General features: G+C 41.2%; 1 protein-coding gene and 1 pseudogene across 3 annotated transcripts; both read right to left on the reverse strand.

The window, feature by feature from the left end:
* Window positions 1-203: 203 nt before the first annotated feature.
* Window positions 204-17,052, reverse strand: LOC145814017 (gamma-tocopherol methyltransferase, chloroplastic-like; annotated as a pseudogene). The gene is made up of 7 exons (XR_014357480.1): window positions 16,916-17,052; window positions 14,771-14,813; window positions 3,212-3,381; window positions 1,487-1,591; window positions 1,140-1,343; window positions 638-740; window positions 204-548 (listed from the first exon to the last, which is right to left on the reverse strand). The product of XR_014357480.1 is annotated as a gamma-tocopherol methyltransferase, chloroplastic-like (transcript).
* Window positions 16,759-44,854, reverse strand: LOC145814016 (gamma-tocopherol methyltransferase, chloroplastic-like). Of its 2 annotated transcripts, none has more exons than XM_082910484.1 (6): window positions 44,565-44,854; window positions 19,776-19,945; window positions 18,051-18,155; window positions 17,704-17,907; window positions 17,194-17,296; window positions 16,759-17,103 (listed from the first exon to the last, which is right to left on the reverse strand). In XM_082910484.1, exons 1-5 carry the CDS (start codon window positions 44,842-44,844, stop codon window positions 17,198-17,200), a joined length of 858 nt encoding a protein of 285 aa, XP_082766610.1. In that variant the 5' UTR covers window positions 44,845-44,854; the 3' UTR covers window positions 16,759-17,103; window positions 17,194-17,197. The 2 variants fall into 2 exon arrangements, with proteins under 2 accessions (XP_082766610.1, XP_082766609.1); XM_082910483.1 differs by having other exon boundaries at window positions 19,770-19,945.
* Between the last annotated feature and the right edge of the window lie 27,235 nt (window positions 44,855-72,089).

Below are 72,089 nucleotides of genomic sequence, written 5' to 3' on the forward strand. Positions count from 1 at the left end.
CTGTGCAAAAAATTATAAAATTAAAATGTTCAAATGCTAATTTTGTTCTTATTTTTTCTAAAAAAATAGTAACATATCCCCTATTGCTTAGGACACGATCACATAGTGCTCCGGAACCACCAAATAAAACTTATAAATGAGAGATGTTGATCTCTTAGTGGATCAATCGAGCAGCAAGAAGAGAGATAACTACTAGCACAACAAGAACAAAAATACACCTATGCTTCATTTTGATCGGTCAAGTCTTAATTTTATTCACTACAAAACCGGACCTTATGTCTACCAGAATCTGGTGGGCCTCTACGAGGTTCCAAAGAGATGAGTATAGAAATAAGTGATAGGACTACAATTATTACATACCACCCGAGTAACGGTAGCCAAAACATCCATGATTCGTCTCCTTGCCTCTTCGTTGTCGCACATCTTTCTTTATCTCTTTCGTAATTATTCAGGTTTTCGACATGTGATGATAGCGAACTTGATTAAACCCTTCCTATATCCTTGGATCATCAATGGCATCACCAACGCCCCCTTTATGGTTTTCCATCCTGATCAAGTTATCCAGTCAGGAATGTAAAACAAGGCACAAAAAAGTGGCAACAAGAAGATACCAAATGCATTCCATAAAACAACCTACCACTTCGCAGCAATGATATGAAGCCGTTCCATGTCAATGCTGACCTTATCACAGCCGGCCAAAATGGGGCAACATACTCGGACCAATCCTCTGCCTTGATATCCTGCAACGAGAAAGTTTGTCACGAATTCGTCATCTTGCATACATACATATATATATATATATAAGCAATAGCCATGCAGTCAAAAAATCAAATTGATTGGATACTCAAATTAGTCTATTAGGGAGTTAGGTTGACTATTTTTCGACACATATCCAATTATGACAGGACATGATAACACAGAAAATAAGAGAGTCAGTTATATATAAGACCATGTATAGAAGTATCATGTTTGAATTTATAAAGATTGGAGTGTTATGAGCATGAGATTCATGGTTTTTCTTTTATCTTAATTTTTGTGGACTTCATGTACTTGCTCACTTTTTTAATAAATTTCTTTTGTTGCTGAAAAATATATATATATATATATATAAAATATTGGTCAACTGAAGAAGTTAATACCTCAAGAGAGAAGGATTGAAGTAATTTTACATAATCAGAAGTAGAACACCAAGCCGGAAGATAATAAGCGTCACAAATCTTCTTCAATAGAGCCGTTTCATCTGGCCGCAAAGATTCCTCAGAAGGGGAGAGGTCCCTATGGCACCAAGTTACTATTATAATCGTACCTCCAGGTGCTGCTACTCGAGCCAGCTCATTAACGAACTATTAGTATGAGAGAGTATAATGTGAGACAACAAAATCAAATACCCATAAAAGCAGTACAAAAATCAAGAACTTAGGTTTGATGACTTGGATTTGAGGTATCGATCATAGTAACAGAGGAGTAAGAGTGAGAGATAAAGAACCTTTGCTTTGTCAGGCATGTGTTCTCCACTCTCCATGGACCATACCAGATCAAATTGTGCACCAGGAAATGGTTGATTTAGAGCATCTGCAACTTGGAAGGAAACCTGCAAATCGCTCCCCTTGGTCACACAAAATCATCCATGGCTAGCATTTATTGTCTAAAAGTCAAGAAAATAAATTAGCGAATTGCACTAACGGTCCCTATAGTTTGGGGCTCGTGTCACTTTGGTCCTTCAATTTTCAACTGTGACACATTTAATTCTAAATTTTGAATCTTGTTCTAAATAAGGACAATTGAATACACCATTACTTAATTTCAAGGGTAAAATCATCAATTTGATAAAATATAAACTAATTTGACAAACATAAATGTCAAAAAAAAAAATTTTGAATTTTTAAAAATTATTTCTACCCGCCAAAGACAAAATTATGTAAAATTAATAAATCTTTTAGATATTTATTTATTTATTTATTTTAACAAATTAATTTTTATTATATGATTGGATGATGATCATATAATGGATGATTGTTAGGATTTTAACGTGTAATCGATATATTTAATATATGAAATATTTTTAGTTTTGAAATTTTTGATTTAATTGATTGGTTTAATAATGATATCAAAATTGTCGCCATATTTGACTTTTGCAAAAATGGAAACTCATTTAATGAAAATAAAAACGACCACCCATTATATGATCATCATCCAAACACATAATAGGAAGAAAAAAATGGTAAAATAAATAAATATATAAAAGATTTATCAATTTTACATAATTTTATCTTTAGTGGGTAAAAATAATTTTTAAAAATTTAAAATACTTTTTGATATTTATTTTTGTCAAATTAGTTTATATTTTATCAAATTGATGATTTTGCCCTTGAAATTAAGCAACGGGATCTTCAATTGTCTTTATTTGAAATAAGATTCAAAATTTAAGATCAAATGTGTCACAATTAAAAAATCAGGGACCAAAGTGACATAAGCTCCAAACTATAAGGACTGTTAGCGTAATTCACCCAAAATAAAATAGAATAGAGACAGGAACAATTTGCCCAATGAGTTCCATCAGATGTGTCTAAGAAAAACCAGTGAGGATCTAAAATCAATATAATAATATGATTGAACAATTAAACCACAGATTATATGTGCACCTGCAATGAAATGAATAATCATAATTGGCATATTGATTTTTTCCCCCACACCAAGATAACAACAGTTCAGATAACTAAATTTTATCTTTCAAAGGCGGCATTCTATGACAAATCTTATGGGATTGTTGATTTTCAGTCATAATTGTAGCACGGAAATCAGAGATATCCCACAGAAATACTTGAAAATATCAACCTCCCCTGAGGCTCGGGTGAGCATTGCTTATTCCATGCAATAGTTTTCTTCTCCTATTCTAAGAAAGTGAAAGAATGATAAACTATACTCTTAACTAGGACCAAATGGAATTTTCAAACCCATGCACCAGCCAAACTTCAACAGAATAATTTAAATGATGCAGATAACATCTACTCCAAGAGGTAAGTAAGATTTCATAAAACGAATAATTTAAATGATGCAGACAACATATACTCCATGGAGGTAGGTGAGATACCGTAATCTCATAGACTGAGGTCAACTGAAATTTAGGTACACTAAGGGTTTCCATTACCTTCCCTTGCTCATTTTCAAAAAACAGCTAGAAAGTGGAAAGCATAATAAAGCTCACACAAACCTTGCTGGCTAATCCTTGGGAAGTGGCAAGACCTTCAGCCATTTGGGCTTGGACGGGGCTCAGGGTGATGCCTTGGCATTGGGCCTCATATTTCCTAGCTAGATATCTAGAACTGCCTCCAATTCCACATCCAACATCAACAATACTCTTAGGTCTCTTCATTGGATTCTCTGCAAACCAATTCATCGAGACATTAAAATATAAAGAAAAGAAACATGTAGAAGGTAACCTCCATTCACAAATAGGCATATGAGAGAAACACATATACACATACACGGCGAGAGAGAGAGAGAGAGCTTCTAATAATGAGACAAGCAACACTTCCCATCCACTAAACTTCACCAAACCTTTTCCCTACGGAATTTACAAACTCAGATAATGTAGAGCGCCACAAAGCTACATAATGACTAGAAACAAACGAAGAAAAATACAATGAGAACAAAATGAATCCTATCAAGAATGACCAAATTCTAATTTCGGCATAAATTAGTTCAAACATTGGATTAGATTTTTCTAAGAAATTCTTAGTTTTTTATATTTGACAATATAATAAATTCTTACTATTTTTTTGGTCCAAGCAACATCAGGTGAGGGGAAAAAAAAACAAAAGAAAATACCAAAACAGAACAGCAAAGCAAGTTGGAACATCAACGCTAAAAAAGAAAACTATCCCACTTCACAGCCTGGGAGATCAAGCTCCAAAATCTCTCTCAGATGATCAGGGATGGTAAAATGAAAGACCAGACAAGAAGTAACAACCCATACTTGGCTGAAACCGCCACCCAATTGGCTGCTCCATTGGCTCACCTATAAACCATACAAGCTTGATAAAAGACCTACTGTAAATTGGATACAAGAAATGTATTTTGGTTAAGTTATAGAAGTATTTAATATAGCAGTAGTTCAGTCTTTAGGGTTTTGTTCTTCTCGTACCATGTTGGATCACCATCTCAAACCTACTCTCTCTCTCTCTCTCTTCGAGGTAATCATCTGGTTCTTCTTCCATTCTAGTGCATCACCATCGCAAACTAGTGGCAACCTCAGTGGGAATTTCTTCTCTTGAATTGAATCAAATCCATCAAGTTGTTCTCTACATCGTTTGTCACGACCCCAAACCGCCCCTAGTAGTTTGGTGCCGTGAGGGCCGGTAATCCGAGATTACCGAAAGCCAACTCTCGAAATTCACACACAATCAGAGTATAATTTATGGGGCTTACAAGTGCGGAAGCAATAATCTAAAATACAAGTGGTCCATAAGAGCAGTGCATAAGTCAAATGAAATGGCATACATCTTTACATAGCTTTACAACTTGAATACATATAGAAATAAAGTATAAAAATACATATTACATCTTAACAAAAGGGCTTCTCAAGCCGACATGTTCAAATACGAAAGCTTCAAGATTGCCGACATCCTCACTGCCGACATAACATGCATACAAAACACACATCTCGGCGTAGCCGACTTCTTGCTTGATACCTACATATATATATAGGGAGGGTGAGCTTGGATACTCAGTGAATGGTATAAGTAATAAAGGGGTTAAATGAATTATTCCCGAGGTCTTTGTCAAAACAATACATAATATATCATTGTCAAAACCATACTTATCATAGCTTGTATAAAACATGAGATAAATCTTGTTCATCAACCAAATCTTGGTCTTTCAAAACTTACATACTTAACATGTGTGCTACTAATGCTTATAGTCTCTTAGCACGTACGGACTTCACATGTGTGCTACTAATGCTTATAGTCCCCTAGCACGTATGAACTTCACATATGTGCTACTAATGCTTAAAGTCCCTTAGCACGTACGGACTTCACATGTGTGCTACTAATGCTTAAAGTCCCCTAGCACGTACGGACTTGTGCCACAATTGCTTAAAGTCCCCTGGCACGTACGGACTTGTGTCACAATTGCTTAAAGTCCCCTGGCACGTATGGACTTCACATATGTGCTACTAATGCTTATAGTCCCCTAGCACGTATGGACTTTCAAAGATTGTCATCAAAACAAAGCTTACTTGATACATTGCCATCCAAATATACTTGATACATAAAATGGGGATATCATTCATGCTTAACAAATACTTTTATCAAAACAAGTCAAAGCTTTATCAATACGTTATAACATAACTTTATTAGAAATACCACTCACTTAGTTCTTGGGACGTCGGGATCAAGGCAAGGGTCCAAGTCCTACAAACACATGGCAAAGCATACTAAACATACTTCTCAAAACAGGTCTCACATGCATGCAAATGATCTCGGGAAAACATGCTGGCAGTCAAAACACTGTTTTACATGTCAGGAAGACATGCTGGGTACCAACCAGGTCTTTGCCGAGGCCCCACACCTCCTGGCCGAGGTGTGGCTACCTAGGCTTCGGCATGCAGCTGCACGCCGAGGTGCGCACAAAACAAACTGAGAGTGTAAGTGATCATGCAAGGTAGGCCAAGGTGAGATACGATGCTTGGCCTAAGTGTGAGGTCTAGGTAAGAGTGATCTCGGCGACTACACTTCGGGAAGTGAGGTCTGGAGATCTGGGTTTCCACCCGTAAAGAACAGGAAGAATATGAACGTGAAGATCATGAAAAACATGAATGCTAAAATCATAACTTTATTATAAAAATCTGGGATTTCATGCTATGAGTTCGAAAACATGGACCTGGGTACCCATGCTTGAAAATCATGTGAAAACAAACACAAAATCATGGATCTTGGCATGAGCCTTCGGATCAAAACATGACTTTTCTTGAAGAACACATGAATGCCATTTTCTCTTTCTAAAACCGAACTTCAAAGCAATGCATGGCTTACAAATCATATTCAATCATGCAATGCAATAACATAAACATAAAGAACAGCATGAGCGGATCAAGAATCTAACCTTAGAACACGGATCTAACGGTTCGATCTCAAGGAATCAAGCTTAGAAATCCACTCTCTCTCAAGAACTCTTCTCCCTCTTCTAGAGCTTCTCTCTCCTCTCCAAAACAAGTATAGGAACAAATGATGGGTTTCTCTCTCTGCCGGCTGACTTAACTCTCAGCTCGGACACGTGGCAACGGCTGGTTGGTTCTCCTCAAAAAGGTGATAGATTGACAAGACAAGACTATGACAAAGTGTATCCAACAAGCTACTCGGTATGGCACTCCGGCAAGTGGTGACATCGGCTAAGGACAAGGCTTCGGCAACTAAGGTGACAATGACCTCGGCCAGGGAGGACGACACTTGACTAAGCTGTGCCACACCTTGGCCTAGATGTGCCACACCTCGGTCTAGGTCATACCACTCCAGGACAAGATCGCTCAGGTGCAAAGGTAACATCTCGGCCTAGATGATACACATCTCGGCCTTGGTGACTCACACCTCAGCCTAGATAATGCCATCTCGGTCAATATGTCAGGGCGAAGGTGGAGGTCAAACGAAGGGGTTCCAAGATACTTCTAGACTGAAGATGACCTCGGCTTGGAATGATTTAGGCGTAACATGACCTAGGCTTGGTATGACTTCGGCTAACATAACCTAGGCTTGAGACACCAAGGAAGGAAACAAGCATGCACACAACACTTAGGCAAATCGCATAGACATCAAAACAAGGCATGGATCTTACCTAGGCAAAACAAGTCATAAACATGCAAATACAAGCTTAACGAGTCATAATCATACCAATGTTCATGAACATGACTAAGACATAAATGTGGGTTGTTACATCGTTCACATCACAGCCTCCTTTGTTCGCACAAACTGTCTGAATCAAAGCTCTGACCCGCCCCAATACAACCCATCTATGGCCAGCATTAATCACACACCAGTGGATCTGCAATTCAAATTCAGACTAGTTGAAGGCAATTCAGACTACATTTGTCACGGCTCAACACGACCCAAGGAACTTTAACTTGGATTTCTCCTATTATCTAGACATGTATGAGGACACCAAGACACACATTCAGCCTCCACTGTTAACCACTTCATCTACTTATCTCACTCGGGTCACAGGGATGTCAAAACCTCATGTCACTTTTGACATGTGAAGTTTGTGTTGTTAGGAAGGACATTGGAATAATTATATGTCTTAAATTTACAGCTCCTAGCTCAAGCAATGTTTCACCTTCCTCAGTGCAGCCTCTGATTGAGCAGTTACAGCCTATGCTTGTATCTTTTTCCTTAACTCCGTCCTTTGTTTCTACAATGTCCTCTATACATCCAGGTTTGCAAGGTTCCTATGCATCTGGTCCCTAACCCACTGCATGGATATTAGATTCTGACTCCTCTCATTACAAGACACCTAACTTATCCACTCTAAGTAATTATGTTTCTTCCTCTTCTCCTGTTATTATTTTTGCTGCAAATGGTTCTTCTATAGTCAGTTCTTCCATCTTCATCCACTTCTTTGTCTATGACCTTGTTTGCTATTATTAGAGTGCATTACATGTGCGCATTACAAAATTTTGAATAGACAAAAAAAAATGTGAACAGAGAGAAGGAAAAAAAAATCCAACAGCTAGCATAACAGATGTTTGGAACACAAAAATTTGATGAGGAGGTTAGTGAGAAACCAGTTTTTTGCCAGCTCCCCTCTTTTATGCTTTTTAATTAAATAAATAATCATGTCCTAAAAATTCTCTCTCTCTCTCTCCCTCTCCCCTATCCTTTTGTTCTCATGTCATCATTGTCCTGATCAAGTAGTCACCAGCTCATTGCCTTCCACAGTTGTAGTGACATCAAGACATGTAAAAAATTTCTCTCCCTCTTTATCTTTCTGTCTGTCTGCTCAATTTATTTTTCCAATCATAGCCCTTAACAATACTTTACCATAGCACATAGCAGTCAACAACTCCACCATCTGCTCTTTGGCAAGGAAAATACCAGCAGCACAGCCAGTGCTCACATGACTCAATTAAAACAGAAAAGCCAAAAATGTTTTCTAAAAGGATTAATAAACAGAAGGATGACTCACTGATGCGTAATGAAGAAATAAGCAAGTTATTGACCACGTGAAACTTGGGAACAAATCGAGATAAAAAGACCCAGACTATTGTTAAATTTTTTCTTTTTCTTTTTTCTTTTTTTTTTTTTTGAACAAGGTTAAATTTCTTCATTAGAACCACCACAAATCAGCCTAAAATTTCTATATTCAAGTACTTAAAAGATTGTAGTACCTAATTTACAATCTGTTTGGGAATAATAAATTATTTGTTGATTTAAGAGAGAGAGAGAGAGAGAGAGAGAGAGAGAAGAGGAGAAAATAATAGTTTTATCGAAGGGAAAATAAAATAAAAGGTATTCCTATCTTATTTGGATAGCCCACATAAAGGAAATGAAACCAAACTGCTACAGGTTATATTACCAAAATAAATTTTTATGTTTTAGTTTCCATACAATTTTGATATTATAAATTAAGATTGTGCTTCTCTCAAGTTTAGAACTTGAGGGGCCAGTGGGACTCGCCAATGGTCTTGATTTGATGATCCGAAACGTTCATTTTGTAGGATCTTAAATTTATATCTGTTAAATATTGTATAGACAAATAGAGAGCATTGTATATTGAATTGATATATTAAATCTGTATTGAATGTTATGTTGAGCTCTCTCCTTTATAGAGGAGAGGGAGAACAATTACAAACCGAAAGTAGAAGCACAAACCAAACAACATTATTAAAGGTTTGACAGCTAATATATATACTAATATATACTAACAGCCCCCCTCAAACTCAAGGAGGATAAACATTAACCAACTTGAGTTTGGAGAGAGTAACAAAACGTGAAAATAAACTAAAGATAAAAGAGGATAAGAGACACTATATGGTCGTGTCGGACCGCTGTAGAGGACACTGTATGGTCGTGTCAGACCGTTGTTGAAGACACTGTGTGGTCGTGTCGGACCGTTGCAGGAGCTAACCAGAATCAATGTCGGAACAGTTTACGAGGTCATGCTAGACCGATGTAGCAAATACTGTGTGATCGTGTCAGACCGTTGGAAAAGCTAACCGAAATCAATGTCGGGATAGTTTACAGGGTCATGCCGGACCGATGTAACAGACATTGTGTGGTCGTGTCAGACCGTTGGAGAATACACTGTATGTTCATGTATATATAGGTTGCCTAAAGATATACATATATATATATATATATATATATATCGAGCCCTCAAAAGGCACGCCCAATACATCAAAAAGCGTGCCTGACACTGTGACGTCGAACGGCACGCGATGCGCGTGTCTGCCTTGGCTTGCGCGCCCGGTTTGTCGTTTCAAAAGTTGCATTGTCTATATAACCGAGGCTGAGGCTGAGGCTGAGGCTGAGGCTGTGCAAAACAAACCAGCTAAAACCTCTTCGTTCTCAAACACTCTGCAACCAACCCTTCTTCGTTCTCAAACACTCTGCAACCAACCTTTTCTGACATTACCAGTCTGAAATCTCTGCTTCTCTGAAACACTCTGTTTCTCTGAAACTGAAACACTCAGCAACCCCCTGCTTGTACTACCTCTGATGTGGCATCTTCTTCCCGTGGTCCTCTCACCCTTTTTCCAGACTTGAATGAGGCCACAATAGAGAGAACTGGTTTGACCGCCCTTGAATCGCGACCAAACGCCCCTGGACCAAGCGTCCCTGTGTTTGCTCTGTTGAACTTTCCGATGCTGTCAGTAGAACAAATAATGGCAGCTCAATCGGATATTGAGGCTAACCATTATACGTTGAAGTCATGTGTGGAGACCATGACGGCGGTCACGAACTTGTCTCACCGGCTTCAAAATAGAACAAGTGAGGTACAGCAGTTAAATGCCCAACTGGCTCTGCTCCAGCGCATGTATAAGGATGCGCGAGCAGAGATATGTGTGCTGAAAGTGGAAAACAAAGAGCTGAAACGGAAGGCCACCGTTATGTTCCGATTCGAAGGGCCGCCATATGCTGCATTTGAGGAGCAGCGGGGAGGCAACTCGCTCGGCGGCGTGGGAAGCACTGAGGCAGAGCCAGCCAGAGTCGCCCAAGAGGAAGGCAAAAGGAAGAGACCGGGGACGGAGGTGAGGAAGTGAGGTCGGCTTTTTGTGGTGGTTGTGGGTTGGTGGTGGTGTTGTTGTTGTCCTTTTTTTTTTTTTTTTTTTTTTTGTTGTTGTTGTTTTGGTGTTTGTGTGGAATGAAAACGAGTTGGTGGTGAAGGATTTTTATTTAATTTTTTTTTTTAAGAAAGATAAAAGAAAATAAACAAAGTGGTAAACAAATATGAAGATATGATGAGAGGTGGGTGGCACAAGCTGGATGAATATTTTATGTATTGGCCCTCGGGGTGGAGGACAAAGAAGAGACAGCATGTGTTGGTTTTTTAGCTAAGGGAGGCACACACAAAAATAAAATAAAAGAATGATGATGAGAATGGGTAGTGGGTGGGTGGATGAGTAAAGGGAGAGAGAAAAAGCTGTTTGAGCGAAAGAGTGGGTTGTGGTGCAAACAAGGATGTAAAATAAAATAAAGAAAGTGGGGCAATGGGTAATAAAGATATATTTGAGAGAAAAAGGTGAACACAAGTGGAAAATAAAGTGGCTGAGTATTAAACAAAAAGTTAACACAAGTGGGTAATAGAGTGGCTAAGTATTATTTGAGAGAAAAAGGTTAACACAAGTTGAACGGCAGTGGTGGTTCTAAGACCAACAAGGACCTTCGCGCTGGAGTTGCTCTATGCGCATACGCCGCCTTTCTCGGCCACATCGACGGGTTGCGCGAGCTTGGTCACTGCTTTCAAGACGGCTACGACGTGCGCCAGAACATCGTCGAGGGCCGCTGATTCCACGTTAGCCACGAGCCGGATGTTGTGGCGGAGACCAGCATGGAGAGCACGGCGGTGGAGTAGCTGGTGGTGGAGTAGCCGGAGGGGGAGTGGCCGGTGGTAGAGCTGAAACCGGCGAAGCGGACACCACAGGAGGTGTGGCCGGAGATTGACCTCCAACGCGGGCGACGACAATGCAGATAAAAGCTACAACATAGACGGACCTGTGATCCATATCCACGGCCTCACTGGTGTGAAGGTGTTGATTATTCCTTCAGAGAGACAAGAGTTCAGTTCAGTTATGGAATTTGTGGCAACGGAGTGAAGGTATGTGCAGAGGTCCGGCGGGCGGCTAAGGCGAGGCTGCCACCCTCCGGTGAAGCGAAATTACTAGGTTCTTAACCTAGCTCTGATACCATGTTAAATATTGTATAGACAAATAGAGAGCATTGTATATTGAATTGATATATTAAATTTGTATTGAATGTTATGTTGGGCTCTCTCCTTTATAGAGGAGAGGGAGAACAATTACAACCGAAAGTAGAAGTACAAACCAAACAACATTATTAAAGGTACATTATTAAAGGTTTGACAGCTAATATATATACTAATATATACTGACAATATCATCCATAAAAAAAATTAAGTGAATCCATCATAACTTTTTTTTTATTTTACCATTTTTTTTTGGATGGTTTAATTTGAAAAACATATTTGTCGTCGTCAATTTTTTCAAAGATAAATGTGATAAAATGAATGGATTACGATTATCAAATCGATTTAATTTTTTTCATAAATGATATACACTCGAGGCCTACAAAATAAACGATTTAAATTATCAAAATGGACCAATGGTGAGCCCACGAACCCCTCAATTTTTCTCAGGTTCAAAGTCTAACCCAATAATTATAATACGTTAACAATTACCCATTTCTTTTCTCTCCCAAATTATCGACTTTGGAAATATTAATTTTAAGAGAAATAATTTCACTCACTCTGTTTAGGAACAAGGAGGGAAAAGAAATGAAATGAGCATATAAATCTGGAGAGAAAAAGAAAAGAAGACAAAAGATTATTGAGAGGGAGATTTATGATCTGGATTGGGCCGCGGTAATGACCGGACAAATTGTGGGCCGAACACATTTTGGGCCGCGGTGGCCTGGGCCTATCCAGAAGGGATTTTCGCTCGGTAATGGCAAAGGGCGTGTGGAACCGAGCTACTCGGACTTGGTACGGAAGCCGGTCAAGTGAGGGTTCGACTGAGATGTCCACAGCCTCACAGGGTTCCACGGTTCGTGCGTTGCTCGGTCGCAAGACACGCACCCGTGGCTCGGCATGAAGGCCTTTGGTTAACCGGCATGCCCTACTTCAAGCTCGGCTTTGCCGGAATGCACCCAAGCTCGGCTTTTACGGATCTCGGTTATTAGAGCATTTGGGTGTGAAGTGCAGTATAGCCGTTGATAGCCGAGAAGCTGCAGCCCGGCTGCCGAGCTCCCAGTAGAGTGGGCTGGCAGTATGGTTAGGTGTTGTTCAGCAAGATTTGTGCTGACAGATGGGATAGCAACACTACGTGTTGAGAGACTAATGGGAGTAGATTTAGGGCGGAGAAGGTATTTAAGCAAGTCTGCGCCCCCATGCTGAGGTAGATCAACATTTGGTGAGACTTACACAAAACACTCAATCCTCTCTCTCTCTCTCTCTCTCTATCCCTGTGTGTGCCTAACTTGATCGTTGGAGGGGTATTCCAGCCACACACCGTCGGGTAGCTCACGCCGTTGTGCTTGCAGGTCGATCGGACAGACAGGAGCTTGGAAGAAAGGAATACGGGCTTGCCTAAATATTTGCTTCCCGTACAATTGGCGTCGTCTGTGGGAAACTTGACAGACAAAACCTTGTCTTCCAGGCTCATCTGATCGCCGTCCATGGCGAATGACAACGAGATTCCGTTGTCTGCCATCGACGGAGTTACCCCGGAGTCAGGCAGACGGAGAGAAGGGCATCCCACCATCATTCCTCCGATGGCGGACCTGGAGACTTCCCCAGGAGGACATTCAAGAGATGTGTGGGATAAGCGCGGAAGAAGCTTTGGTCATTCACGGAGTCCAGACGGTCACCGGCGGCGAAGAGAATCGCACGTCAGACGATTGGAACACAAGCTAAGGGACCAAGACGCCATCATCCGGCAAATGGCGGCGGAGATGGAGGATCTTAAGCGGAATCTCAAAGGGAAGGGTGTAGCTGGAGTGGAGGACCACAGTGAGCGCACCCAACCATGTCGTTCAGGCAGTCAGAGCCAGCGGCGTACTCCGTCCATCTCAATCACCAGAAGTTACAAGGTTGGAGATTTCGACGCGCACGTAGAGAAGTCTAGCGCGCAAGATAGCACCTATCAACCCTCACGTCCGCCGACGACGTCGAGGTATTCTTATTCCGCTCATTCAGAGGATTTACGGGTAGTCTTGAAGGAACGGGCTCGCCGGCAGGAGGCTCAGAGGGTGCCAGCGTTCCAGCGGCTATCCTATGGGGTTCACGCCAGTGAAAAGGTCAGAATGCCTCCACCCCGCCTCGCTGCGCCCCTCCTTTTAGACACAGACTTGGCGAGGCTGAGCGCTACTCCTTTCTTCTTAGAAATAGAAACAACACCGCTTCCGACAGGGTTCCACCAGCCAAAATTCACGCTCTACGACGGGAAAACCGATCCTTATATGCATGTAAGCCACTTCCGACAGGTCATGGCCGGACATAGGCGAAATGACGCCCTTATGTGCCTTATCTTCCCGTCAAGCTTTGGCGAGCTGGGCTTGAAATGGTTTGAGAGGCTGCCGGAGGGGAGCATAGAAAGGTGGCATCAGTTGGCGGAAGCCTTTGTGACGCGCTTCAAAACCAACACCAAAACGCCGAAGGAAGTTGACCACCTTTTCAGTGTCAAGATGGAGCCGAGCAACACGCTCAAGGCATACAACTCCAGATACTGGGAAACCTTTAACGAGATCTTGGATTGCCCGGTCAACCTTGCAATCACGCAGTATAAGCGTGGTCTCTCGGTCGGACATAGACTGCGGGACTCGCTTACTATGCACCAGCCGACATCCATGGGCCAATTAATGCAACGCATCAACGAGCACATCTGAGTAGAAGATGATGCGGCAGTATCTACCGCGAAGGCAACTCCGGTAGGAACAGACAAGAGGTCGGCTGGCAAGGTGCACGCGGTCGGACACGAGATCAACCGTTCAAATGATTGCGCTGAGGAATCTGACCGGGGTTCAAATCGTCGGAACCGGGGTAGGGGTCGACGAAATGACCGCGATGAATACCCTCGCGACGACGTAGCTGATGCGAACAGAAGGTTGAAAACCAGGACAGGCATCACCACGGTCATTAAGATTCCAATTTATCGCATACTTAGTGAAATCCGGGACGAGGATTATGTCCGGTTTCCTACTAAGCTAGGCGATGCGCAGAAGGGTTTCAATCCACGGTACCGCTGCACATTTCACCGAGAGCGCGGCCACCGGACAGAGGACTGTTTGCCTTTGAGGCAACACTTGGAAGAGTTAGTCGCAGCCGAACACCTGGACCTTTACATTGACGGGGGCGTGAAGGCAAATCAAGCCCCGGTTGATCCGCGCGGACCGGATGACTTGGAGGCACCCCCACAGGGCATTGTTAATGTTATCCACGGCATTGTGGAACCGACGCGTGTATGTGAACTCCGAGGTCAAGGAAATGAACCCAAGTCAAGGATTTCAAAGCAAACTCAATATGTTCGCAATTAGAATCTCACCTGAAAACTTTCTGCTTTCTTCGCAAGCCTTCCAAGCCAAAATCTGAAATTTCAAGCGGAAACTAAAATCATTAGATTTTATTTTTTAACATATCAAATGTTGATCAACAGATTTATACTATATAGCACAAAGAATCCCAATTGTTGTGAATTCTCTATGGTTATTTGCATTGAAATTGTTTGTTCATCCTATTGTTGCTTTAATTGCTGAAAATTTAGTTAATTGTTTGTGGTTTTGACGATTTCTGATTGTGATGCGAAGTTCGGTAATTCTCTGTAAATTCATGTAAACTATGTCTGTAAATTCATGTACACTATGTTTGTAAAAATATTTTGAATATTGTTTAATTAAAACCGGCTGCTATGAAGAATGAATAATGCCTCTGCTCTCATGAGTCATACCCCCAGTTTAAGGTGAGTACACAATGAAATCTATTGAAAATTTTATTACGCATGTATAGACTGACTATGCATTTTTGGGGGGGAGTATTTGAAAAAAAATGTGACAATTGTTGCTTTTGTTTTCATTTTTATATTTATTTTTTCTAAACTCGAACAATGATCATTAGGTGAATCATTTAGTGATTTTAAAATTTGAGTAATGAGAAAGACTCAAAAACTGTGATCTAAGACTCAAATGTTGATTAAAAAAATGAACAATTCAAATCTTAATATTATTTTAGTCCGTTATTATGATAATTTGAATTGTTCATTTTTTCAAATCCTATGTACAAATTAGTTATGAGAAAAATTAGATTGATAAGATAATTATAACTACATTATTTCATCATATATATTTATCTTAAAAAAATAGACGATAAGTATAATTTTAAAAATAATCCACAATTTTTTTTATATATAAAATCACATAATTATAATTACTAAATTAATATAATTCTGTTTATGAATAATTTACAAATAACAAATAAACAAATTAAATAATTTTATGGTATATCTACACCCCCACAAAGCCTCCAACTCACACAGTGGATTGGGAAGAATTCTCCCCTTACTATAAATAGGACAATAAAAGACTAATATATCTGAATTTACTTTTTGTAGAAAGGAAATGGCGACTGATTCTCCTTTGGTCACACATTCTTGTTGGGTTTCTCTATTACATCTATTCCTCTTTTCTACTCAGTCCATTTCTCTTTGGCTTTTTCTTCGGTTCTTTTCATTTTCTTTGTCATCGACTATGAAGCACCGACACTTCAACATAGGTACCGTAGTCATGTCAGACACGTTTGGGATACAGAGATGGCAGAGACATGCTAGAACAAGTATTCGAGACATACCATGTGACGTGTCTATTTTTTTTTATTTTTTTTCATGGGACACGGCAAGAACATGCGAAGTTACCACAGGTCTAATTTTAATTTTTCAAAGCTAAAATAAAAGGCTAAAGATAAAACAAAAGGGAAGAGAGGGTCGTCTTGGTAATTACATCTTCGGAACAAAAGCTTTATTGTTGTGACTTGTCTAATGATTCGTAACTTATTTTAAAGGCTCTTTCTTTTTATGGCAATGAGCCTTAGTATTCAGCTGGAGGCTGTGGTAATGAAATTAATACAACCATTCTCAATTGATTGTGAGGCATTCATCCTGTTCACATGATTTGCCATGGCATTGATTGATTAATATATTTAACGAAGCTATTTCAATAATTCCTAAGAAAGAGGTTGATTTGGAGGTGTTGCAATGAAAGCTTAGGGCTTGGTTACAAATATATATATGTGAATTTAATATATATGGGCTTAAGAAAGAAGAAAATAGCGTATCTGGCTGTGCAAAAAATTATAAAATTAAAATGTTCAAATGTTAATTTTGTTCTTATTTTTTCTAAAAAAATAGTAACATATCCCCTATTGCTTAGGCCACGATCACATAGTGCTCCGGAACCACCAAATAAAAGTTATATATGAGAGATGTTGATCTCTTAGTGGATCAATCGAGCAGCAAGAAGAGAGATAACTACTAGCACAACAAGAACAAAAATACACCTATGCTTCATTTTGATCGGTCAAGTCTTAATTTTATTCACTACAAAACCGGACCTTATGTCTACCAGAATCTGGTGGGCCTCTACGAGGTTCCAAAGAGATGAGTATAGAAATAAGTGATAGGACTACAATTATTACATACCACCCGAGTAACGGTAGCCAAAACATCCATGATTGGTCTCCTTGCCTCTTCGTTGTCGCACATCTTTCTTTATCTCTTTCGTAATTATTCAGGTTTTCGACATGTGATGATAGCGATCTTGATTAAACCCTTCCTATATCCTTGGATCATCAATGGCATCACCAACGCCCCTTTTATGGTTTTCCATCCTGATCAAGTTATCCAGTCGGGAATGTAAAACAAGGCACAAAAAAAGTGGCAACAAGAAGATACCAAATGCATTCCATAAAACAACCTACCACTTCACAGCAATGATATGAAGCCGTTCCATGTCAATGCTGACCTTATCACAGCCGGCCAAAATGGGGCAACATACTCGGACCAATCCTCTGCCTTGATATCCTGCAACGAGAAAGTTCGTCACGAATTCGTCGTCTTGCATACATACATACATATATATATATATATATAAGCAATAGTCGTGCAGTCAAAAAATCAAATTGATTGGATACTCAAATTAGTCTATTAGGGAGTTAGGTTGACTATTTTTCGACACATCCAATTATGACAGGACATGATAACACAGAAAATAAGAGAGTCAGTTATATATAAGACCATGTATAGAAGTATCATGTTTGAATTTATATAGATCGGAGTGTTATGAGCATGAGATTCATGGTTTTTCTTTTATCTTAATTTTTGTGGACTTCATGTACTTGCTCACTTTTTTAATAAATTTCTTTTGTTGCTGATAAATATATATATATATATATATATATAAAATATTGGTCAACTGAAGAAGTTAATACCTCAAGAGAGAGGGATTGAAGTAATTTTACATAACCAGAAGTAGAGCACCAGGCCGGAAGATAATAAGCATCACAAATCTTCTTCAATAGAGCCGTCTCATCTGGCCGCAAAGATTCCTCAGAAGGGGAGAGGTCCCTATGGCACCAAGTTACTATTATAATCGTACCTCCAGGTGCTGCTACTCGAGCCAACTCATTAACGAACTATCAGTATGAGAGAGTATAATGTGAGACAACAAAATCAAATACCCATAAAAGCAGTACAAAAATCAAGAACTTAGGTTTGATGACTTGGATTTGAGGTATCGATCATAGTAACAGAGGAGTAAGAGTGAGAGATAAAGAACCTTTGCTTTGTCAGGCATGTGTTCTCCACTCTCCATGGACCATACCAGATCAAATTGTGCACCAGGAAATGGTTGATTTAGAGCATCTGCAACTTGGAAGGAAACCTGCAAATCGCTCCCCTTGGTCACACAAAATCATCCATGGCTAGCATTTATTGTCTAAAAGTCAAGAAAATAAATTAACGAATTGCACTAACTGTCCCTATAGTTTGGGGTTCGTGTCACTTTGGTCCTTCAATTTTCAATTGTGACACATTTAATTCTAAATTTTGAATCTTGTTCTAAATAAGGACAATTGAATACACCATTACTTAATTTCGAGGGTAAAATCATCAATTTGATAAAATATAAACTAATTTGACAAACATAAATGTCAAAAAAAAAATATTTGAATTTTTAAAAATTATTTCTACCCGCCAAAGACAAAATTATGTAAAATTAATAAATCTTTTAGATATTTATTTATTTATTTATTTTAACAAATTAATTTTTATTATATGATTGGATGATGATCATGTAATGGATGATTGTTAGGATTTTAACGTGTAATCGATATATTTAATATATGAAATGTTTTTAGTTTTGAAATTTTTGATTTAATTGATTGGTTTAATAATGATATCAAAATTGTCGCCATATTTGACTTTTGGAAAAATGGAAACTCATTTAATGAAAAAAAAAACGACCACCCATTATATGATCATCATCCAAACACATAATAGGAAGAAAAAAATGGTAAAATAAATAAATATATAAAAGATTTATCAATTTTACATAATTTTATCTTTAGTGGGTAAAAATAATTTTTAAAAATTTAAAATACTTTTTGATATTTATTTTTGTCAAATTAGTTTATATTTTATCAAATTGATAATTTTGCCCTTGAAATTAAGCAACGGGATCTTCAATTGTCTTTATTTGAAATAAGATTCAAAATTTAAGATCAAATGTGTCACAATTAAAAAGTCAGGGACCAAAGTGACATAAGCTCCAAACTATAAGGACTGTTAGCGTAATTCACCCAAAATAAAATAGAATAGAGACAGGAACAATTTGCCCAATGAGTTCCATTAGATGTGTCTAAGAAAAACCAGTGAGAAACTAAAATCAATATAATAATATGATTGAACAATTAAACCACAGATTATATGTGCACCTGCAATGAAATGAATAATCATAATTGTCATAGTGATTTTTTCCCCCACACCAAGATAACAACAGTTCAGATAACTAAATTTTATCTTTCAAAGGCGGCATTCTATGACAAATCTTATGGGATTGTTGATTTTCAGTCATAATTGTAGCACGGAAATCAGAGATATCCCACAGAAATACTTGAAAATATCAACCTCCCCTGAGGCTCGGGTGAGCATTGCTTATTCCATGCAATAGTTTTCTTCTCCTATTCTAAGAAAGTGAAAGAATGATAAACTATACTCTTAACTAGGACCAAATGGAATTTTCAAACCCATGCACCAGCCAAACTTCAACAGAATAATTTAAATGATGCAGATAACATCTACTCCAAGAGGTAAGTAAGATTTCATAAAACGAATAATTTAAATGATGCAGACAACATATACTCCATGGAGGTAGGTGAGATACCGTAATCTCATAGACTGAGGTCAACTGAAATTTAGGTACACTAAGGGTTTCCATTACCTTCCCTTGCTCATTTTCAAAAAACAGCTAGAAAGTGGAAAGCATAATAAAGCTCACACAAACCTTGCTGGCTAATCCTTGGGAAGTGGCAAGACCTTCAGCCATTTGGGCTTGGACGGGGCTCAGGGTGATGCCTTGGCATTGGGCCTCATATTTCCTAGCTAGATATCTAGAACTGCCTCCAATTCCACATCCAACATCAACAATACTCTTAGGTCTCTTCATTGGATTCTCTGCAAACCAATTCATCGAGACATTAAAATATAAAGAAAAGAAACATGTAGAAGGTAACCTCCATTCACAAATAGGCATATGAGAGAAACACATATACACATACACGGCGAGAGAGAGAGAGAGAGAGAGAGAGAGAGCTTCTAATAATGAGACAAGCAACACTTCCCATCCACTAAACTTCACCAAACCTTTTCCCTACGGAATTTACAAACTCAGATAATGTAGAGCGCCACAAAGCTACATAATGACTAGAAACAAACGAAGAAAAATACAATGAGAACAAAATGAATCCTATCAAGAATGACCAAATTCTAATTTCGGCATAAATTAGTTCAAACATTGGATTAGATTTTTCTAAGAAATTCTTAGTTTTTTATATTTGACAATATAATAAATTCTTACTATTTTTTTGGTCCAAGCAACATCAGGTGAGGGAAAAAAAAAAACAAAAGAAAATACCAAAACAGAACAGCAAAGCAAGTTGGAACATCAACGCTAAAAAAGAAAACTATCCCACTTCACAGCCTGGGAGATCAAGCTCCAAAATCTCTCTCAGATGATCAGGGATGGTAAAATGAAAGACCAGACCAGAAGTAACAACCCATACTTGGCTGAAACCGCCACCCAATTGGCTGCTCCATTGGCTCACCTATAAACCATACAAGCTTGATAAAAGACCTACTGTAAATTGGATACAAGAAATGTATTTTGGTTAAGTTATAGAAGTATTTAATATAGCAGTAGTTCAGTCTTTAGGGTTTTGTTCTTCTCGTACCATGTTGGATCACCATCTCAAACCTACTCTCTCTCTCTCTCTCTCTCTTCGAGGTAATCATCTGGTTCTTCTTTCCATTCTAGTGCATCACCATCGCAAACTAGTGGCAACCTCAGTGGGAATTTCTTCTCTTGAATTGAATCAAATCCATCAAGTTGTTCTCTACATCGTTTGTCACGACCCCAAACCGCCCCTAGTAGTTTGGTGCCGTGAGGGCCGGTAATCCGAGATTACCGAAGGCTAACTCTCGAAATTCACACACAATCAGAGTATAATTTGTGGGGCTTACAAGTGCGGAAGCAATAATCTAAAATACAAGTGGTCCATAAGAGCAGTGCATAAGTCAAATGAAATGGCATACATCTTTACATAGCTTTACAACTTGAATACATACATAAATGGAGTATAAAAATACATATTACATCTTAACAAAAGGGCTTCTCAAGCCGACATGTTCAAATACGAAAGCTTCAAGATTGCCGACATCCTCACTGCCGACATAACATGCATACAAAACACACATCTCGGCGTAGCCGACTTCTTGCTTGATACCTACATATATACATAGGGAGGGTGAGCTTGGATACTCAGTGAATGGTATAAGTAATAAAGGGGTTAAATAAATGATTCCCGAGGTCTTTGTCAAAACAATACATAATATATCATTGTCAAAACCATACTTATCATAGCTTGTATAAAACATGAGATAAATCTTGTTCATCAACCAAATCTTGGTCTTTCAAAACTTACATACTTAACATGTGTGCTACTAATGCTTATAGTCTCTTAGCACGTACGGACTTCACATGTGTGCTACTAATGCTTATAGTCCCCTAGCACGTATGAACTTCACATATGTGCTACTAATGCTTAAAGTCCCTTAGCACGTACGGACTTCACATGTGTGCTACTAATGCTTAAAGTCCCCTAGCACGTACGGACTTGTGCCATAATTGCTTAAAGTCCCCTGGCACGTACGGACTTGTGCCACAATTGCTTAAAATCCCCTGGCACGTATGGACTTCACATATGTGCTACTAATGCTTATAGTCCCCTAGCACGTACGGACTTTCAAAGATTGTCATCAAAACAAAGCTTACTTGATACATTGCCATCTAAATATACTTGATACATAAAATGGGGATATCATTCATGCTTAACAAATACTTTTATCAAAACAAGTCAAAGCTTTATCAAAACGTTATAACATAACTTTATTAGAAATACCACTCACTTAGTTCTTGGGACGTCGGGATCAAGGCAAGGGTCCAAGTCCTACAAACACATGGCAAAGCATACTAAACATACTTCTCAAAACAGGTCTCACATGCATGCAAATGATCTCGGGAAAACATGCTGGCAGTCAAAACACTGTTTTACATGTCAGGAAGACATGCTGGGTACCAACCAGGTCTTTGCCGAGGCCCCACACCTCCTGGCCGAGGTGTGGCTACCTAGGCTTCGGCATGCAGCTGCACGCCGAGGTGCGCACAAAACAAACTGAGAGTGTAAGTAATCATGCAAGGTAGGCCAAGGTGAGATACGATGCTTGGCCTAAGTGTGAGGTCTAGGTAAGAGTGATCTCGGCGACTACACTTCGGGAAGTGAGGTCTGGAGATCTGGGTTTCCACCCGTAAAGAACAGAAAGAATATGAACGTGAAGATCATGAAAAACATGAATGCTAAAATCATAACTTTATTATAAAAATCTGGGATTTCATGCTATGAGTTCGAAAACATGGACCTGGGTACCTATGCTTGAAAATCATGTGAAAACAAACACAAAATCATGGATCTTGGCATGAGCCTTCGGATCAAAACATCAAAACTTTTCTTGAAGAACACATGAATGCCATTTTCTCTTTCTAAAACCGAACTTCAAAGCAATGCATGGCTTACAAATCATATTCAATCATGCAATGCAATAACATAAACATAAAGAACATCATGAGCGGATCAAGAATCTAACCTTAGAACACGGATCTAACGGTTCGATCTCAAGGAATCAAGCTTAGAAATCCACTCTTTCTCAAGAACTCTTCTCCCTCTTCTATAGCTTCTCTCTCCTCTCCAAAACAAGTATAGGAACAAATGATGGGTTTCTCTCTCTGCTGGCTGACTTAACTCTCAGCTCGGACACGTGGCAACGGCTGGTTGGTTCTCCTCAAAAAGGTGATAGATTGACAAGACAAGACTATGACAAAGTGTATCCAACAAGCTACTCGGTATGGCACTCCGGCAAGTGGTGACATCGGCTAAGGACAAGGCTTCGGCAACTAAGGTGACAATGACCTCGGCCAGGGAGGACGACACTTGACTAAGCTGTGCCACACCTTGGCCTAGATGTGCCACACCTCGGTCTAGGTCATACCACTCCAGGACAAGATCGCTCAGGTGCAAAGGTAACATCTCGGCCTAGATGATACACATCTCGGCCTTGGTGACTCACACCTCGGCCTAGATAATGCCATCTCGGTCAATATGTCAGGGCGAAGGTGGAGGTCAAACGAAGGGGTTCCAAGATACTTCTAGACTGAAGATGACCTCGGCTTGGAATGATTTAGGCATAACATGACCTAGGCTTGGTATGACTTCGGCTAACATAACCTAGGCTTGAGACACCAAGGAAGGAAACAAGCATGCACACAACACTTGGGCAAATCGCATAGACATCAAAACAAGGCATGGATCTTACCTAGGCAAAACAAGTCATAAACATGCAAATACAAGCTTAACGAGTCATAATCATACCAATGTTCATGAACATGACTAAGACATAAATGTGGGTTGTTACATCGTTCACATCACAGCCTCCTTTGTTCGCACAAACTGTCTGAATCAAAGCTCTGACCCGCCCCAATACAACCCATCTATGGCCAGCATTAATCACACACCAGTGGATCTGCAATTCAAATTCAGACTAGTTGAAGGCAATTCAGACTACATTTATCACGGCTCAACACGACCCAAGGAACTTTAACTTGGATTTCTCCTATTATCTAGACATGTATGAGGACACCAAGACACACATTCAGCCTCCACTGTTAACCACTTCATCTACTTATCTCACTCGGGTCACAGGGATGTCAAAACCTCATGTCACTTTTGACATGTGAAGTTTGTGTTGTTAGGAAGGACATTGGAATAATTATGTCTTAAATTTACAGTTCCTAGCTCAAGCAATGTTTCACCTTCCACAGTGCAGCCTATGATTGAGCAGTTACAGCCTATGCTTGTATCTTTTTCCTTAACTTCGTCCTTTGTTTCTACAATGTCCTCTATACATCCAGGTTTGCAAGGTTCCTATGCATCTGGTCTCTAACCCACTGCATGGATATTAGATTCTGACTCTTCTCATTACAAGACACCTAACTTATCCACTCTAAGTAATTATCTTTCTTCCTCTTCTCCTGTTATTATTTTTACTGCAAATGGTTCTTCTATAGTCAGTTCTTCCATCTTCATCCACTTCTTTGTCTATGACCTTGTTTGCTATTATTAGAGTGCATTACATGTGCGCATTACAAAATTTTGAATAGACAAAAAAAAATTTGAACAGAGAGAAGGAAAAAAAAATCCAACAGCTAGCATAACAGATGTTTGGAACACAAAAATTTGATGAGGAGGTTAGTGAGAAACCAGTTTTTTGCCAGCTCCCCTCTTTTATGCTTTTTAATTAAATAAATAATCATGTCCTAAAAATTCTCTCTCTCTCTCTCTCTCCCTCTCCCCTATCCTTTTGTTCTCATGTCATCATTGTCCTGATCAAGTAGTCACCAGCTCATTGCCTTCCACAGTTGTAGTGACATCAAGGCATGTAAAAAATCTCTCTCCCTCTTTATCTTTCTGTCTGTCCGCTCAATTTATTTTTCCAATCATAGCCCTTAACAATACTTTACCATAGCACATAGCAGTCAACAACTCCACCATCTGCTCTTTGGCAAGGAAAATACCAGCAGCACAGCCAGTGCTCACATCACATGACTCAATTAAAACAGAAAAGCCAAAAATGTTTTCTAAAAGGATTAATAAACAGAAGGATGACTCACTGATGCGTAATGAAGAAATAAGCAAGTTATTGACCACGTGAAACTTGGGAACAAATCGAGATAAAAAGACCCAGACTATTGTTAAATTTTTTCTTTTTTCTTTTTTTTTTTTTTTTTTTGAACAAGGTTAAATTTCTTCATTAGAACCACCACAAATCAGCCTAAAATTTCTATATTCAAGTACTTAAAAGATTGTAGTACCTAATTTACAATCTGTTTGGGAATAATAAATTATTTGTTGATTTAAGAGAGAGAGAGAGAAGAGGAGAAAATAATAGTTTTATCGAAGGGAAAATAAAATAAAAGGTATTCCTATCTTATTTGGATAGCCCACATAAAGGAAATGAAACCAAACTGCTACAGGTTATATTACCAAAATAAATTTTTATGTTTTAGTTTCCATACAATTTTGATATTATAAATTAAGATTGTGCTTCTCTCAAGTTTAGAACTTGAGGGGCCAGTGGGACTCGCCAATGGTCTTGATTTGATGATCCGAAACGTTCATTTTGTAGGATCTTAAATTTATATCTGTTAAATATTGTATAGACAAATAGAGAGCATTGGATATTGAATTGATATATTAAATCTGTATTGAATGTTATGTTGAGCTCTCTCCTTTATAGAGGAGAGGGAGAACAATTACAAACCGAAAGTAGAAGCACAAACCAAACAACATTATTAAAGGTTTGACAGCTAATATATATACTAATATATACTAACAGTCCCCCTCAAACTCAAGGAGGATAAACATTAACCAACTTGAGTTTGGAGAGAGTAACAAAACGTGAAAATAAACTAAAGATAAAAGAGGATAAGAGACACTATATGGTCGTGTCGGACCGCTGTAGAGGACACTGTATGGTCGTGTCAGACCGTTGTTGAAGACACTGTGTGGTCGTGTCGGACCGTTGCAGGAGCTAACCAGAATCAATGTCGGAACAGTTTACGAGGTCATGCTAGACCGATGTAGCAAATACTGTGTGATCGTGTCAGACCGTTGGAAAAGCTAACCGAAATCAATGTCAGGATAGTTTACAGGGTCATGCCGGACCGATGTAACAGACATTGTGTGGTCGTGTCAGACCGTTGGAGAATACACTGTATGTTCATGTATATATAGGTTGCCTAAAGATATACATATATATATATATATATCGAGCCCTCAAAAGGCACGCCCAATACATCAAAAAGCGTGCCTGACACTGTGACGTCGAACGGCACGCGATGCGCGTGTCTACCTTGGCTTGCGCGCCCGGTTTGTCGTTTCAAAAGTTGCATTGTCTATATAACCGAGGCTGAGGTTGAGGCTGAGGCTGAGGCTGAGGCTGAGGCTGTGCAAAATGTTAATGTAAATTGTTAATGTAAATGTAAATTACTACTACACCTACCACCAAACCTACCTCCACCTACTACTCCTATCACCTACTACACTCCACCAAACCTACCTCCACCACTCACTCCTCACCTACTCCAGAATCATCTCCTATATAATAGGAATTCTTGTACAAAATATATACACAACAATCTTTTAATACATCAATCAATATATACACAATTTATTTTCTCTCTCTCTATCAATTTATCTTACATGGTATCAGAGCCAGGTTAAGAACCTAATCATTCTGCTTCATCGGCGGGCGGCAGCCTCGCCTTGGCCGCCCGCTGGACCTCTACACATACCTTGACTCCGCTGCCACTAAACCCACTTCAACAACAACGCCGTCGAATCAATCAGAGCCATCTATTCCGTTGGTACAGGTGTTCCGTTTTTTTTTCGGAATGAAACTCGTCACCATGATCTACCATCACGGTCACTGCCTCCAATAGCAGTCCGTCCACTCTGCTATATACACAATCTTTGCAGATTCAATACTGTGTTCAAGCTCTTGAACACCAGCTACCTCAGTTGCAAACCTGACACATCTCGTACACTGAATGCACCGAGTCATAACAGTCTTAACCAATGGACCCAGATTCTTATCAACCACAGATCTTTTCATTTCTGTAAACCGGCCCCGATCAGAACCAAAAGCCATAGACTGATCTTGGAGATCACATTCTCCACCCTGATCACAAATGGGGCAATCCAATGGATGATTGATCAACAAAAAATCCATAACCCCCTCTCGTGCTTTCTTTGCAATGGGTGTATCTGTCTTAATCTTCATCCCTGGAAGAGCAGGCATGGCGCAAGAAGCGACAGGCTCGGGGGACTTCTCGACCTCGACGAGGCACATACTGCAGCACCGTCATTTCCAGCGGCTCCCATTTTCCAAATTTGGGTCCACATTTGTAGCTCCTTCGAATTCAGTTCCAACTGCTTCAACCACATTTCATCGGTGACAAACTCGTTGGAGGACAGAGTCATGGCCTCTCACATCAACGGCTCTCTTGTCCCACTCCTCAAGCAGGCCGGAGCTCTCTGGCTTTGACCTCTCCTCTCTCTCTCTCTCACTTTACACCCACTCTCTCACCAACACGGATACCAATCCTCCTTCATTTTCTTTTCTTTTATTTATTTAATCACACCGCCCCAACTTTCTTTTTTAATATAAAGCTTAATTGGTGCTCTCGATTCGCCATGTTCCCCACTCCCTAATTATAAAATAGAATATCTTTATTTATTATCTTCTCTTTCTTGTTCTTGTGTTCCGTGTATTCTGTGCGTGTCACCCATGTGACCCACTCTACACACAAAAAAAAAAAAAAACAAAAACAAAAACAAAAACAAAAACAAAACCAAACTATCTATATATATATATATATATATAATTCTTGCAGGGCACTACCCCCGACCTGCACTCTCTTTCCTTGAAATCCCATCATCATTTTATTTTATTTTATTTTAACCCCATCATCATATTTTATCATCATCATTATATCTCCACTACCCACATCAATTTCTATCCACCACCATTCTTTTCTTTATCACACCTATCTTTATATCTTTTATATGTAACTCCCACCAGCGCATATGCTTTCTACATTAATATATTATTATTATTATTCTTATTATTATTATTATTATTCAAAAAAAAAAAAAAAAAAAAACATTTCCAAATACCATTGCTGTTTTTCACAAATCCGTACAGAACCACTCTTTCGTTTTGATTTCAAATATATTCTTATTCTTTCTTTCTTTATTTTTCTTTCACATTCTTTTTAATCTTTTTCAAAATTCCATTCATACCATATAGATTTGAACACCAAACCTTGTTTTATTCATCTCAGGAATCTACTTCCATCGCGTTCCCACCAGAGAGTTACCACAAAAAAAAAAAAAACAAAAACAAAAACCTGTCATTTCTTCTTGCCGGGATCAAACCCGATCACAATTTTCCACACGAGAAAAAAAAAAAAAAAAAAAAAAACAAACAAACAAACCAACAACCCCACCAACCCACAAACACCCCCCACCGGCGGGATTTTTTACTTATCCCTTCTCTACTCTGCCGCCTGTCTCTTCTTCTTGCCTCCGTCCTGGGCGGCCCTTGACGGTGTTGCCTCCGTGTTTCCCACTCCACTGGGCACGATCACTACTCCCTGCTTCTCCACTGCAGCATATGGCGGCCCTCCAAATCGGAATATCACGGTGGCCTTCCGCTTCAGCTCCTTGTTTTCTGCCCTTAGCACGCTTATCTCTGCTCGCGCATCCTTATACATGCGTTGGAGCAGAGCCAGTTGGGCGTTTAATTGCTGCACCTCATTTGTCCTACTCTGCAGCCGGTGCGACAAGTTTGTGACCGCCGTCATGGACTTCACACATGCCTTCCACGTATACTGATTAGCCTCCACATCCGTTTGCACTGCCATTTTTTGCTCCACCGACTGCATCGGAAAGTTCAACGGAGCAAACCCAGTGGTGTTTGGTTGAGGTTCACGGGACACCGCGCCAGTTATCTCTCTTGTGGACTCGTTGAGGTCGGGAAAGAGAGTAAGCAGACCACGGGACGAAGAGGCCATTTTCTGGGCAACAGAGTGTTACAGAATATCTCTCGCCACAGAGTGTTACAGACTCTCTCTCTCAGCACAACGAAGAGTTTTTCAGAGGATTTCGCAGGTTTTTTGCCTCTGCCTCGGCCTCAAGCTCCGTCTTGGTTAAATAGCCGAGGCAGCCACGCGCATCGCGCGCCTCTTGATGCCAGACAAACGGGCACGACCCCGTAAACTGTCCTGCTACAACGGTCCGACATGACCCCATAAACTGTCCTGCTACATCGGTCCGACATGACCCCGTAAACTGTCCCGACATTTGATTCCGGTCAGCTTCTACAACGGTCCGACATGACCCCATAAACTGTCTTCTACAACGGTCCGACATGACCCCATAAACTGTCATCTACACCGGTCCGACATGACCCCATAAACTGTCTTCTATAACGGTCCGACATGACCCCGTAAACTGTCTTCTACAACGGTCCGACATGACCCCGTAAACTGTCTTCTACAACGGTCCGACATGACCCCGTAAACTGTCCTTCTACACCGGTCCGACATGACCCCATAAACTGTCCCGACATTGATTCCGGTCAGCTTTTACAACGGTCCGACATGACCCCGTAAACTGTCTTCTACACCGGTCTGACACGACCACATAGTGTCTGCTACAACGGTCCGACATGACCCCGTAAACTGTCTGCTACAACGGTCCGACACGACCATACCGTATCTTCTACGACGGTCTGACACAACCATACAGTGTCTCCTATCCCATTTTTAATTTTATTTGTCAGCTTATTTTTCTGTTTTGTTACTCTCTCCAAACTCAAGTTGGCTAGTACCTATCCTCCTTGAGTTTGAGGGGGGCTGTTACTGTAAATTGTTAATGTAAATGTAAATTACTACTACACCTACCACCAAACCTACCTCCACCTACTACTCCTATCACCTACTACACTCCACCAAACCTACCTCCACCACTCACTCCTCACCTACTCCAGAATCATCTCCTATATAATAGGAATTCTTGTACAAAATATATACACAACAATCTTGTAATACATCAATCAATATATACACAATTTATTTTCTCTCTCTCTATCAATTTATCTTACACAAAACAAACCAGCTAAAACCTCTTCGTTCTCAAACACTCTGCAACCAACCCTTCTTCGTTCTCAAACACTCTGCAACCAACCTTTTCTGACATTACTAGTCTGAAATCTCTGCTTCTCTGAAACACTCTGTTTCTCTGAAACTGAAACACTCAGCAACCCCCTGCTTGTACTACCTCTGATGTGGCATCTTCTTCCCGTGGTCCTCTCACCCTTTTTCCAGACTTGAATGAGGCCACAATAGAGAGAACTGGTTTGACCGCCCTTGAATCGCGACCAAACGCCCCTGGACCAAGCGTCCCTGTGTTTGCTCTGTTGAACTTTCCGATGCTGTCAGTAGAACAAATAATGGCAGCTCAATCGGATATTGAGGCTAACCATTATACGTTGAAGTCATGTGTGGAGACCATGACGGCGGTCACGAACTTGTCTCACCGGCTTCAAAATAGAACAAGTGAGGTACAGCAGTTAAATGCCCAACTGGCTCTGCTCCAGCGCATGTATAAGGATGCGCGAGCAGAGATATGTGTGCTGAAAGTGGAAAACAAAGAGCTGAAACGGAAGGCCACCGTTATGTTCCGATTCGAAGGGCCGCCATATGCTGCATTTGAGGAGCAGCGGGGAGGCAACTCGCTCGGCGGCGTGGGAAGCACTGAGGCAGAGCCAGCCAGAGTCGCCCAAGAGGAAGGCAAAAGGAAGAGACCGGGGACGAAGGTGAGGAAGTGAGGTCGGCTTTTTGTGGTGGTTGTGGGTTGGTGATGGTGTTGTTGTTGTCCTTTTTTTTTTTTTTTTGTTGTTGTTGTTTTGGTGTTTGTGTGGAATGAAAACGAGTTGGTGGTGAAGAATTTTTATTTAATTTTTTTTTTAAGAAAGATAAAAGAAAATAAATAAAGTGGTAAACAAATATGAAGATATGATGAGAGGTGGGTGGCACAAGCTGGATGAATATTTTATGTATTGGCCCTCGGGGTGGAGGACAAAAAAGAGACAGCATGTGTTGGTTTTTGAGCTAAGGGAGGCACACACAAAAATAAAATAAAAGAATGATGATGAGAATGGGTAGTGGGTGGGTGGATGAGTAAAGGGAGAGAGAAAAAGCTGTTTGAGGGAAAGAGTGGGTTGCGGTGCAAACAAGGATGTAAAAGAAAATAAAGAAAGTGGGGCAATGGGTAATAAAGATATATTTGAGAGAAAAAGGTGAACACAAGTGGAAAATAAAGTGGCTGAGTATTAAACAAAAAGTTAACACAAGTGGGTAATAGAGTGGCTAAGTATTATTTGAGAGAAAAAGGTTAACACAAGTTGAATGGCAGTGGTGGTTCTAAGACCAACAAGGACCTTCGCGCTGGAGTTGCTCTATGCGCATGCGTCGCCTTTCTCGGCCACATCGACGGGTTGCGCGAGCTTGGTCACTGCTTTCAAGACGGCTACGACGTGCGCCAGAACATCGTCGAGGGCCGCCGATTCCACGTTAGCCACGAGCCGGATGTTGTGGCGGAGACCAGCATGGAGAGCACGGCGGTGGAGTAGTTGGTGGTGGAGTAGCCGGAGGGGGAGTGGCCGGTGGTAGAGCTGAAACCGGCGAAGCAGACACCACAGGAGGTGTGGCCGGAGATTGACCTCCAACGCGGGCGACGACAATGCAGATAAAAGCTACAACATAGACGGACCTGTGATCCATATCCACGGCCTCACTGGTGTGAAGGTGTTGATTATTCCTTCAGAGAGACAAGAGTTCAGTTCAGTTATGGAATTTGTGGCAACGGAGTGAAGGTATGTGCAGAGGTCCGGCGGGCGGCTAAGGCGAGGCTGCCGCCCTCCGGTGAAGCAAAATTACTAGGTTCTTAACCTAGCTCTGATACCATGTTAACTATTGTATAGACAAATAGAGAGCATTGTATATTGAATTGATATATTAAATTTGTATTGAATGTTATGTTAGGCTCTCTCCTTTATAGAGGAGAGGGAGAACAATTACAACCGAAAGTAGAAGTACAAACCAAACAACATTATTAAAGGTACATTATTAAAGGTTTGACAGCTAATATATATACTAATATATACTGACAATATCATCCATAAAAAAAATTAAGTGAATCCATCATAACTTTTTTTTTTATTTTACCATTTTTTTTTTGGATGGTTTAATTTGAAAAACATATTTGTCGTCGTCAATTTTTTCAAAGATAAATGTGATAAAATGAATGGATTACGATTATCAAATCGATTTAATTTTTTTCATAAATGATATACACTCGAGGCCTACAAAATAAACGATTTAAATTATCAAAATGGACCAATGGTGAGCCCACGAACCCCTCAATTTTTCTCAGGTTCAAAGTCTAACCCAATAATTATAATACGTTAACAATTACCCATTTCTTTTCTCTCCCAAATTATCGACTTTGGAAATATTAATTTTAAGAGAAATAATTTCACTCACTCTGTTTAAGAACAAGGAGGGAAAAGAAATGAAATGAGCATATAAATCTGGAGAGAAAAAGAAAAGAAGACAAAAGATTATTGAGAGGGAGATTTATGATCTGGATTGGGCCATGGTAATGACCGGACAAATTGTGGGCTGAACACATTTCGGCATGAAGGCCTTTGGTTAACCGGCATGCCCTACTTCAAGCTCGGCTTTGCCGGAATGCACCCAAGCTCGGCTTTTACGGATCTCGGTTATTAGAGCATTTGGGTGTGAAGTGCAGTATAGCCGTTGATAGCCGAGAAGCTGCAGCCCGGCTGCCGAGCTCCCAGTAAAGTGGGCTGGCAGTATGGTTAGGTGTTGTTCAGCAAGATTTGTGCTGACAGATGGGATAGCAACACTACGTGTTGAGAGACTAATGGGAGTAGATTTAGGGCGGAGAAGGTATTTAAGCAAGTCTGCGCCCCCATGCTGAGGCAGATCAACATTTGGTGAGACTTACACAAAACACTCAATCCTCTCTCTCTCTCTCTCTATCTCTGTGTGTGCCTAACTTGATCGTCGGAGGGGTATTCCGGCCACACACCGCCGGGTAGCTCACCGCCGTTGTGCTTGCAGGTCGATCGGACAGACAGGAGCTTGGAAGAAAGGAATACGGGCTTGCCTAAATATTTGCTCCCCGTACAATTGGCGCCGTCTGTGGGAAACTTGACAGACAAAACCTTGTCTTCCAGGCTCATCTGATCGCTGTCCATGGCGAATGACAACGAGATTCCGTTGTCTGCCATCGACGGAGTTACCCCGGAGTCAGGCAGACGGAGAGAAGGGCATCCCACCATCATTCCTCCGATGGCGGACCTGGAGACTTCCCCAGGAGGACATTCAAGAGATGTGCGGGATAAGCGTGGAAGAAGCTTTGGTCATTCACGGAGTCCAGACGGTCACCGGCGGCGAAGAGAATCGCACGTCAGACGATTGGAACACAAGCTAAGGGACCAAGACGCCATCATCCGGCAAATGGCGGCGGAGATGGAGGATCTTAAGCGGAATCTCAAAGGGAAGGGTGTAGCTGGAGTGGAGGACCACAGTGAGCGCACCCAACCATGTCATTCAGGCAGTCAGAGCCAACGGCGTACTCCGTCCATCTCAATCACCAGAAGTTACAAGGTTGGAGATTTCGACGCGCACGTAGAGAAGTCTAGCGCGCAAGATAGCACCTATCAACCCTTACGTCCGCCGACGACGTCGAGGTATTCTTATTCCGCTCATTCAGAGGATTTACGGGTAGTCTTGAAGGAACGGGCTCGCCGGCAGGAGGCTCAGAGGGTGCCAGCGTTCCAGCGGCTATCCTATGGGGTTCACGCCAGTGAAAAGGTCGGAATGCCTCCACCCCGCCTCGCTGCGCCCCTCCTTTTAGACACAGACTTGGCGAGGCTGAGCGCTACTCCTTTCTCCTTAGAAATAGAAACAACACCGCTTCCGACAGGGTTCCACCAGCCAAAATTCACGCTCTACGACGGGAAAACCGATCCTTATATGCATGTAAGCCACTTCCGACAGGTCATGGCCGGACATAGGCGAAATGACGCCCTTATGTGCCTTATCTTCCCGTCAAGCTTTGGCGAGCTGGGCTTGAAATGGTTTGAGAGGCTGCCGGAGGGGAGCATAGAAAGGTGGCATCAGTTGGCGGAAGCCTTTGTGACGCGCTTCAAAACCAACACCAAAACGCCGAAGGAAGTTGACCACCTTCTTAGTGTCAAGATGGAGCCGAGCAACACGCTCAAGGCATACAACTCCAGATACTGGGAAACCTTCAACGAGATCTTGGATTGCCCGGTCAACCTTGCAATCACGCAGTATAAGCGTGGTCTCTCGGTCGGACATAGACTGCGGGACTCGCTTACTATGCACCAGCCGACATCCATGGGCCAATTAATGCAACGCATCAACGAGCACATCTGAGTAGAAGATGATGCGGCAGTATCTACCGCGAAGGCAACTCCGGTAGGAACAGACAAGAGGTCGGCTGGCAAGGTGCACGCGGTCGGACACGAGATCCACCGTTCAAATGATCGCGCTGAGGAATCTGACCGGGGTTCAAATCGTCGGAACTGGGGTAGGGGTCGACGAAATGACCGCGATGAATACCCTCGCGACGACGTAGCTGATGCGAACAGAAGGTTGAAAACCAGGACAGGCATCACCACGGTCATTAAGATTCCAATTTATCGCATACTTAGTGAAATCCGGGACGAGGATTATGTCCGGTTTCCTACTAAGCTAGGCGATGCGCAGAAGGGTTTCAATCCACGGTACCGCTGCACATTTCACCGAGAGCGCGGCCACCGGACAGAGGACTGTTTGCCTTTGAGGCAACACTTGGAAGAGTTAGTCGCAGCCGAACACCTGGACCTTTACATTGACGGGGGCGTGAAGGCAAATCAAGCCCCGGTTGATCCGCGCGGACCGGATGACTTGGAGGCACCCCCACAGGGCATTGTTAATGTTATCCACGGCATTGTGGAACCGACGCGTGTATGTGAACTCCGAGGTATGATCAAGAAAGCGGAGCACATGAGGGAAGTTCTGTCGGTCCAGCCCACAATCAAAAGGGGCAAAACCGAAGAAAAAGACGTGATCAGTTTCTCCACAAGGGACCTAGAGCGCATTCAGGTGCCGCACAACGATGCCTTAGTGGTCACACTCCGCGTCAAAGAATTCGATGTCAAGCGAATCTTGATCGATCAGGGAAGTTCGGTCGAGATCACGTATTACGACGCGTTCAAACAGCTCAAGCTCCAGGATTCAGACTTGGCTCCGGCAACGTCGCCACTAGTTGGTTTCAACTCACAACCTGAGTGGCCTTTGGTAAAGATTATTCTGCCGGTCAAAGCGGGATCCGTGGTCAAGCAAGTGGAGTTCTGGGTATTGCAAGTGTCGTCCACATACAACCTAATCCTTGAAAGAGGATGACTTCACGCTATGCAGGCCGTAACGTCGACCTACCACTAGGTGATGAGATTCCCTTCGGCTATGGGGGCAATCGAGGAAGTTTGGGGCGATCAAGTCATGTCGAAGCAATGCTTCGTGGCAGTCAACGGGAGCCAGGCTGCCAAAGGCTTCGTCCAAATGATTGAGGGACCGGAAGACCGGGGAGTCCTTGACGATGTGGGCACCAAGGCGGAGGACAAGGCCGTTGAAGAATTGGTAGAAGTTTGAATTGATACAGAGAGTCCGGACAGGTTCTTCTTGCTCGGCTCAAGCCTTACCGCACAAGAAAGGACCGAGATGGTTAAGTTTTTGATGGCCAATATCGAAGTCTTCGCATGGTCGCCTTATGACATGCTTGGCCTCGATCCGAGTTTTTTTTGCCATCACCCAAACGTTTTCCCTGGAGCCAAGCCGGTCATTCAGCGAACAAGGAGATCGGCGTTGCATCACGCTGAGGTCGTTGCAGAGGAAATGAAGAACTTGCTTGAGGCACGAGCTATTCAGGAAGTGCACTACCCTCGGTGGAGTTCAAACACGGTTGTTGTACCAAAGAAGAATGGGAAGTGGCGAGTTTGTGTCGACTATAAGACCGTCAACCGAGCTTGCCCTAAAGACAGTTTTCCATTGCCCAGAATAGACCAACTCGTGGACTTAACGGCTGGACATAACAAGCTCAGTTTCTTGGATGCCTACCGCGGTTATCATCAGATTGCCATGCATGGCCCCGACCGCGAGATCACCTCCTTCACTACACCAAGGGGACTCTTCTGTTACCGAGTCATGCCTTTTGGTTTGAAGAACCCCGGGGCAACTTTTCAAAGGATGGTGACCAAGATGTTCACTCCTCTGCTAGGCCGGACAATGGAGGCTTATATAGATGATATGGTGGTTAAGAGCCAGCATCAAGCAGACCACTTGTCCGACTTGGCCGAGATGTTTGCCATTCTCAAACAACACAAGCTACGCCTGAATGCGTCCAAGTGTGCCTTTGGCGTGGGATCCGAAAAATTCTTAGGCTTCCTAGTCACGAACCGAGGCATCGAGGCAGACCCCACACAAATCAGAGCCGTCCAAGAATTAAAGCAGCCTAGCTCGGCTAAGGACGTGCAGCATTTGGCCGGAATGGCCGCGCTTAACCGATTTATAAGCCGGTCATCAGATCGCTGCCGTCCTTTCTCTCAAGCTCTGAAATCTAGGTTCTCATTGGATGAAGAATGTGACCGGGCTTTGGCCGAACTCAAGCAGTATTTGTCTTCAGCGCCCCTGTTGGTCACACCGAAGCCTGGCGAAGAACTCTACCTTTATCTGGCCGTTTCTCAGCACGCGGTCAGTGCGGTGCTTGTCCGGTCAAAAAGAATCAAGCACCTCCCCATCTTCTACGTCAGCAAAACCTTGCTACCGGCAGAGTCGAGGTACTTACCGCTGGAAAAACTTGCACTGGCATTGATGATGGCCTCTAGGAAGTTGGCGCACTATTTCCATGCTCATACCATCATCATTTTGACCGAGTTCCCCCTCAAAACTTTGTTCGAACGGGCGAATTTCTCCGGTTGAATTCTCAAGTAGGCAGTCGAACTGGGACAGTTTGACGTCAAGTTTCAGCCATGCACTGCCATAAAAGCCCAGACATTGGCAGACTTCGTTGCCGAATTCTCACATGTAACTCATCCGGTATGCCCGGCGGATATTGCCGCAGCAGATGAGGAAGTGAATGCAGGCCAGACCGCAATAACACAGCTAGGTGATGACGGTGACGCGGAACTTGCGCGCCCCACCAAAGAACCTTCGTTTAGTACAGTACCACAGCCCGGCGATGCAATGACGGAGTCGGGTATCACCGACCAACCTGCTCCGACCGATGTCGCATCACCAAAGGGGGAAGAAATGGAACCATATAGCACGGAACCTGTAGCCGGCATAATACTGCAACCCGGCGATTCGCCTATGGACTTAGGCATTACGGATCAACTTGCTGAGTCCGGCGCCGAATCGCCGAAGGGGGCTGAAGTGGAACCGCCCAGCACAGAACTTGACGCCGAACAGCCGAACAACCGTAATCCCATCAACCTCCAAGCCTCTCGGGACCCTTCAGACTGTTGGAAGCTCTTTGTTGGCGAAATGTGAAAACTTTTTGTTGATGGAGCCTCGAACCGTCACGGTACCGGGCTAGGTATAGTTCTGATTTCGCCAGACGGGCTGACTATCGAACATTCCATCACCCTCGGATTCCCTGCCTCAAACAACAAGGCTGAGTATGAAACGCTTTTGGCCGGACTCAAGAGCGCGCTTCAGATTCACGCATCCAAGCTGATGGTTTACAGTGATTCCCAGCTTATGGTTAACCAAGTTTCAAGGGTTTACGAAGCAAAGGATGACAAAATGATGAAGTATCAGGCTCTGGTCAGAGACCACATCAAGTGATTCCAGGCAATAAGGGTCCAACAAATCGGCCGAGAAGAAAACGGCCGAGCAGATGAATTGGCCGGCCTTGCTTCCATGGTCGATAGCACATCTCCCAACTGTCTCCTGATTGAATTCCTTCCGCGGCCCAGCATTGAGGAGACCGGGCAGACAAACATACTCTGCGCCGAGCTAGGTCCGTCATGGATGGACCCTATTATCCTCTTTCTCAGAGACCAGACCCTTCCAACCGAGAAGAAGGAATCACATAAAGTCCGGGTGAAATCAGAGTTGTTTTGGCTCTCTCCGTCAGGCGCTTTATACAAGAAGTCTTTTACCGGTCCTTATCTAAAGTGTGTGCACCCGAGCAACATGGACGCCTTCCTGTACGAAATTCACGAAGGCATCTGTGGCAGTCACATAGGGGGCAGATCTTTGGCCTACCGAGCTATTTCGCAAGGCTACTAGTGGCCGTGCATGCAAGCCGACGCACAGAAGTATGTTCGCAAGTGTGAGAAGTGCCAGAAGTTTGCCCACTAAATTCACCAACCAGCTAGAGAACTTCTTCCCCTCACCAGTCCTTGGCCCTTTGTGATATGGGGGCTCGATATAGTGGGACCACTCCCAACTGCACCAGGCAACCGGAAGTTCTTCATCGCTGCCACAGACTACTTCACCAAATGGGTTGAAGCAGAGCCTTTGGCAACAATCAAGGAGAAAGACATCAAGCGGTTTGTCTGGAAGAACGTGGTAACGCGGTTTGGCGTCCCAAAAATTCTGATCTCCGATAACGGCACGCAATTTGACGGTCGCCTATTCAGAGGATTTTGTGAAGATTTGAAGATTGAATTCTACAACTCTACCCTGGCTTACCCACAGTCCAATGGTCAAGCCGAAGCATCAAACAAGACCATCCTTGATGGGTTGAAGAAGAGGCTTGAGAAAGCCAAGGGAAAATGGGCCGAGGAACTCCCCAACGTCCTTTGGACATACCGAACAATCCCGCGGCGATCTACCGGGGAAACACCTTTTGCTTTGGCATATGGCATGGAGGCGGTCATACCTTTGGAAGTTGGAATGCCAACCCTTAAAAGTGAAAGTTTTGAGCCAGAGCTGAACGCTGAAGCCATTGCCCTGGAATTGGACCTCGTGGAAGAACACCGGGAAAAGGCTCTCATCCATATGGCCGCCTACCAACAAGAGCTCTCAAGGAAATACAACAAAACGGTGCACCCCAGACCGTTCAAAGTAGGTGACTGGGTCTTGAGGAAGGTCATGGGCAATACCCTGGTGCTAGGTGAAGGCAAACTAGGGGCAAACTGGGAAGGACCCTACAAGATAATCGGTCTGGCAGGCAAGGGGGCATACCACTTGGAGGACCTGGAAGGCAGAGGAATACCCCGGCCATGGAATGCGGCCAACCTCAAACTGTACTATTTTTAGCTTTTGTTTTCTTTTTGTGCAAAGAAATTTTTTGCCTTACACTTCAGAATGTAATATTCTTTTTGTCAATATATAGAAGTGTCTCATCTTTGTCTTAGCATTCTGATTGTTCATTATCGATTGATATTCTCAACCGAGATGTTTTATTCCAGTTGACTTTGATTTTAAAACCGAGATGATTTACTCTGGTTCATTGAGTTGATGTTTTGCTCAACTTTCAGATTCTCAACCGTGATGTCTTACTTCGGTTGAATGAGTTGATGGTTTGCTCAACTTTCAGATTCTCAGCCGTGATGTTTATTTCGATTGAATGAGTTGATGTTTTGCTCAACTTTTAGACGCTCAACCGAGATGTTTATTCCGGTTGAATGAGTTGATGTTTTGCTCAACTTTTAGATGCTCAACCGAGATGTTTATTCCGGTTGAATGAGTTGATGTTTTGCTCAACTCTTAGGCTCTCAACCGAGATGTTTACTCCGGTTGAATGAGTTGATGTTTTGCTCAACTCTTAGACTCTCAACCGAGATGTTTACTCCGGTTGAATGAGTTGAAGTTCTGCTCAACTCTGAGACTCTCAACCGAGATGTTTATTCCGGTTGAATGCGTTGATGATTTGCTCAACTTTTAGTTTAAAACCGAGATGTTTTATTCCGGTCGAAGGAATTGATGATTTATTTAACTTCGTAATACTTTAACCGCGATGTTTTATTCCGGTTACTCAAGTTGGTTAGTCTTGCCAAGGTATTTTGTTCGGTTGAACCTATTTCGCTTAAAGACCGTACAAACACTTGAAGGAAATTGAGTTTTTTCATTGATGTGAAAAGTAATTACAAGAGGAGGGGCGGATAGCTCGGTTACATGTGCAAGCCAAAAAAGAAGACCAAGAAAACTAAGCTAGGGGGGAAAGGTTAGAGAATTCGTCCTCGGTTGCCTCCAGGTTGATTGTTGCTGTTTGATCTTGGGCACCGGGCTGTTCCGGATGGTTCTCTTGTTGGGCATTACCCTCGGCCTCTTTTTCTCCTTCTTCCTTGGCCTCAGCCTGCAATGCAGCGAAGATATCGATGGCATATGGCACAAGGTAAGTCAGTAAGAAGACAGCTGGGGGAGAGGCAAATATGTCGGTCCCAAGTCCTTGGCCGAGTTGTTCATAAGCAGTCTTCCAACCCGCCTTGAAGTAGATATCTTGGGTGGCATGAACCTGCTTTGTGTAGCTCTCCTCGGCCTCCTTGAAGCCGGCATTATTGGCGTCCTCCAAATCCTTCTCCCTTGATTGTTTCAATGCCTCCAGCTTGGCCTTTATTGCATCTCTTTCCTGCTTGGCGGCACCGAGCTGGCCGAGCAATTTGTCGTTGTCCGCATTTGCGATTTGAAGAGAAGACTTGGCCCGCCCGAGCTCGGTTTGGAGGCTGGTAACCTGACTGGCAGAGTCATTGGCCTTCTGCCGCAGTCGGTGAATTCGCTCCATGACCAAGTGTTGCTTCTGGATGGCCTGCAAGAAGAAAGCTTGATCAGAGAAGAAACCGTGCAAACACTTGTGAAAATTTGAGTAGAAGATTTGATTCAGAAGTTTGAGATTCTTACCCTAGTCATGGACTTGACCACTGACTTCACCAACCGGGTGTCAGGCACGTGGTCGCTCCAACCACGTCGCTCGGTAGGAGAAGGGCCTTGGAGAGGTCAAAAGCGAGTAGATGCTCTTTGTCGCCTTTGATTGAAGCCGTTGCCGGGATATCCTTGCCCCGGTGTTTGAGTTGGGGCCTCCATGCCGGTGTTGGGTCGACGGTGATGGCAGGTTGCTCGGTGCTGAGCTCGGTCACTAGCTCGGCAGAAGGGTCTGCACGAGGCCTTTTGCCAACCCGGCGTGTGTCTCTGCTGGCTTGACCGACAGCAGGAGAAGCCAAGGCAACCACGGTCCCACTGGGTTGGCTGGCAGCAGGTGAGCAGGTTTGGATGCTCGGGATCTCGGTGGAGGTTGCTGTGAGTAGGTTCTTGATACGGCTTCTCTTCGCCATTTCTTCTGCCTCGGTTAAATGGATGAAGGGGACGTCTGGCAGTGTGCGATCTGGAGGAGGTGATGGAGCACGAAGAAAGTCTGTGACCTTACTCCGGCGTGGAGCTAAGTACCGGTATGTTGGAGTGTAGCCGAGGAGCTCGTTACAATCCCGGTTGCGGTAACGAAGCACGGTCCTTATGGCTGCTTCGTTGGGGTAGTGGTAGTTGGCTTGCAAGGCTTGGATCGTGCAAAGAAAAGAAAAGTGTCAAGTACAGAACATTAAAGAAAGATAAATTGACCGAGCAGTTGGCACGGCTTACATGTCTTGCCGAAGTTCTTGATAATGAACCAGCCCGGTACGTCGGCTGTTTCATAGTTACCAGACACCCAAAAGAAATCGTCATCGTGTAAGTCCTTGTCTGGGGTGCCGGTCACTATTTTTTTCTTTGCCCGGTCAAATTTTTAAGTAATAGGCGAAGCCATCGCCCGTGTGCCCAAGGGTGTACTAACGTAGTATCTTGGCTAAACCTAAGTTGGTTCCTAGCCAGTTGTTCAACTCGTGGACCCCGTTGATTATTCGGTAAGTGTTTGTTGAGACTTGAGTGGGCGCTAGCCCGGTGCGGCGCAAGAATTCAGTCAGTAGTGGGTTGACCGGGAAGCGGAGGCCTCCTTCAATGATGGATAGCACGGTGAAGGGGCACTGGTCTAATCTACCCCAAGGGGTTGTCTCAATCTCGCTGAGCTCTAGGTGGACGTCGGTCGGGATACCATACTCTTCCCGGAATACGGCCAAGGAAGCCGGAGTATCAACAAGGAAGCAGAAGCGCCCCAAGTGTAACCGGCTGATTTAGCTCGGCTGAGGTGGTTTGGCACAGACTGGTGTTTAATGGCTGCTCGGTCTTTGAGAGCCTCAATATTGGTCTGTGGTCCCCTTGGACTCTGCAGGAAAAGGAGGGTAAGTGTAAGCGGAAGCGCGGTCACGCAAAAGGAGCTTAACTTTAGCTCGGTCATGAAGAGTGCCAGACCACCTCGGTCGCAAAGGCAAACCAAGGAGCTCGGTCGCTCAAGCGAACCAGTTGTTAGCCCAGTCGAGCGGCCAAGTCCTCTGTTTACCTCGATTTCTACTAAGGTTTTGGGCAAACTTGTAAGTTGCTCGGTCTTAATATTTTTTGGGATCAAAAGAAGACCTGGAGCCCAGTACACCCCAGATCTTCAGGTGTTCATCAGGGAAGATGAAGAACAGCAACGAGTGCAAGGGGCATGGGAGGGTTTTGGGGGCCTATACCCTAAAATCTATGGATTATGTGCCCTAAAGCGTGGAATAACAAATGAAATAGCAACAAAGAGCTCGAAGGACTTACCAGAGTAGAGGCAGATGCAGTTCCTTCAAGCACAAACACAGAGGAAGGGCGAGAATGGAGGCTTGGCGTGGGCACTGCAGCTTCAAGACGCTTAGAATGGAAGAGAGTCAGTAAGAACGAAATGAAGACAGATTGGGCATGTCTATAGGCCCAAGGAACCGCCAAAAATTTTGAATATGAGGGGACGTCAAGGTTGGTTGCTCGAGGCCAATCAACGCACGACACGTGTCCCTATTGACGGCGGCGTCAGTATTGAAGAGACAGGATGGTGAATCGAGGCGTCGACCGGGCAAGTTTTGAAGATAGGTATGTCAACTAACCCGGTCACCGTCTTGCAAACTGAGAACCGAGGAAGTGTTACCCCGGTCAGAACAGGTAATCCCGGTCACGCTTGCGCGGACGGAATTAAGGGGCAATTGAGAGGGATATTTATGATCTGGATTGGGCCGTGGTAATGACCGGACAAATTGTGGGCCGAACACATTTGGGCCGCGGTGGCCTGGGCCTATCCAGAAGGGATTTTTGCTCGGTAATGGCAAACGGCGTGTGGAACCGAGCTACTCGAACTTGGTACGAAAGCCGGTCAAGTGAGGGTTCGGCTGAGATGTGCGCAGCCTTACAGGGTTCCACGGTTCATGCATTGCTCAGTCAGAAGACACGCACCCGTGGCTCGGCATGAAGGCCTTTGGTTAACCGGCATGCCCTACTTCAAGCTTGGCTTTGCCGGAATGCACCCGAGCTCGGCTTTTACGGAGCTTGGTTATTAGAGCATTTGGGTGTGAAGTGCAGTATAGCCGTTGATAGCCGAGAAGCTGCAGCCCGGCTGCCGAGCTCCCAGTAGAGTGGGCTGGCAGTATGGTTAGGTGTTGTTCAACAAGATTTGTGTTGACAGATGGGATAGCAGCACCACGTGTTAAGAGACTAATGGGAGTAGATTTAGGGCGCAGAAGGTATTTAAGCAAGTCTGCGCCCCCATGCTGAGGCAGATCAACATTTGGTGAGACTTACACAAAACACTCAATCCTCTCTCTGTCTCTCTATCCCTGTGTGTGCCTAACTTGATCGTCGGAGGGGTATTCCGGCCACACACCGCCGAGTAGCTCACCACCGTTGTGCTCGCAGGTCGATCGGATAAACAGGAGCTTGAAAGAAAGGAATACGGGCTTGCCTGAATATTTGCTTCCCGTACAATTATATTTTCTCTTCCTTCTGCTTGGATAAATAAATAGGAGAGAAAATAAGAGAAGACATAATTATTTCTCACCCACCTTGAAAAAAAAAAAAAAAAAAACTTTTATAGAAGACAATTTTATTTTTATTTTTATTTCTTCCATATTTAAAGGGTACTTTTGGTATTACAAAAAATAATTTAATGTTTTTTTTTGTCTTTTTCAATCTCTCTCCATGGAGAGATTCATTTTGAAGATAATAAAATTCTCTACATTTCTTCCCATTTTATCACATATTCCCCCTCTTTAGAGGGTATCCAACCCTTACTCAGACTTTACTTCAAATTTAAATTTGATGAAACATGCCCACTTTTCTACTCCAACCTTAGCATCAAATCCATATGAAATGAGGGAGAGTTACTTTTTTTTCATCAAATCAAGGAGTGCCTTATCTTTTTATCAAATTTGTACTTTGTTCGGAACGAATTAGGATAAAAATTTACTCTTACCGGATGACTGGCCAAATTGATGAAACCTGTTGTTGGAATGCATCATATCATATCGTATCATATCAAGCTTTTCATCAAATTTTTACTTGTACTGGGTTTGGAACGAATTAGGATAAAAATTTACTCTTACCGGACCGACTGGCCAAATTGATGAAACCAGTTGGAGTGCATCATATCATATCACATCATATCAAACTTTCCATCAATTTTTTACATGGAAATTTTGAGTTACTAATCCAAAACATGGTTCTTCCCAAATCACCTAATCCTTGTGCTGTCAATTTCTCTCTACTATTACTCTTATCTTTAATGATAAAAATCAGTGATTAGAACGCAGTAAAATGGTCCAGTTAGAGGCACACCAGGTTTGAACAAAACAATCACTGAAAAGATTAGAATTTCTGTTTATTTAAAAAAAAAAAATCAAATAAGAAATGAATTACCTGGAACACCGGCGAATCGGAGAGCCTCTTCGATCATACGGATCTGAGCGGAGCGATGATCGGAAAGTAGGGAATCGGTGGTGGTGGTAGAGGCGGCGTTAGGGTCGTAGAAGTCGTGGTGCATGTGGTCTCCCCATATGTTCTCCCACAACCCCGATGATTCGTCGTAGAACTCAGCAATCCCTTTCTGGAGCTGGAGCTTACCTTCCTCCTCAGCCTCAGCCTCTGTGTACACCGCACCTTTCGTCGACGCACTTGCTCTTGAAACTGAAAGCTTCATCCTCTTCTTCTTCCAGAGTCTTATTGATGGCGCCGGTGGTCCCTGAGACAGCGGCGGAGTAGGACCCACACCGACCACTGCGGGGGCAGTTGAGAGGTGAGATGTGGTGCAGTTGTAGGAGCCACTTATCATGTTTAACAAAACTTCCTTCGTACTCCAGGATGGAATGAATACTGAACTTAACGGTTTGTACTGCCTGGCTAGGGGCCATTTTCCTAAATAAGCTAAAATAATAAATCAATTCTCAAACTAAGGCCTCGTTTGGCAAGAGGTTATTTTAGTCAATTAGCCAAAAAATTACTAAATTAGTCAAAAAGCCAACAATCCATACTAAAAAGTCAAAGATTCTCTTTTCTCTCTACTTTTTGCACATCTTTTCGTAATTAGCCAAAAAGTCATCCCAAACATACAAGTTTTTTTTACCTACCTTTTTAGCCAAATAGCCAAAAAGTTATTAAATTAGCCTGTTCCCAAACGAGGCCTTAGTCTCTCCCAAAATAAGTGAACTCGCCATTCACAATCGTGATTTCAACATATTTGCACCTATCTCACTTGAGACTTAATAAATCTTAAATTCGTGGTTGCAAAAAGCGCTTTTCATTAAGAAATCACGGTTACAAAACGCAATTTTAATTAATTTTTTTTCTTATGAACTCGCTATTCTGAACCACGGTTTTATCCAAAATTTTTTTTTTCTGAACTCGCTGTTATTAACCACGATTTTATGAAAAAAAAATTTCTTCTTATAACCACGATTTCAATACTGATTTCCCAACCACGCTTGGACCAACTGATGCCTAAAGTAAAGTAAACACAACTGGTCTAATAAAGTTATTTCATAAAAAAAAAAAAATCTAACAAATAAATTTCTAAAAAAAAAAATAAAAATAAAATTCTAAAAATTTATGCTACCTTAGTGTTTAGGGATAAAATTTATTTAAATAAATTTTAAGAATTAAACCCTAAATCCTAAAATAAAAAAATAAAATTTATCGGTGTTTACGTTTTTTGTTTATATTTATGAAAATTTTATAAACTAGTTTTTATTTATTTTTAGAAAAACATAAATTACAAACGAGTTTGGTTTGAACAAAATGTTTAAAAAAATTTATAAAATAATTATTGAAAGAAAATAATTATTTGAAAATTTTATCCCTAAACAATTATTTATCCCTAAACAAATAATTGAAAGAAAATTTTATAAAATAATTATTGTTTAAAATTTTTTTATAAAATTTAATTGAAAAAAATAATTATTTGAAAAAAAATTAATTGGGAAAAAAAATATTTGAAAAAAAAATTAATAGAAAAAAATAATTAATTGAAAAAAATAATTGAAAAAAGATTATTTGGTCTTAATTTCAAATAATTGAAAAAAAATAAGACCAAATAATTGAAATTAAGACCAAATAATTTTTTTCAATTAATTTTTGTTTCTATTAGTTTTTTTTTTCAATTAATCTTTTTTTTCAATTAAATTTTTTTGAAATATTTTTTTCCCAATTAATTTTTTTTCAAATAATTATTTTTTCAATATTTTAGGCTTGAACAAACATATTTTTTATTTTACGTTTTTAAACATTTTAAAACTAAACGCATTTAAGTTTTATAAATTTTTTTAAACATTTTGTTTAAACCAAACTCGTTTGTAATTTATGTTTTTCTAAAAATAAATAAAAACTACTTTATAAAATTTTTATAAATATAAATAAAAAACGTAAACGTTACCAAACGCTACCTTAGTATTTACGGATAAATTTTATTTTTTTATTTTAGGGTTTATGGTTTAATTCTTAAAATTTATTTATTTTTATTTTAGTAAAATAAAAAAAATAAATTTTATCCCTAAACACTAAGGTAGCATAAATTTTTAGAATTTTATTTTTATTTTTATTTTTAGAAATTTATTTGTTAGATTTTTTTTTTTTATGAAATAACTTTATTAGACCAACTCTGTTTACTTTACTTTAAGCATCAGTTGGTCCAAGCGTGGTTGGGAAATCAGTATTGAAATCGTGGTTCACAACCACGATTTCAGCAGAAAAAATTTTTGGTCTAAAAGCGTGATTCGAAATAGCGAGTTCAGAATAAATTTTTTTTTCATAAAATCGTGGTTAATAACAGCGAGTTCAGAAGAAATTTTTTTTTGGATAAAATCGTGGTTCAGAACAGCGAGTTCATAAGAAAAAAAAAATTAATTAAAATCGCGTTTTGTAACCGCGATTTCTTAATGAAAAGCGCTTTTTGTAACCACGAATTTAAGATTTACCAAGCCTCACGTGAGATAGGTGCAAATATGTTGAAATCGCGATTGTGAATCGCGAGTTAGCTTATTTTGGGAATTTCAAAACTAGGCTTAGTTTGGGAATTAATTTATTATTTTAGCTTATTTAGGGAAATGGTCCTGGCTAGGGATAGGGGCGTAATAATGTCCGGCCCGGTTTATCAGGCCTAGACTCGGGCCGACTTAAGTGGGCTTCGCAGATTCTTATTTTTAGCGGGTCGGTTTGGGCTGATTTATGAGTCGAAAAGTGAGGTATAGGTCCAAGTCCAGGCCTACCTAAGGCACTGTTTGGGAAGAGCTATTCTAGGTTTTTTTTGTTATTTTAGGTCAAGTTTGGCATCTACTAAATAATACAAAAAGTCACTATCCTATTTAAGTCACATCATTTTATTTAAATCACATCACCTCTCTAACACATCACATCAAACCCAACCCATATAAGCCAATAAGTCAAAAAGTGCATTTTTTTAGAACATCCCAAACTGTAACGCCCTCAAAATAATAACATTAAACCCATCAAATAAGACATTCATTGACATATGAAATAACCACATTCTTCTATTCATCAGAGTTTCATTACAAAAGTATTACATGTTAACAACAAAAGCAAAATGCCCTACGGGCTTACAGCTTTCCAAGTTAACATGTAATACTTTTGTAATGAAACTCTGATGAATAGAAGAATGTGGTTATTTCATATGTCAATGAATGTCTTATTTGATGGGTTTAATATTATTATTTTGAGGGCGTTACAACTTGGTATCAGAGCGTACCGGGTTCGAATACTTTGGGTACGTGGGAAGTGATTAGGATCACAATGGGTTTGTCTCGCTTGATAGAGACTTAGATGTAGTGTCATATGCTATGTGCTTAATTGATAACATGCTTATGTGTTTATTTGGGTATGGGATTTAGTTTCCAGGATGTTGATTGGATCCTTGGGTTTCTGGGAGTCTTGTTGGAAAGGCACTTGATGTAGGAACCCACATTTTATGTTCTCATCATGTTCATGAGCATCTGTGTGATTATGATTCGTTAAGGTTGCATGTGTGTGTTGTGATTTGTTTCGCTTGAGTTAATGTGATCCATGCCTTGTTTTGAAGCCTTGCGATTTGTCTAAGTGTAGTATGCTTGTCTTGTTCCTTCCTTGATGTGAAACTTAGGTCACGCCTTGCCTGAGTTATACTAGCCGATGTTATTCCAAGCCGAGGTCATCCTTAGTCTAGTAGTAGTATCTTGGAACCCCTTGTCGACCTCCGTCCTTGCCTTGACCACATTAGCCGAGATGTTACCTTGCACCCAAGTGATCTCGTCCTGGAGTGGTATGACCTAGGCCGAGGTGTGGCGCATCTAGGCCAAGATGTGGCACAGCTTAGTCAAGTGTTGTCCTTCCTAGCCGAGGTCATTATCACTTTAGTTGCCGAAGTCCTTTGCTAGCCGATGTCATTCCTTTGCCGGAGTGCCATTCCGTGTAGCGTGTTACATACGCCCTGTTGTCAGCCGATGTCATTGCCTCGTCAGAGAGCCCATACCGCTTTGCTTGTTGAACACCCTTTCCACCATGCCTTGTCTGGTTTGTCAGCCACCTTTTCAGGTAGAACCCAACCAGTCGCCGCCACGTGTCTCAGCAGAGGGTTAACCCCAGAACCGGGTATAGAAAACTATCATTTGGTGTCATAACCTTGTCTTGTAGAGAGAGAAGCTCTAGGAAGGAGAAAGAGTTTTAGAGTGAGGAAGTAGATCCTCAAGCTTGATTCCTAGAGATCCGACCGTTAGATCCGCGTTCTAAGGTTAGATTTTTGATCTACTCATGATGTTCTTTATGTTTATGTTATTGCATTGCATGATTGAAAATGATTTGTAAGCCATGCATCGTTTTGAAGCTCGATTTTAGAAAGAGAAAATGACATTCATGTGTTCTTCAAGAAAAGTCTTGTTTTGATCCGAAAGCTTGCATAAAGAATCATGTTTTTGTGTTTGTTTCCGCAAGAATTCCAAGTACGGGTACCCAGGTCCATGTTTTCAAACTCATAGCACGAAAACCCCAGATTTTGATGACAAATTATGATTGAACATCCATATTTTTCATATTTTCACACTCATGTTCTTCACGTTCATCAGCAGAGGGATACCCAGAGTTTCCCGACCTCTTTTCCTTGCATGAGGCCCTTGGGAACACACCTCGGCGAGGAGGTGTGGAACCTCGGCCTAGACCTGGTTGGTGCCCAGCATGTTTTCCGAAACCATTTGTGTACATACGAAACTTGTTGAAGGTGCATTCAATAGGCCTTGCCCTGTGTTTGTAGGACTTGGGCTTGTCTCGACCCCGACGTGTGAAGAAACTATGTGAGTGGTATTTTTAATAAAGCTATGTTACACTTGTTTTCATAAATCTCGTCTTGCCTTGTTTTGAAAAGTACTTGATTTAGCATGAATGACTATCCCTACTTGCTTATTAAACGCTATCTTGTTTTGATGACATGTCTTGAAAGTCCTTAGCTGCAGGGGACTATAATGCAACTGCACTCTTGTCTTGAAAGTCCTTAGCTGCAGGGGACTATAATGCAACTGCACTCTTGTCTTGAAAGTCCTTAGCTGCAGGGGACTATAATGCAACTGCACTCTTGTCTTGATATGTCATCGCACTTGTAATATGTAGATGTAATAACATCCAAGAACTTGACAGGCCGGCAATGAACTTGATTTCCCTCTTGATTGTAAAGTATGCTATGTATTGTTTGAAAGAAATCTTGGATATCAATCATGCAAAACCTTTATTTCTAATATCATTCACTGAGTATCCAAGCTCACCCTCTCTATATATATGTAGGTGACGAACAAGAAGGCATTGAGGCCTAGACGCGATGCCGATGTGTTTTTGGGTGCATTGCCGACATGTTTTGGATTATCATTTTGTACCGTCTTGAAGATCATGCTTCTCGGCTTGTTTTCATTTGTACTTGTATACGTCGGCTTGAGAAGCCTTTTGGTCAAGATGTGTTTTGGATCTCATTTCCCTATTGTATTTAAGTTGTAAGACTTTGTAAGGATGTATGTCATTTCATTGGACTTAAGCACGGCTCTCATGGACTATTTAGATTCTGTATATGTATATATATTGCTTCCGCACTCGTAAGCCCCATATTTTATACTCTGATTGTGTGTGATTTTGTAAGTCGGCTTTCGGTAATCTCGGATTACTGGCCATCGCGGCACCCAAACTACTAGGGGCGGTTTGGGGGCGTGACACTTGATCAATGCTGTTTCTAACCCGAACTCTAGTAACGCCTTGGGACTGTCATTATCCGGAAATGAAATTCGTAAGTGCTTATGTGTTTATGTGCTTACGTGGAGTGAATTACAGTTGTCCATGCATTAGGACGTGAGTGTTTAGTTTCGGCACATTTATGAATGTGCTAACGTTCTGCATTACCTTTATTAGGATGTTAGGACGAGGAAGAGGTGCTAGGCGTGGTAGACCTGCGAGGCAGGAAATACCGTTACAGGAGGAGGTTCCGGCAGTACAGGAGGGAGTTGGCCAGGCCAATGTGGCCGAGCCAGTGGGTTAGCAGGCCATGTGTAAGAACCCACATTTTATGTCCTCATCATGTTCATGAGCATCCGTATGATTATGGCTTGTTAAATTTGCATGTGTGTGCTTGTGACTTGTTTCGCTTAAGCATGTGTGATTCATGCCTTGTTTTGAAGCCTTGTGAATTGTCTAAGTGTAGAATGCTTGTCTTGTTCCTTCCTTGATGTGAAACTTAGGTCATGCCTTGCCTGAGTTATATTAGCCGATGTTATTCCAAGCCTAGGTTACGTTACGCCTAGATCATTCCAAGCCGAGGTCATCCTCAGTCTAGACGTATCCTGGAACCCCTTGTCGACCTCCGTTCTCGCCTTGACACATTAGCCGAGATGTTACCTTGCACCCAACTGATCTCGTCCTGGAGTGGTATGACCTAGGCCGAGGTGTGGCGCATCTAGGCCAAGGTGTGGCACAACTTAGTCAAGTGTCGTCCTTCCTAGCCGAGGTCATTGTCACCTTAGTTGCCGAAGTCCTTTTGTTAGCCGATGTCACCCCTTGCCGGAGTGCCATTCCGTGTAGCTTGTTAGATACGCCTTGTTGTTAGCCGATGTCTTTGCCTCGTCAGAGAGCCCATACCGCTTTACTTGTTGAACACCCTTCCACCATGCTTTGTCTGGTCTGTCAGCCACCTTTTCAGGAAGAACCCAACCAGTCGCCGCCACGTGTCTCAGCAGAGGGTTAACCCCAGAACCGGGTAAAGAAAACTATCATTTAGTATCATAACCTTGCCTTATAGAGAGAGAAGCTCTAGGAGGAAGAAGGAGTTTTAGAGTGAGGAAGTAGATCTTCAAGCTTGATTCCTAGAGATCGAACCGTTAGATCCGTATTCTAAGGTTAGATTCTTGATCTGCTCATGATGTTCTCTATGTTCATGTTATTGCATTGCATGATCGGATATGATTTGTAAGCTATGCATCGTTTTGAAGTCCGATTTTAGAAAGAGAAAATGACATTCATGTGTTCTTCAAGAAAGTCTTGTTTTGATCCGAAAGCTTGCATAAAGAATCATGTTTTTGTGTTTATTTCCACAAGAATTCCAAGTTCGGGTACCCAGGTCCATGTTTTCAAACTCATAGCACGAAAATCCCAAATTTGTGATGGCAGATTATGATTGAGTATTCATATTTTTCATGTTTTCACACTCATGTTTTTCATGTTCATCAGCAGAGGGAAACCCAGAGTTTCCCGACCTCTTTCCCTTGCATGTGGCCCTCGGGAACACACCTCGGCGAGGAGGTGTGGAACCTCGGCCTGGACCTGGTTGGTGCCCAGCATGTTTTCCGAAACCATTTGTGTACATACGAAACTTGTTGAAGTGCATTCAATAGGCTTTGCCCTGTGTTTGTAGGACTTGGGCTTGTCTCGACCCTGACGTGTGAAGAAACTAAGTGAGTGGTATTTTTAATAAAACTATGTTACACTTGCTTTCATAAATCTCGTCTTGCCTTGTTTTGAAAAGTACTTGATCTAGCATGAATGACTATCCCTACTTGTATATTAAACACTATCTTGTTTTGATGACATTTCTTGAAAGTCCTTAGCTGCAGGGGACTATAATGCAACTGCACTCTTGTCTTGAAAGTCCTTAGCTGCAGGGGACTATAATGCAACTGCACTCTTGACTTGAAAGTCCTTAGCTGCAGGGGACTATAATGCAACTGCACTCTTGTCTTGAAAGTCCTTAGCTGCAGGGGACTATAATGCAACTGCACTCTTGTCTTGGAATTGTCATCACCCCCTTGTATTAAGTAGATGTAATAACATCCACAGAACTTGAAAGGCCGGCAATGAGCTTGATTTCCCTCTTGATTGTAAAGTATGCTATGTATTGTTTTGAAAGAAATCTTGGATATCAATCATGCAAAACCTTTATTTCTAATATCATTCACTGAGTATCCAAGCTCACCCTCTCTATATATATGTAGGTGATGAGCAAGAAGGCAATGAGGCCTAGACGTGTAGCCGATGTGTTTTTGGGTGCAATGCCGACGTGTTTTGGATTAGCATTTTGTACCATCTTGAAGATTATGCTTCTTAGTCTATATTTCATGTGTACTTGTATATGTCGGCTTGAGAAGCCTTTTGGTCAAGATGTATTTTGTATCTCATTTCCTCATTGTATCTAAGTTGTAAGACTTTGTAAAAATGTATGTCATTTCATTGGATTTAAGCACGGCTCTCATGGACTATTTAGATTCTGTATATACATATATTGCTTCCGCACTTGTAAGCCCCATATTTCATACTCTGATTGTGTGTGATTCTTGTAAGTCGGCCTTCGGTAACCTCGGATTACTGGCCATCACGGCACCAAACTACTAGGGGCGGTTTGGGGGCGTGACACCATGGGTGCCTTGGCTAGAGAGATAGCAGGAGCTTTGGGTATTCTTAGAGCTGGGAATCAGGCAGCTGAGGCAGGGCCTTCTTTCTTGAAGAGGGAGTTTTTCCGGTCTAATCCGGATGAATTTATCGGGGATCCGAAGGAGCCACTGAAGGCTGATGAGTGGCTTGAGCAAATGAGTAAGACATTCGAGATGCTTGGCATCGAAGACGGAGCACTGAAAGTGACCTTGGCATCCTTCCAGCTGAAGGGAGATGTGGGTCAATGGTGGAAATATGAGAAGGCTCGTGTTGGTGGTACATGGGAGGCGTTTGTGAATGCTTTTCAGGAGAGGTTTTTGTCTGCAGCAGCTAGGGAGAAGCTGAGGGATCAGTTTAGCCGGCTTAAACAGCAGGGCTTGTCAGTGGCCGAGTTTGAGGCTACTTTTACCAGTCTGTCCAGGTTTGCACCTGAACTGGTGGCGTCTGAGGAACGCCGTTGCTATGAGTTTGAGCGGAAGTTGAGGCGGGGCCTCAAGTTGAGAGTTGGTGGGTCTTACATCCGAGAGTATAGACACCTGGTAGATGCTGCTGCTCATATGGAAATTATGATGCAGGAAGAGGAGGAAGAGCAGAGGGGCTCCAAGAGGGGCCAAGATGGCCAAGGTGATGGCAGGAGGCAGAGGGGTTATAACCCTCAGCAGTCTCAGGGAGCAGTTTCTAGATCGACCTTTCTAGTGCCGAGTACAGGCTCGGGGAGAGGCAATCAGGGGGAGTTTTCTTGTTACAAGTGTGGCCAGCTGGGTCACAAGGTGTCAGTTTGCCCGCAGAAGGGTGGGGGTCAGAGAGCTGCTTCCTCTTCAGCTAGACCGCAGAGTCAGAGTTTGGGCAGGGGGCAGCCCTTGTCTTGTTATCAGTGTGGACAGCCTGGGCACTTGAAGAGGTTTTGCCCGCAGTTGAGTGCCACGTCGGGAGCGTCTGGTTCCAGGCAGACGCAGAGTTTTCAGCCAGCTCAGTCTGTGCAGGCCTCGAGGGCCAATCCGCGGGCTTCGTCGTCCCAGTCTGTGCGACAGCCGTATGCTCCTAGAGGTGAGCAGGTGGACCAGGGGTTTACAGGGCGCGTGTATACTGTTACCGCGCAGGATTTAGTACCGGCTCCATCGGTAGTGAGAGGTACTTTTCTATTTTGCAACTCGGTTGCTAATGTGTTGATAGACACGAGTGCATCTCATTCTTTTGTATCTGCTGTATTTGCATCTGTTTTGGAATTGGAGTTAGCACAGTTAGCATCTCCTATTTGTGTAGTGTCACCTCTTGGTGGTGAGTTGATCCTGAAACAGGGTGTTAGAGGTTGTGATATAGAGGTCGCCGACCATAGGCTTCCTTTTCCGTTTGTTGTCATGCCCATGAAGGGTTTTGATGTTATTTTGGGTATGGACTGGCTATCGTCATACCAGGCTGTTATCGATTGCTACCGCCAGAGGGTCACGTTATGTACCTTGAGCGGGGAGTGGTTTCATTTCTTGGGAGACCGGGTTGGTAGTATTTTGCCACCGGGGTATGATTCGCGAGGGCGAAATGAGCTTAGTGGTCTACTTGCTAGCTTTGAGAGTGGTGAGTGTGATGAGACCCAGATTATATTGCCGAGGGTGGTTTGTGAGTATTCGGATGTCTTTCCCGAAGACCTTGTTAGTTTGCCACCTCACCGAGAGATAAAGTTCTCTATTGATTTAGTGCCCGGCACGGCGCCGATTTCTATGGCACCTTATCGTTTTGCTCCAGCAGAGTTGGTTGAGTTGAAAGTTCAGCTCCAGGAATTGTTAGATAAGGGTTTTGTTCGCCCTAGTGTTTCACCGTGGAGAGCACCGGCACTCTTTGCTAAAAAGAAAGATGGTGCCTTGAGATTGTGTATAGACTACCGGAAGTTGAATCGGGCTACGGTCAAGAATAAGTACCCTATGCCCCGTATAGATGATTTGTTTGACCAGTTGAAGGGTTCCCGTTATTTCTCTAAGATAGACTTGAGATCGGGTTACCACCAGTTGAGGGTCAGGGAGGAGGATATTCCTAAGACGGCATTCCGTACGCGGTATGGCCATTATGAGTTTCTGGTGATGCCATTCGGGCTTACCAACGCACCGGCAGTCTTTATGGACTTGATGAACCGGATTTTCCGGGAGTTCTTAGATCGATTTGTGGTTGTCTTCGTGGACGACATTCTTATTTATTCGCCTTCTGAGGAGGAGCACGAGGAACACTTGAGAGTGGTGTTTGAGTTGCTTAGAGCCCATAGGCTGTATGCCAAGTTTGGGAAGTGTGAGTTCTGGCTGAGGGAAGTCAAATTCTTAGGCCACGTGGTATCCGGGGAAGGAGTGTCTGTTGATACATCCAAGGTAGAGGCAGTGCAAGATTGGGCACAGCCTAAGAGTGTGTTTGAGATCCGCAGTTTTCTGGGATTAGCTGGGTATTACCGCCGGTTTATGAAAGATTTCTCCAGGTTAGCGTCACCGTTGACTAGACTGACTCGGAAGGGAGTCAAGTTTGTGTGGAGTGAGACTTGTGAAAAGTCGTTCCAAGAGTTGAAAGTTAGATTGACCACCGCTCTGGTGTTGATTATTCCGGAGAGATGGTTGGGTTATGCGGTTTATTGTGATGCCTCACGAGAGGGTTTGGGTTGTGTGTTGATGCAAGAAGGGAAAGTGGTAGCTTATGGCTCACGTCAGTTGAAAATACACGAGAAGAATTACCCTACACACGACCTAGAGTTAGCGGCTGTGATTCTTGCCTTGAAAATCTGGAGGCACTACCTTTATGGTGAGAAGTTCGAGGTGTTCTCGGACCACAAGAGTTTGAAGTATCTGTTTACACAGAGAGACTTGAATCTGAGGCAGAGGAGGTGGATGGAGTTCATTGAGGATTATGATTTTGAGTTGCATTATCATCCGGGAAAGGCCAATGTTGTGGCCGATGCCCTTAGTAGGAAATCCATTAGTGATGTAGCTAGTATAGCCATCCGAGAATGGGAGATGTTGGGAGCACTTGGCGAGTTTGATTTGCTACTGGGCGAATCCGTTGAGGCTGCGGCCTTGTTTTCTGTTGTTGCGCAGCCTACACTTGTGACACGAGTGTTAGAGGCACAGAGAGGTGACCTTGAGGTAGAATCCCTCCGAGAGAAGATCTCCAGTGGGAAGGTTGAGAAGGGTTTGACGGTGTATCCCGACCTGAGTGTGAGATACCAAGACCGTTTGTTTGTACCGGAGTCTTGCCGAGAGGAAGTACTCCGAGAGTTTCACCATTCGCGCCTTGCGGTGCATCCGGGAGGTACTAAGATGTATCGGGATTTGGGTCGCCAGTTTTGGTGGCAGGGTATGAAGAGAGATGTGGCTGTTTTCGTATCGAAGTGCCTTACTTGCCAGCAAGTGAAGGCCGAGCATCAGAGGCCAGCGGGTTTGTTGCAACCCTTGCCTATTGCCGAGTGGAAGTGGGAGCATGTCACTATGGACTTCGTTGTGGGTCTTCCGAGGACTCAGCGGGGTAGTGATGCTATTTGGGTGGTTGTAGACCGGTTGACTAAGTCGGCGCACTTTATTCCTATGCGCGTGAGAGATTCGGTAGATCATCTTGCCGACTTGTATATTCGGGACATAGTGAGATTGCACGGGGTCCCAGTGACGATCGTCTCAGATAGAGATCCTCGTTTTACTGCTAGGTTGTGGCAGAGTTTGCAGAGTGCCTTGGGCACTAAGTTGACCTTTAGTACGGCTTACCATCCTCAGACTGACGGGCAGTCCGAGCGTACTATTCAGATCCTCGAGGATATGCTTCGGGGTTGTGTCCTGGACTTCAGTGGGATGTGGGAAAGGCACTTGCCCTTGGTAGAGTTTGCCTACAACAACAACTTTTAGTCTAGCATCGGTATGGCACCGTTTGAGGCCTTGTATGGCCGACCGTGTAGGTCTCCAGTGTGTTGGGCCGAGGTGGGTGATGCACCTTTGTTGGGTCCGGAGTTGGTTAGGGAGACGACGGAGAAAGTTGAGCTTATCCGTAGGAGGCTTGTTACAGCCCAGAGTCGTCAGAAATCTTATGCTGACCGTAGGAGGAGGCCTTTGGCGTTTGAGGTAGGTGATCATGTCTTTCTGAAGATATCACCTAGGCGAGGCTTGATGAGGTTTGGGAAGAGTGGGAAGTTATCCCCTCGGTTTATTGGTCCTTTTGAGATTCTTGAGAGGATTGGCGAGGTTGCTTATCGGTTAGCCTTACCACCGCAGTTGTCCGGAGTACATGACGTGTTTCATGTGAGTATGCTTCGGAAGTATGAGCCGGATCCATCGCATGTATTGGATTGGACCGATTTAGAGGTAGATGAGGATGCCTCGTATGAGGAGAGACTGATTCGGGTCTTGGATAGGCGGGATCAGGTCCTGCGTGGCAAGACCATTCCTTTGGTGAAAGTCTTGTGGAAACATCACGGAGTGGAGGAAGCCACTTGGGAACGTGAGTTGGAAGTCCGCGAAAAATATCCGGACTTGTTTGTTGATATGTGATCTTGTATTTAGATTTTGAACTACTGTTGAACTTAAGAGCTTTTGTATATGTCTTAAGTTGTGAAACATTGAAAATGTTTGGTTTATTGGAAGTATGTTTTGGAACTTGCCTCATATGGAAGTTGAATGTAACATTATATATGTTGAATACATTGTTGAAATTGGAAAGGAAATGCGTAATGTTGATGCATGTTGAACGTACATATGTTGTTTACATATTGTGAAATGCCTCTTGTTAAAGGGATGGAATGACCGGTAATGGGTCGAATTGTTGAATGTTAAAATGTAACATTGTTTAAAATGGAGAAAAACTCGTTTTTGAAAACTTGTGCTTAATTTCGGGGACGAAATTCTTTAAGGGGGAGAGGTTATAGCGATCCCGGATTTACCCTTGTTGTACAGTGATCCGGACATGTGTCCGTGGATGTTGGTAGTTGATTATTATCTTGTTTGCATCCTTTTTACTTCGTAGTTGAGTTATGGGATGTGTTGGTGTAACAAGCCCGCGGGGGACCTCGCTACAGCTCGGACTCGACTTGTCGTCACGGTTCTAAGTCTGAACCAAAGAGTCCAAATCCGGCAAATCGTTTTGAGAAAACAGATTTTTGAAAGAAGTGCCAAACATGGACTGCTTTGCCAGATACAGAGTCGCCACCTAAATGTTTTTTAATGGGAAATTTAGGAAACCCTGACTCGTTGCCAAAAGCCACGTGTCCGTCATCACCAAAGTTGCCTCGGCTCGGGAACTTGGGTACGATTGGGGAAGGTCACTTCGTGAGCACCCCCGCTCGCCCGGTCATAGACCGGCCTCTACTAACCGTGATATCTATTTTTGAAAACTTTGTGTGTCTTTGTTCCGGTTATTAGCCTAGGTTACTATGTGATGCACACAGCATATAAGTATAGACTGGGTCGCCCGAATTGGAACAAAACATTTCATGCTTGTTTATTTGAAAATGGTTTGATGGTGCTACCCGCAGGTAGGCTAAGACGTGGATTTGCCACCCTCAGGTGGGCTTAGAAAACATGATTTTGCCACTATCTAGTGGGCTTAAAACTCACAGTCAATGATTTGTTCCAATTTAAACAACCCAACCTTCACCCACAGGCATTCAGGCAGTTATATCACATAAGCAAATAGCCTCATGGTAAGCATGCTATCATGGCATTCACTCACACGCATGCAAGGATGCTAAAGCATAAAGCTCACCGGGTACTCCAAGCCAAAAAAAGAGACTACATTAGAAATCATGCATGATCCTAAACATACAGAAATGCCTAATGCGACACATGCAAAATGCAACTATAGCAGGCTCGGCTATTCTAAGATGGCATATGAGATGCTACAACTATCATGTATTCAATTTAGAATTGAAAATACAATGCAGTTAGTATGATGCGCCGAGCCCTGGTGCATGCAATACAGATGAATAATGCAAACATGCTGTCATACTGTATGCTAATTTAAACATGCCCTAATCTAACCATCATAAGCAGGTAAATAAAAGGGAGAAAGACGTGGGGTTGGAAGACATACAACACACACACGCACACTTATTACAATTATGCCCTCGCGCAGAGGGTCCGAATAAATATACAGTCCCGAATAAAAGAATATTACAGTCCAAATAATACAGTCCAAATAATATACAAATTCCTAATTAATTAACGAATCAACTGAGAAAATAAATAAAACTGGCATGCAAGCCAGGGATTGCCTTGCTTCTGATGGATGATGCATGTTCGGGTTGTCTTGCGCGGAAATCCACCGGGATGCCCCAATTAGCCTCTGTTTAGCAGTTATTCTTGGAAAGCGCGCCAAGCTTCGAAAAGTTGCTGATTCTTCATTTTGCTGCAATAGAGAGCAGGAAAGGGGCATAGCAATGTATTTTCACAAATATATGCATGCCTCGATCCTCGTGCCACCAATTACGCATACCGAGGCATGATGGCCGAGGAGTCGAAATGCACAATTCAATATAGGATGAATGCACACGAAAACACAGCTAAAACCTAACTCCATCATGGATAATCCGGAGTGTCGGTGACTGGGGAATTGAGACACATTCCGTCACTCGGAGTACGAAATGCACCTCGTTTCCCGTGCCCGGGCTAACTCCTATTCTGGACACGATGCAATATGCATGACATGCATGAAATGTAACTAAGATACAATCCTAACATACATAATGCTATGAAAATGAGATGCCTCGAAATGCGTGCACACGGGCACGCAAACTGAGAAAATGACATACGCGATGCAAATGACATGGAAATATGATATGGGCTTACACTAACATGAGAGAGCCTCAGCCACACTCACATAAGAGGCCGGTAGATGTAAATGAAGTGCCTCGAAATGCGTGCACACGGGCACGCAAACCGATACAATGGCATATGTGATGCAAATGGCATACAAAATGCAACATGGACTTATACTAACATGAGAGAGCCTCAGCCACACTCACATAAGAGGCCGGTAGATGAAAATGAAGTGCCTCGAAATGCGTGCACACGGGCACGTAAACCGAGGCAATTGCATACATAATGCAATATGGCAAAAATGGCATATAGAATGCAACATGGACTTATACTAACATGAGAGGGCCTCAGCCACACTTACATAAGAGGCCGGTAGATGAAAATGAAGTGCCTCGAAATGCGTGCACACGGGCACGCAAACCGAGGCAATGCAAATGCGATGCAAATAACATGGAAATTGATATGCAAACATGCTAATGGATTTCAGCACTGAAATATGGGGGAAAACAGCCCCGGAATGAGGCGAAAACACACCCAATGCATGGAATAGTCCCGAAATATGAATTTTGGCACCCGAAATGGCCTACAGCTATACCAAACATACAAAATTGGCACATGCAATGAATAGAAAGATGCAAGGCAGCCCCTAAATAAGCACTTTTCTAGTACAAAACATGGCCAAACAGCAAGCAAAGATAGGGCAAAATTAGCATGCGAAAATGGCCCTAAACATGGGATTAAGAAGGAACTCATAGCTGCTGTCCTCAAATAGGTTAGGGCCCTTCAACAACTTTGAAGAGAGGCCGAAAATAAGTCACTTTACAGAACTGTAAAAACCCTAAAAACAAACATAGATATAGCTAAGTTCTTATGCAAGAAAATGGGCCAAAGGGTGGCCAAAGAGGCAAGTGGTATATGCAATGCCCAAACTGAAAAATTCCCTTATACAACATTGAAGAGGGACCAAAAATAAGCATATTTACAGAATTGTAAAAACCCAAAAACAGTATACAAATATGCTAGAAATGCAATGCAAAATAAGGCTCAAAAGAGGCTATAACATGAGGTATGCAAAATATTCCACAAATGGCCAAAGACCCTTAATGAAACATGTTAAGAAGGTCAAAATAAGGCCATCTCTAGGCCTATAAATCGTCCAAAAATGGAAGCATAATGGGCTGCCAAAGCATGCAAGAAAACGGTATTTAAGGAGGATATTGAAGCAAGTGCAACACGGAGGGCTCAAACAAGGTTGAGCCCTTAATCAAAATTGAAAATGAGCTCAAAAGAAGGCCACTTTCAGTTATGGTCGGATCTCAAAGCAAAAAGCATAGATAGCTAAGAAATGTTGCAAAGAAAAGTTCAAAAAAGGGGAAATGGCAACTCACCCTTGGAGACAAGTCTTTTGTTGCTTCTTGGACCAATTTCCAGCTCCTTTAGCCTTTGATAAGCCCTCCTTTTTGCTGGAAATGAAGTGGTGGTGGTAGAGCTTGGTGGTGATGAAGAAAATAAGGTGTAGGACTAAAGGATTTTTAGGAAAATGAGAAGGATGGAGGGAGATATGGATCTTGAGGCTTGAAGACAATTTTTTCTAACCCCTCTAATGCATGTTGGCAGCTGGTTATATGGACCAAAAAGAGGGTGTAAAGGTGGGGGAAAAGGAGGCAAACTTTCCCCACAAAATATCCCCCGGATTGGGATCTTTTCTGGGGGAAACAGCTGCACAGCTGTAAAGTATCAAGCATGAGGAGCATGGCCGGCCCCTTACTTTTTCTGCAGGTGGCCGGCCGGCCACCACCCCTAGCCGGCCGGCTAGGGGTCAAAAGGGTCAAGAATAATTAGTGGCCGGCCATGACATATTGGTGGCCTCCCAGGTCCCCTCTTCACAACCCTGTGGTTCGAATTTGGAAACTCTAAAACAGGAGAGAGAACAAGCCAATTTGAGGAGGGGTTCAAAAGGTTCAAATGGAATTAATGGCCGGCCATAAACTTTTAGGGTCCTCCCATGTGTGTACATCACAAATATGTGGTTCAAAGTTCAAGAAAAAGGGCCCAGGTTGTTCAACATTGGCTCGGAAGGAGGGGTTCAAAACGGTCAATTGGATTTTCTGGCCGGCCATGAACTTTTAGGGTCCTCCCATGTGTGTACATCACAAATATGTGGTTTGGGGTTGAAGAAAGTAGCTCCAAGGTGTTCAATATTGGCTCGGAAGTGCGAAAAGCGGGTGTCGGAGGGCGAAAATGGAATATAACTGGTTGCCAAGATAATTGCTGGCCTCCCACCCTCCAGTGACCTCCTTGGTGATAAAACAGAGGCACCTGCCAAAAATGAACGAAAAGCAAAGCAAAACGAATGCTCGGGGGCCAAAACGCGCAGTTCGGGGTCCCGAAAAAGGGCTACTAAGCACCGAAAGTGGCGTTCGGCCACGAAGTGGGTTTCTCAGGCCCCAGTGTCCCTTAAAAGGGAGAAAATAAGACGTATGCCAAAATTTAGAGCAAACGGAGATGGTTAGGCGGTCCCGAACCGAGGCATACGGCCAACGATCCCGAAAAACCGGAAACCGGACTCCGAAATGGGCAAAATGGCCTGCGGCCACAAAATGTAGCCTACGGCTACTGAGAGATGGTCTACGGGACCTCTCCCTCCCCTCAGGAAAAGAAACAGAGAAAACCGAGTCTGGTTCGCAAACCGAGGTAAGGCACGGAAGAGGGTTCGGAAGTCCGGAGGCAGGGCTCACGGCAGCGACTCTGAAACTTCTGAACGAGCACTTTATGCAGTATCACCAAGCGCTCAACTGGTGACGTCTAAGTCTTAAGGTCGGTCAAAAATGGGGTGTCTACAGTTGGGCAGGTTTGTTACAGGTTGGTTGAGTTTAGAAACCAAAACTAGTTGCCCAGATTTTGACCTGTCCGCTAGAGCGGGGATTTGGGAGCTCGAGCGGGAATTGCACCCATCCAGTATTTCCTGTGCAGTGTTGGACGCTCGAGCGTGGAGTTGGCCGCTCGAGCGGTGTTGTGTGAGTGCCGTTCGAGCGGGGAGTTGGAAGCTCGAGCGGAGACCTGGTTCTATAAAAGTTCTGGGAGTGTGTATCCGCCGCTCGAGCGGGAGTCTGTGAGTGACGCTCGAGCGGGGTGTTTGACGCTCGAGCGGGTCGACTGGGTTTAAGTTTCGTGTTTTGGCTTTTCAAATCACTTTTTCACTTTTTCTTCTCTCTCCTACTTTTCCAAAAACACCATTGTTGAGCCTCTCACTCTAGAACTCTACCTTCTCTCTAGGTTTTGATCTAGTAAGAGTGATTTGCTCATCTTTGGCCTTTACAAAAAAGTTGTTGATCGTCGAGGGCTTCATTTTAATCTGAAAATTTCGAGATTTGGAGTACGTTGGGTTTTGTCATCTTCTCCCTTAGAGCTCCGAATTTGAGGTAGGGATATCCTACTCCTCTCTATGGATTTTGTCTTTAAATTTTGGTATTTTGAGATGTTGGGGTTGGTTTGGTAATTTTGTGAAAGTTTGGGGCTTTTGTGTTATTTTACAAAAGTTAGGGTTTTATTTATAACAAACCTAGATGCATGTTTGGTATAGAGAAATGGAATTGTCGAGATTGGGAATGTATGGGGTTAAAGGGTGTAGTTGAATTATTTATCACTCACCGAATTGAAATGTTGATTGAATATCCATTGTGCATTTATTTTCTGCATAGAGATAACTGCTTTGGGCTATCGGTGGAGGATAGTCGTGATTGTTGTAGACAATGCATGATGATTAGGCAAACGGAAACTAATCAATGGAATGTGTCATGGAAATTGACGGTTGATAGAATACATTAACTGTATGTATTGAGTGATTGTATATAGAACCAATGTGTTTGTATACGTTATGTGTAGAGGAGGAGATGGGGGATGTACTCCGCGGTTTAGGGGAAGATAGGGGATGTACCTCTAAACCGGATAGTGTTGGGAGAAGATAGGGGATGAACTCCGTAGATACAGCTCATATGCTTGTCTAGAGAAGTGAAGATAGAGCTCATATGCTTATCTTTGTGAAGTGTGGATACAGCTTATATGCTTATCTGTGAATGTGGGATATTGTTCTTATACATATCTGTTGGTAATGTGGGTACAGCTTATATGCTTATCTGTGAATGTGGGATATAGTTTTTATACATATCTGTTGAAAGGATGATAGAGCTAACATGCTTATCTGTTGAAAAAGGGGGGAAATGAAAAATATCTTGGACCCATAAGTCGTATGACATAAACATGTAATTTATGTGAATGTATCAGTGTTGGCCATCTATCAATTGCTAATCTTTTAGTCATTGTTCATGGTTGGTTTAGTATATTTCTACTGGGCTGTGGCTCACCCTATATGGGAATATCATTTTCAGGTACAGGTAGCATGCCACCTCCAAGGACATAGCTTGGGAGGTTAGAAGCGGACATACTTTTGTCGTTTTATTTTTGATGTATTACATGTAAATTCAAGCCAAGGGCTTAATGTGTAAACGAGTTAGTACTCTTTTGTTGTAACTAGGTGTTAACTTGGAAAGCTGTAAGCCCGTAGGGCATTTTGCTTTTGTTGTTAACATGTAATACTTTTGTAATGAAACTCTGATGAATAGAAGAATGTGGTTATTTCATATGTCAATGAATGTTTGGGAAGAGCTATTCTAGGTTTTTTTTGTTATTTTAGGTCAAGTTTGGCATCTACTAAAATAATACAAAAAGTCACTATCTTATTTAAGTCACATCATTTTATTTAAATCACATCACCTCTCTAACACATCACATCAAACCCAACCCATATAAGCCAATAAGTCAAAAAGTGCATTTTTTTAGAACATCCCAAACCAACCCTTAGTCACAAAAAATAAAATAGGCTATTTTAGCCATAAAAAATAAAACATCACATCAAATCCATAATCATTACACTCTTCTCTCACAAAAAAAGTCAAAAAAACCAAAAAGTCCTTCCCAAACCAAGTTTTTTAGCCTAGGTTAAAATAGCCAAAAAAACTAAAAAGTCAAAAAGCTAACCCATTTCCCAAACGGAGGCTTAGAATAGGATCTAAGCTTGGATCACGGCCGAGCTTAGGCAGGCTTTTTTTTAAAAAAAATTAACGATAAATACATTATTTATGTAAATTATTTATTACAGATAAAAAATAAAAGCAAAATTATATTAAAATATTTTAGTTAAAATTAATGAGATGTTTTGTTTAGTTATATTTTATTGTGGTATTTAAATTTAATTGTGTATGACTTATATTTTTTTAATTATGAACTTATAACTAAAAAAAGTATATAATTTTTTTCTTTTGAAATGAATAATTTTATATATATAAAAATGAAATTTTTAATATTATAATATTTAATTAAATATATAACATTTATTGAATGAATAATTTTTATTTTAAAATAAAATAAAATATTACAAAAATTTATATCATTAAATAAAATAGGTATAGATTATTGATGATGGTAGAGCAATTGCATCACTATAGGTCAACTACATCCAACTACGTTGGCACTTACTGGCCTACCAATCATTTGCATTATACTCCACCTCAATAATCTAATACAAAAAAAATAACAAAATGAAATAGTAAAGAAAAATTGTTTATCAATCATCGGAAGAGACAGGCATTTCAGTTGCGTTGTTCGATGATATTTCATCCAAATCATTTTGAATTCTCTCATTTTCACTATAATTTTGGTGGTGTTTGGGAACTTGGTTCCCAAATTTTTTTCTCATTTTTTCCACTAAAAGAAAAAAGTTTTGCAAAATCAAAAAAAACAAATACAAACAAAATATCACATCTAACCCCATAATCATTTCACTTTTTCTCTCACAAACATCACATCCAACCACAAAAAAACCCAACTATCTTCCCAAACACTAAAAATTTTTTATCCAATAATATCCTACAACTAAAAAAACCTACATAAAAACCCACTTTCCAAACACCCACTTTGTTTTCTCGTAAGCTCATGCATATGATCTCTGGATATCATCAGTACCTCAACCATTTGGGATAAAAGCCTGCTGTGGTAATCGCTCAGCACCCGTCCACCTGCATTAAAAGGAATTTCCAAAGTAACTATAGAATAGGAATGATTAGTACATCATGAGCCATCTATGAAAACACAACCCACATAGTTTCATTTTGTTTCCACCAATCCAAAATGTCAAAATCATTGAAATCATCCATTGACGGGTTGTCCAAATAATACTGTAGTTCAGAACTTCTTACGCTTGTATGTTGAGATATTCTTCTACTTTTATTGCTGAAAAAACACTTAATCTCCCGCCTCGAGATGTGACTACTAGTGTAGTGTGTATAGATGTATTTATAGATGCAGTTGTCCTTTATTCTTCAAATAATTTGTTGCATGTTTACATAATAAGGGCAAACTATGTTTGATCAACGAAAATATGTTCTAAAAATTCTTGTAAACCAATTTCTTTACACCTAGGATCAATTATTATGGCTAAACCTAAAAGTTAAGGCAAATGAACAAAATATTTATCAAATTTTACTTTCATTGAAGTAATAATTGTTACATAATATACATTACCTATATATTTTACGAAAGCTTTAATTATTTCTGTTAACCTATGTAAAACAAATGGTGAAGTACGAATATATATATATATATATATATAAGAAAATAATTTTGTTAAAATATCAAAACTTTTTAAAAAATCTTTATACAAAGCTACTTAACGCTAGTTAAGTTCTATGGGAGTCAGTACTCCTCTTATTGATATTGTTGCAAAAAATAAGCCTATTGCTCTTCTTAGTTTACAAACTCTTTTTAACATATTATACGCTGAATTATACCTACAATTTATATCAAAAATTAATTTTTTAAATGGCATACTTTCTCGTTGACAAATTTTCCTATGTTTTGAAATTCGATTAGCAGAATACATAATAGTAACAACTACATTTTTTATTACAAGTACAAAAGTCTCGTATACATACATAGCTTATTTAACAATCAAGTGTAAAATATGAGTACAACAACGAACATGAAATAAATTTCCATCAACAAGTAATTGTAAAGTTGATTTTAAATGAGTTACAATTTGATTACAATATACTGCATTATCTAAACTAATTGTAAATATTTTATTTTGTAAAGCACATTCATACAATACATTTCTTGTTTATACACCAAACGAATGACCAGTATATGGAAGTTTAACTAATTTAAATGAAATAATTATTTTATTTAATTTTCAATCATTATCAATAAAATGTGCAGTGATACATTGATTATTTAAACTATTATTTGACCACAGATCAGATATTAAACAAACTCTTTCATTTAATTTTTTAAAGATGTCAAATAATTCACTTTTAACATCCTCAAATTTCTTCAAAATCTTGTTTCTAGTAGGATTTCTTGAAAACTTTGATATTGCGGTGCAAAACTTTCGTAAATCATTTCGCCTTCGTTTGGCAACTTGGGTTGGGTTAGGTTTAAGACTATTTTAGCCACAAAAAGACAAAATAAGTTTTTTAGTCCAATACGACAAAATATCACAACCAACCCATAATCATTATATTCTTTCTCTCACAAAAGTCAAAAAAACTAAAAAGCTCATCTCAAACGAGGTTTTTTAGTCCCAGGCTAAAATAGCCAAAAAGACAACCCACTTCCCAAACGAACGAGACATTCACTAATAGTAAAAGGTTAGTCTTTTTTAATAATATAATCAACTACAGAATTTTGTGCACGTATAGGATCATATGAAAATGTTTGTAAATTACCAGTTGATAAAACCCTTAATTGCATTTGACTTCTAATATCAGGTTGTTAATTTTGTAAATGTTTGTTAACATACTTTTTTGGATGACTAGTTGTCACGCCCCCAAAATACACAATAGATACAACCCAAAACATATATTAATAAGCGCATAAGTCAGAGTAAATAGTCATTTTCATTACATGAAGTTAATGATACAAAAGAGTTTGACAAAAATAAATGTCCTATTGGCTTACACTTTTCTAAGTCTTGACTTGGTTACAATAAAAGTGAGCTTCGCTTATTACATCTTAAGGCCTTAGCTTTACCAAAAATATACAATCAAAATAAGAAGCTCTTGCTCCCGAAAATTTCTCTAACGCTATTGCCTTGGTAGAGGCATTCCATCATTACCTGAAAAATGTTTTTCCCAAATAGAGTGAGTCACAGCCCAGTAGGAATCATCTAACACAATATATGAAGTTTAGCAGAGATATAAGTACAAAGTGCATAAACAATGCTTGTGGTAAAACTTTTCGCAACTTTATATACTCATATGATATCAATTTTAAGTCTTAATCCATTTACTTTCAATAATATTCCGTTCACTTATTTGTCTCAATTCATGAGTCAATTTTGTTATTTATCAACAACCGAATTGAGGCTATAACTCAATAATTTTCAAATCATACAACACATATGCATAAACACTTCAAACTTCCATTTCACGGATATTTCGTCCGCAGATAGCCATCAAACGGGACCCATGTAAACGTAAGCTACACAAGCACTACAATTGCTATTTTACGGATATTTCGTCCGCGGGCTAGGCACCCATGTATAATTTCAGGACTTTCACTAGGACACTTCGGCCAACTTAATTATAATGGAGTCCATCCCCTTTCTCCTCCCAAACAAACATTCATATACAATGTATTTAAACGCATAATCACACATGGAGTACATCCCCTTTCACCTTCCAAACAAACATGCATATACAATGTATTTAAACGATCACACGTGGAGTGCATCCCCTTTCTCCTCCTAAACAAACATACATATACAATGTATTTAAACACGGCCATATTCAATGACAACTATCAAAAGATTAGTTTCAATTCACCTAATCCACATACAATTTCTACAACAGTCAAAGCTATCCTCCACTGATAGCCCAATACAGTTATCTCTAAACAGATATCCAATCTCAAACAGATAATTTATTCAAAACTTTCTAAGATGTGAAATAATACATATTCAATTCCACCATTTATATCAAAGATCATCCAATTTCACATTTTCAATGACAATTTCAATTATTTATACAAAATAATAATTTGATGCAATTAAGGCAAAAATCCCTTTTTTCTAAATATCAACCCAAGTACCAAAATCTACTATTTTGACACAGCATGAACATATTTTTAGCCTCCAAACTCATTTATTTCATATTCACCAAAAACCCCTCTTTTTATTTCACCCCCAAACCCTAGGTTTGATCAAACTACTCCCAAATCCCACAATTATTACACAAAAACAAATAACTAAGCTAAAAACCATATGAGAGTGTAGAAAAATCCCTACCTCAAAGAGTGAAGACGAATCAAGCAAGAGTGAAACATCAAGAATACCGAAACCCACTTTTATTCGGATCAAAATGAAGATCTTGAAGCACTTTACATTTTTCCCAAAGGCACTAGGGTGGAAATCCCAATAGATCTAGATGAAATCTTAGAGAGAATGTGAGTTTTAGAGAGAGAATGTGTAGATTTAGGTGTTTGGAAAGTTTTAGAGAGAGAGAGAGAGAAGAAAAAGTGATTCAAAATGTCATATTCACGGACTGTTCATCTTCACGGACTGTTATACACGCTATTCGCTTGAGCGAAGAAAGTGACGCTCGAGCGTCAGACACAAAGTTCCGCCCAAGCGTGGGATACGCTCTTTTAGAAGTTTTACAGATGAAAGACCCTGCTCAAGCATGAGACTGGACGCTCGAGCGTCCAATGTATTCTCCCAGTATTTGCAGATCTGTAAAAATGCTGCGAATTGACAAATTCCGCTCGAGCGCAAGAATGGCCGCTCGAGCGGAGGAACAAAATTTGTGAAGCCCGTTCGAGCGGAAGAGCTAAAATCTAGACATCACATGTTTGGAAAAACAAGCAACCAACCTGTCTTTAACGCACAATTACAACCCGGTCACCAAAATAGAAAGGGAATAAGTGAAACAAGATGTGAATAACCGTTCTAAACCACACTAACCCGAGTTCGGAATACAGTAAGTGATGGGTCAAAAACCGAAATCGCTATACTAGTACCCTCCGCCTATGCAACACTAAGTAAATGTGCACAATATTTACATTTTGCTTTAAATATAATTGAACCATCAGAGTTATTTATAGATATTTTTTCAAAATGTTCCCAAACATTACTAGTTGTGCCCCTAAATGATGATCTAATTATTGGAAGATGGATATTAGAAGGAGAATCAACAGATTCATATTGTGTAGTATATGTATCAGCATCGAGATAAAATTAATATTATGATCCATAGTAATGTAAGTAAAATAATATATAAGAACTAACAATTAATTTAAATAATGAGTAACAAATAATAATTAATATATGTTCAGAAATAATTAAGAAAACAAATGAGTAGCTAATAAATTCAGTTAAACTAATTTATGTTATCGACTAGCGAATGCGATTAAAAAATTAGCTTATTCTGATAAAAGTTTCTTGTTGCCCAATTGCAATTGCTACTTAGGGATGACACTTCAAAATTAATTGAGAGTTGAAAGAAATTGAGAGTTTAAGAGAGAGAATTGTCTGTGAGATTTATTTTAGAAAAGAGGGGATATTTATAGAACTTTAAAAGATTGAAGTAAATTTATAAATAAAAAAAAATGACCGTTGTTTTAAACAGTAATATGACCATTCAATTATTTTTATTATTAATTTTTTTTAAGTCTGTAGAGGTGCAGATATATATATATATATATATTGGTTTTTTTAATTCATTGCAAATTGCAATGATGATGTGAGTGATGCATGACAAGGGGGTAGGGGTTAGGCGACACTGGCAGGAGGCAGTCAGCTCTACCTCCCTGCAAGGAAATGACCGTCTTATTTATTTATTTATTTTAATTATTTAACCGTTGTAATTTGCCTTCTATTTTTTTTATTTGGTGGGCCAGGTCAAGCAAGGGCTCGATTTTTTTTTTGGGCCAAGCTAATGGACTCAGCTTCAAATAGAAGGCCAAGGCCTAGGCCCAATGTCCGAGCTCGGGGCCCGAGTCGAAATAGGCAGGGTCTACCTCGGGCAGCGAGCGAGCTTCAAGCCGCCTACGAGCCTCGGGCCATTTGTACACCCCTATGCCTTGCCTTGCCTTGCCTTGATACCGCCAGTCAAGTCGGTCTGCCTCAAAGAATGTGAGCCATCTCGCCCATATAATAAAATCCAAAAGGGTTACAACACACCACCAGTGGCTGGCAATGTTTGTCTCCATCAAATAATTTTTTGAGTAAACTATCAATAAGTCTGTTTAGATTTAAATCTAATAAAATCTTATTAAAAATAAGTCTTAATAAAATTATCATTAAAAATATTTTTTTATGACAATTTTTTTTACATATATCTCTAATCTCTAAAAATTGATAATTAATGACTTTTTATCACGATTTTTATAAATTATTGCTAAAAACTTATACTAATTAGTGATGTTTTTATGATGAAAATTTTAAACTGTCACTAAAAATTAAAAATTTGTGATGTTCTTTGTGAATTTTTAAAACTACCGTTAAAACTTAAAATTAGTAACATTTTATGTGACAAAATTTTCAAACTACTGCTAAAAAATAAATAAGACATATTAAGTATCATTAATTATCATAAGACATATTAAATAATAAATCCACCTATTAGAATCTATGAGTCAATCCCCTTAATGATGGATAAACCAGCAAATAGGGTCTTTCTTGTAAATGAGTTATCGTTTGGCAAAAATTTTATAATTGGCTTTTTGAAACTGAGATTTTTTTTAACTTGAAATTAAAAAGTTCGTTTGACAATTTTTTTTTGAGTGAAATGATTATAATTTAAATGTGATATTTTTTTTATCTTATTAATTTATTTAGTCTATTTTATTTTTTTATATTTTTTTAGTTCCAATTAGAATGGCCAAACGAAGCTTATTTACAGGAAAGACCCTACTTGCTGGTTTATCCATCATTTAATCCATAATAAATCGGAGGAAAGCCTGATACTTCTCACATACTCAAACGAGATTGTATTTAACTCATTGAGTTTGATTAATTGATTATAGAAAATTGGCAAAATTAAGGTAGTGTTTGGTTTAGTTTTTAAATTAATATTTAGATCAAACAATTAAAAATATGTTTGGGTAACAAATTTTTAAAAAAATTTAAATTTTTTTTTCTCTTTCATCTCTCATTCTCTCTCTCTCTCTCTTTTTTTTAAAGAAATCAATCTAT

The sequence above is a fragment of the Camellia sinensis genome, unplaced genomic scaffold, assembly GCF_055761805.1.
Source record: "Camellia sinensis isolate YWXY unplaced genomic scaffold, ASM5576180v1 Unanchor1, whole genome shotgun sequence".
In the NCBI taxonomy this organism is placed as follows: Eukaryota; Viridiplantae; Streptophyta; class Magnoliopsida; order Ericales; family Theaceae; genus Camellia; species Camellia sinensis.

Coding starts and splice junctions, on each gene's coding strand:
- LOC145814016 (XM_082910483.1), bottom strand. CDS start 44,844: ATGAAGCTTTCAGTTTCAAGAGCAAGTGCGTCGACGAAAGGTGCGGTG. Junction 18,156..19,769: donor GATTAGCCAGCAAGGTTTGT/GTGAGCTTTATT, acceptor AGCGATTTGCAG/GTTTCCTTCCAAGTTGCAGA. Junction 17,297..17,703: donor TTCAATCCCTCTCTCTTGAG/GTATTAACTTCT, acceptor TTCTCGTTGCAG/GATATCAAGGCAGAGGATTG.